The sequence below is a fragment of the Centrocercus urophasianus genome, unplaced genomic scaffold (genome assembly GCF_019232065.1).
Source record: "Centrocercus urophasianus isolate 14NV4802_14NV808 unplaced genomic scaffold, USGS_Curo_1.0 seq_21, whole genome shotgun sequence".
Taxonomy (NCBI): domain Eukaryota; kingdom Metazoa; phylum Chordata; class Aves; order Galliformes; family Phasianidae; genus Centrocercus; species Centrocercus urophasianus.
The window spans coordinates 19,443,924-19,516,012 of record NW_024884767.1 but is presented as its reverse complement, the minus strand read 5'-3'; the positions used below and the strand labels follow the sequence as shown (position 1 = coordinate 19,516,012).

The following is a 72,089-nucleotide window of genomic DNA, read 5'->3' as shown; positions in this document are numbered from 1 at the left end:
GGTTTTATGTGGTGCCTTAATCTGCTCCAAGAAACGGAAGCCTTAATACATGCTGCGGTACTCCAACTCCAGGACAGGCTTCTTTCACTCCTGAAGCTGTTCATCTGAAGCTAGTTAGATCTGCTCTTTGAACAAGATCAATTAGTGTTTGCCTTTTTTAAAAAACTGTTGTTTGCCTTGGTGGAGTGAGATGTAGTTCATTCACAGAATGAGAACCTGTAGTTTTTATGGAGATTGTTCTGGCCAGTTTAGAGACTGTTGACTGTTAGGAACAGCAGTAACCTTCAGAGGAAACTAATTAATTCCTTATTGGATGTGTAACCACAGGCAATAGATGAACATAGAACTGAGGTAAGGCGGAAGGTAAAAAAAATAAAAATAAAAAAAAAAATTCTGATCTAGATTTGTTGGCAGCTTGTTCTGTCAAACTTAGATGATGGTGCTGTTTGAAGTGAATTAGATCTAGGAATTAATGCTTTGTCTGATTATGTGATTTTTCCCAGGCAGGTTCCTCCTGACGATGACAGGGTTCTCCCTGTTTTGTGTGGCTAAACTTAGTTATCACTGCTCTGAATTTAAGGGTCGTGTGGCTGAAAATCAGTGGACAAGCCTAGCATTGCTGCGGTGATGCACAAAATAGATGGGCAGACCTTGTATACTGGTTAAATTCTACTGACCCTGGATCCTGCGTGTATGTACATATACAACAGATATGTATACATGCATTAAATTGTGATCCTTTCAGATAAATAGCATTTCAGAAATGTAGTACTTCCCCTGAAGAGTTTTCCGTTTTCTTGTTCCTGCTGTGGGATTTCTTGAGAAAATGTTATTTGCACATGTTCATTCTTGAAGTCTGCCATTGCCAAGAGAGCTTTAGCTGATGCCAAATGTGGATATTTTGAAGCTAGTGAATGGTCTCTGGAGAAAACTTAAGCTTACAGGGAACAGTGGTTTTTTCACACACGCTCCAAATGGCTGTCTTTTAGAAGGCTGCAGATTTTATTTTCATGCTTGGAAACCCTAAAATGTGTCAGTCTTTTCAAAAACTTTTAGATGTGGTTCATGAATATACCAGTAAGTATATGTTAGTGTAAAAGAGTGGCTGTGCAGTGTGTAAATATTTTAAATTATTATGATAGAAGAATAAAGTTGCCTACCTTGCTGAGGACTGTCTGTAGTGTGGTGTTAGTGACCCCTGGTGGGGTGCAGGGAAACTGGGGATATGGGTTGCCCACGGGGCAGTCAATCTGTAAGTGAAGCCCTGATTTGTTTCCTCACCATTGCTAGTTATGTAGGAGCATGCTGAGTACCATTGCTGTATTATCTTGAGATGCTTGTTTCCCCTCTGCTAAAGCTGCGTAGTGAAGTCTGACTAGCAGCTGCAAACCAGACCAGTATATTGAAGATGCTGCGTGTGGGGAAACTAGCAGTAGGAACCATCTCTTCAGGACCCCACTGGCATACTTCGTTTTGTAGTGACTGGGAGATGCTTAGAAGAGCTTTACCAAACAAAAACAAAAAAAATATAGAACCATGACACCAGGGTACAGAGGCCCTGATGCTGTGCCCATCTTGAAGAGTATAATGATGAAAATCTTCCTTTAAACTTATTGGGAAATTCTTAGACCAGAATAACCTTGGAAGAGGAAATTGAGGCATCAAAAGAATAAATGGTACAGAAGAACCCATAAGAAAACATTCTGTATCAAGATCATCTGATAAGAATACATGACGGCTGTGATATTTTAGCTGCAAGGCTAATCACAAAGTAGAAAAGAAAACTGAAAACAAAGTGCAAAACAAGTTATATCAAACACCAAGAGTGATAGGCAATGATTTGCTAGACTTCTGCTATTGCTAGAAGAAGAGATGTGGGGAAAACAGTCTTATGTAATCGATACACATCACTGAAATGCTTTGTGGAAACAAATGTCTCCAGGAAGCAACATGAGCTCTAAATGTGCTTATGTTAAGTGCCCGTGAAAGACAGCTGTCATATCCGTAAGAACTTATTTTCAGTGTGATGGTCCACCACTGCAAGCTCTGCAGAAAGTAATACAGCTTGATCATCAGCAATGTAATACAGCAGCTAGTAACCTATTACTAAAGTTTTGTCTTAAAAATGTTAGCTGATTACATGTATGTTAGTGGTTAATTCAAAAGATTACTTTAAGTCTCTTCCAGAGTATTCCTGACAAGAGTTTTAATCTTCTAATGTTTGCTAACAGAGCTCTTGGCAGCTGAGGATAGTTCTCTGTAGTTGTGGAGACTGGTAACTTCCCTTGGAAGCATGTCATGGAACTGAGCAGAGTAGTAAGTGCTTAATCCTTCATTTTGTATGTATGTATGGCTTCTGAAGGAGGCTGTCCTCACAAAGGGAAATTGTACATTGAACTGACAGTCCAAACAGAAGTTCTCTTTTTTGTCTCAGATTTCACTTCCTGTAAAACCTGGCTGGGAGAGCAGTCTGTGCAGAGCACCAGTTAAATGGGATTCAATCTGGGGGAATGCAGTGTGAGAGAACAATCCATCTTTCGTTCTTGTGGTCACGTTAGGGCCCTTCAGTATCCAAGCACATCACTTCATTTCCTTTGAAACTGGTACTTTCCTGCCAGAGAACAGCTCTCCACCTACTTAAGTCTTAGTCTTATCGATACTGTGCATTTGTTTTATGGATTCTGGGGATGTGGGAAGCGGCTATTTACTGAGATAACACCCTGAGTGAAGCAAGTAATGTTGCAAGTTTTACTCCATCTAATGAGTGTTTCTATGAGGTTCATTTTGGAAAATAAACTAAATAAACATGTGGCTTTCCTCTCTTTGTTGAGAGCCATTGCAGAGTTTCAAATTTTGCATTCATCACATGAGTACAGCTGAAATTTTGCAATGAAATTTTCACGCTTTGGGATATTTTAATTCCTGTATGTGTCTAGACTGGTACAAAGTGTTCTATCTTTCCCTATTCTGTCTGTTCCTTGTTCTACAACTATTAAAGACCGCTATCAATACAAAGCCTAGGTATGACTAGTAGTGACTCCTTTTTTTAATAGTATTCTCTGTTGTGGTTTGCAAGATTAAGTTTCTCTGTCATGATGCTAGTTCTTCTCTACTGTATTTAAAAAACAATTGAGGGTTACATGGGCCAATGTTGTTCATTAGATTATATCATTCTTATTAATTAGGCTGTTTTCAGAGCAGCATAGCTGCAAATCAGGTACAGGTAAGCAATTAGATTTATGATGTTGGTAGAAAATGCTTCTGATCTGATTTAGAATTATTTTAATCTGACTACATTTGTAAATTACGCTTCATTGAAATTAAAAGTTGCTCACTAGTAGATCAAATGTGGACCACAAGATTGATTGCAGACTTTGGGTACACGAAGGGTCATCTTCAGACCTGGTAACTAGCTACAAGAAGGACATTTGCTACATGTGGAGTGACAATAGTTATGATTACAGAAATTGATTACTGCAGTTCTGAGGGTTAATTCCCACTTTTTTTTTCCTACACCATAACAGTAGAAAAATAACCCATGTGTAAAGTGTGAACGTTTTGTTGATTACAAACGAAGAAGGCAGTCACTGCCTGCAGGCGGCTGGAGTGTGAAGTGTCCGTACTGGAAACAGATTCACAGTGCAGCCTTCACAGCCTGCCTGCATGCAGTCTCTGCCTGTTATTAACCCACTAAAGCCTCTCAAGGAGCCTGCAATTGTGCCAGTGAGCAGGGTAAAATAATGCAGTTCTAGGGGTGCTGCCTGCACCCGAGCCAGTTTCCCATGTGGTTTGCCGGCCTAGTTTGCATGCAGCTATTTGCCCTGCTCGCTCCTTGTGTTTGGCAGATGATGGTAAGAGTTGGCAAGCTGAAATTCACAGAATCATAGAATTGCTTGGATTGGAAGGAACCTTCGAGATCGTCTAGCTCCAAGGCCCTGCCATAGGCAGAGTTACCACCCACTAGGTCAAGCCTCTGCTGGAGCAGTTTCCATCTTTCACACCTTGATTGAGTGCTCGTGCCCCAATAGCCTGGAGCTATTCTCCAATATCATTCTGCTTTGCTACAAAGTGACAGCTTTATCCAGCAAGGCCTTGGGTGCCTTAGAGGAGGTAAAGGTGCAGGGAGCCATAGAGAGATTTCCCATAGTTCAGTGAATTTAGCATGTAGGCTTTCTTTGCACTTGGTGGAGCCAGAGGCACTTTGGCTGGCATGAAATTCATGGATGTCCATGGTAGAGGAGGAACCCAGGCATGAAGTTGAAATCAGAACAAAGGAATCCAGGCCTGGTGCATAAATTTCAGCTCCTACCCAGCTGTACATACTTCTGCTAGAGACAAACTAGCTGCCCAGGTCCTGCCCAGCACAACCTGAAGTGCGGTGATCACTTACAGTCACCCAAGTTGAGCTCCACTTCTGACGGCGATACATGAAAGCTGAAGATGTGCACTGGGCTGTGAGCTCCAGAGGAGGAGGGAACTCCAGCGTTACCAGTGCTTCCTGCTGACAGCTGGGAGCTGTGAATCCTGGCAGTCTGTGGTGAGGCGTCTCATGCTCAGTCATTGCCAGGCCTGGTGGGTCCTTTTTAGCCAAGGTTTCTGTATAGTGCTGCTGTATATTACATAAGAATAAACTTCCGACGTCAGCCATGCTGAATATCTAAACTGCCAGCAGCTAAATGGTAGTATATTGACTTCTGGTGGAGTACTTAATAGTAATAGAAGCTACCTAACAATCATGGATAAAATTTTCCCAGATAACAATTTCGGTATCTCTTTGGAGAATTTGCTTTCAGTGAGATTCTTAGCAAACCTGTGTGCACACGAAACTGCATGTACACAGAGCTCCTGCTTTGTATTTTGGCTCAGGACATCATTTTGCAGTGTTAGCTTTGTTTGATGTGTAGGCCCTTATAACAATTAGGCTTTTCTCCATTTGGAACACAGAGCACATCTACTGCCAACCCTTTTCACCTCTGTTCCTTGTCCGCAGAGCAGGCATTCAGCCTGTCCTCATAAAGCAGGAGTACAATTTGTCCATTCTTCATTTATTTTACTCTCGCACATACCCTGAGCACGTGGCCTGGGGCATTGCTTTGGCCAGAACAACTATCTGTCGTGCAGCATCCCTAACTCTGGGGGAAGCTCCGTCCTCTGCCTTTACCAGAGCTTTGTTCTGAGCTCTGAACATCACCTGTAGTGACATTTTAACACATATAATCAAAATCCTTCCTGACACAAAGTACCTCATCCTGTCAAGGAACCAGCAGAGCTGAGTTCTCCTTTCTCTTTTCAGCAATGCCTTCCCACCCCCAACAAATATAATTCAAACCATTGTAATTCAGTGCAGCCAACAAGAAAACACGTTGCTTTTCGCAGCAGGGTTAGCAAAGCTCTGTGTTCTCGCTTTTCTACATTTGAAGATTTTCTGCTTGGACTCTGAGCAGTTTAGCCTTCTGCATGTGGATCATGCCTATTCCATTCCTGGGGTTAAGTGAAGAAATATCCAGCTAAGGCCACAATGGGATATAAAAACAAAAAAAATTCAGATCTGGAAATTTAGTGGCAAATGATAATGCCTACAAGACTGAATCTTTAATACAGGATTATACAGGAGTGTTTGCCTCTTCTTGACATTTTCTTTGACACTCTTCCCTCTTCTTGACATTTTAACCTTTCCTAAAAATGCAGATTTCAAACAACCTAGTCAGAAAGAGCTACAGTGACCTCGTTGTATTTGTTCATAATGATTACTTTACAATCTGAGCATTTTTTCGGTGGGAAAATAAAACTGAGGCCTCACTTCACAGTCTAGAGAGATCTGAAACTAACTGTGCAGCTGCCTCATTCCCAAGTTTTCAGTGCTGGCATTCATTATGGGAAGATGGGTCCCTTTTGGGACGCAGTGTGTATCTAGCATATGTCTTACATATGAATAGGTTTGAGGAAAATGCACAGACCCTGGGAAGCATGAAAATCCAAACTGAACTACTCATGAACTTAAAAATAAATGCAAAGGACCTTATGGTTAATCAGCAAATGTTTAACATCTAATAAAGAATCAAGCATTCCCAATGCTATGGGATATGAAATCATCCACATTAGGATACTCTACTCAGGGTAGAGTATTCTTTGAAATTACTTATTGTTGACAGCCAGCTTAGAGAAATCAGTATTTCATATTTGCGCATGACTGCTCTTGTGAATGTCTGTAAGTAGATTTATTTCAGCCTTTGAGCTATCATGGCCATGCAGTGTGACAACAGGAACTTGCTCCAAACTGTTGGGATGGCTTTCAGCTGAGAGGTTGTGCATGGTGTATGGCGCATGCTTCCTCTAGTTGCCTCCAAGCATGTGGCAACAGGAGGGATGTTTCCATCCTCCATCAAGATGAAAAGTAGAACTCTGATTATCAAAATATATCTCTAGCATATGAGAGGACTGAGGAGCAGAGTAGGGGTGAAAATAAAGCGTTCACTATAATCTGAAATGAGGTAATACAATAAAATGAAATGAAGCTTAGTAAATGGAACATCTGAGAAATTTGAAACACACAAGCAAAAAGTTACAGTATCTGCAGCAGGGCTGATTTGTGGCCACGTATATGAGGAGTTGAAATGATCATGAAAAAATGAGGATAATCCATGTCCTTTGCAGACATGTTCCCTTTAATGAAGCTTAATGCAAGAGACCAAAGCTTCAACATGTGCCCTTAAAAAAAGTACAGCACCTTGTACTGAATTGACAGAGCAATTAATTTATTATAATTCAGAACATTTGGGGCAAATTGAGAGTACCCCACTGTCTAAAATTCCTACTCAATAAGCTAAAACCTGACAGCCCCTAACATAGCTGGTGGCACAGCCAACCTTTCTGTGCCACTATGTAGGAGACATAGAGTAACCACGGGCTCAGCACGAGCAGGAGAGACATCCCTCTATCTGCTGGGAAGCACCGTCCCACGAGCCGTACCCACGGCAGGGGTGGAAGCCTTTGAAAATACTCTTAATACTCATACTCTCACTTCAGTTTTGAATGCTTGCTCTTTATTTATTGGAAATATTTCTTTAGAACATTATAGCTCTGTGTCCATTTGTTTATCCTGCGGGATACTGCACTACAAACACATATATTAAGTATTTCATTTATGCATGGAAAAATAACTTCACTTGCAGATAATGTAAGTGAATTTCAATCTAATAATTCCGATATATGGTCACAATTATGGAAATACTGGTTTTGTTTCTAATAATAATGTCTGTTTTGAGTTTTATAATTAAATAACAGTGTATTCTTTCTATCAAGAATATCTTCCTACAAATTACAAAAGTGATCTCTAAGAATTAATGAAATATTCAAAAATGAAAAGCAAATTGGATAATCTACAAGTAAATTAAATTTTTATGTTATATCACTTTCTGTTTAATTACTTTCTGTAATTGAAATGAGCCACTTTTCACACCTTCTCTCATTATATCCCCTAATTTATAACAGAGTACTAGATATTTTTTATTTCTTTTTTTTTTCTTTTCTTACTTCCAGTCAAGATTATGGAATTTCTCTAGAATTTTAAAACGGCCATTGTTTTGACATTAACACTCACACTGAAGTATCTCTTTCCGTCTGTGTTTCCTTCCATTAAGATTAATGAATGACCAGATCCTAATTCGTCACAGAATCACAGAATTACAGGTGTTGGAAGGGACCTTATGAGATCATCGAGTCCAACCTCTCTGCTAAAGCCAGTACCCCACAATAGGTCACACAGGTAAGCCTCTGAACAGGTCTTGAATATCTCCATAGCAGGAGACTCCACAATGTCTCTGGGCAACATGTTCCAGTGCTGTATCATATAACCATTTCGTTTACTTAAAGACAAGCACTTATGGAATTGGCAGGAGGAAGTGAAGCCCTCAGATCCTGGCAGATGAAGGTAATTTTTTAGCCTTGCTTACTTTCATTCTGGAAAAAAAAGGAAACTGGAATATAACTCATCCTTCTAGATTTGGCTCACTTTGGTGAGAATTACGATCTTCTGTTGGCAACCTTGTCAAACTGATCTCTTGCTTGTTACACCTATGAAAGAGAATCCATCTACATTCTTCATTACAAGAAAAATATCCATAAGACCAACATCTAATTTTTACTTTAAAAATTCGAGAAACATGTCTTTATTTTACACTGGCACCCTCTTTGCCCATAGTGACAAAAAGAGAAGGAGCAGTTACAGTTCTAGGTGTTCTAGACCTGAAAGGCCTTAGACTTCTGGCAGCGTTACTATGGATGCTCAGCACCAAGGTAGCAGTGTGCTCTGCTCAGTCAACCACATTTAACCATCCTAAAATTCACAATGCACAGCACTTAATTATGATGCCAATATGAACAGATTGTTTCACACAATATAATCTTGAGTATCTCAGATACTTTTAATGTGATATTAGGTAAAGTTACGTTTAAGAGAAAAATTGTTTGGTTAGCTTACAAATACCAGAGATTCAGAGTTATCATTGCTCCTCCATGCTGGTAAGGAAAGTTAAAGAAACATTTCTTGTGTTTGTTGTTTGCACTGTGGGTGCATTTGCCAGTCAGCATCAGGGTTAAATCCAGCAAAAACCAGAGGCTGATTTGAAGTTGCGAGAGAGAAGATTATTATCCAAATACTTCAGTTACTTCAGCAAATGTTAAAATTATTGCAATTAAAACTCAGTTGAAGTCTTAGAATATAGCAATACTAAAGCCTCTTAGTTTCTTACATGTGAACAGATGTGGTTTCCGGAGGTCACCTCCGGCTGTTTGTTCTCAGAGAAGGGAGAGTTAAAAACTGAGCTTGCTGAAAAACCTGTGACAAACAGAATGCTTACCTTTAGCAAATTAATAATCCAAGCATGCTCCACGTTTATGAACTCAGATCTGTACACAGGGTACTAGCAGGACTAAGAATTTTGTCTTTTAAAGCCTCTTGGAGCCTTACCTCCAAGATTTTCGTAAGTTGTTAATAATTAATTAGGTGTTTTACAAACCACTTTTAGTGGAGCTTAAGAAACATGCTTTGACAACAGCTGCTCTGAGGATGACAACATTTTTATTTCAGCATTTCACCCATCATTAAGCTGCTCTGGCAGTCTGCCAAACTGCCAGAACCAGGGCAATTGTAACACACAGAAACCTCTGCGCGTGCCTCCAAGCACTTTGGTATAACCAGTTCTAGCGGTTCTGCCAGCTCCTTCCTGACAGCTCAGGAGCAGACTTGCAGTGTACGTCAGCTGCTCTTGCTCACCTTCATTTTGGGTGACTTTAAGTCTGGCAGTTATTACAGTGAGCCCCAGATTACCTTTATGAACTCAGGTCCAAACTCCTCCTTAACATGATGCGTTGCTCAACTTTGAATAACTTTTCCCTTGATAAGTCCTCCTTCCACTTTGAGTACATCCTCCATGCCTTCTGGAAGAGTCCTCTCTCTAAGAGCTTCCGGAATCCTCACCAAAATGAGAACTAATGCTTTCATTTCATAGCTGCGTACAGACTTTGCAGCCAACCAGGAGTGAGGGCAGGTGCTGGCTTGCAGCAGAGACAGCAGCACATTCAAGAAGGGAAACTGTGGTGAGGCTGCGCACGCAAGTGCGGTAGGTTGGAAGCCTTGGGGAAAGCTGGTGCTGTTTGTACTTAGTGACATAGGTACTAAAATGGAATAAGAGTGGGGGGTAGTAGTCACAGGAAAGGATCTCTGTCTTTGTCTCTGCCTGAGGCTGATAAAATGTGCCTTGAGGAACTTTGAGGGTGAAGCAGTGGGGTGGGAATTTGGGACAACCAGAGGAACCACCTGGGCTCTGGTACCTCGGGTTTGGGTGGTAGGGTCAGAGTGTCTGGTGATGTCTTGAGACACCATCTCCCCTGCGCCTCTGGGCTCAAGGATTGGTGCTCAGTGACTGACTCTGCTGCCCCTGGCAGCCTGTACACAGCTGTGGGAACACCATCCTTCCTGCAAAGCTCTCCCTTCTGTAGATGCAGAAATAGTACCTCTAGCTGTGAGGAATCAGCTGCAGTGAATCACAGCTTTTGCAAATAGTTCCACCAATTTGCCCAGGTTGAGGAGTAATGCTTTTGGCAGGGAATCCTAAACACGAAAATATTTTGTATGGCCTTAGTCAAGAGAGTGTATTTTCATTGGCTTTCCTTTGCAAACTTCACATAAAAACGCACTGTACTGTATGAAATGTTTACAAACCAATTCCAGAACAGAAGTGGTAGTACTGGGCTGGTTTTCTTGGTGGGAATGTGTCATTCCACAATTTGCCAGCCAGGACTGGCCCACGGCCCTTTCACTGCACATCTCTTTACTGGATGCTCTTCAAATGTGGTCTGGGATTGACCTATACGATGTATGAATTTCTGTGTCAAACTGTATGTGTCCTGCCGCCCTTTTCCCAAAGTGCTGCAGAGCGTTCTGTAACCATGTGGTGGGCAAACTGATCCATACCCTCTTTATATTCAACCATGCATAAGATAACGCTCGCTGTCAGGAAATGCTCTAGGGTGATGGGTAAAATAGACATCCACTGACTGCCTACTGACATCTCCTTCTGTGGACATGATACAAGAGGTTGCATAGGAAAGCATCCAGGTGTCTTGAATTTCATCTCCAGAGAAAGAGACTGCACAGCCTATTCCAGTGCTCTGAGCCCTCACAATGAAGAAGAGTTTCCTCATGTTCAGACAGAACTTTCTGTGTTCCAGTTTTTGCCCATTGCCCTTTGTCCTGTTGCTGTGCACCAGTGGAAATAGCCTGATAAACCATAGTATGTACATGCGGATTTCTTTATCAGTTTCCATTAATAATGAAATTCTGAAGTAAGCTGAAAAACAGACACTTGAGCACTGATGACTCTTCTATTAAAAAACCCTCCTACAATACATACCATACTGAAAGTGAACAAATATCTAAGATATAACAATTTTATTCTGCTCATATATTTTTACATCAGTGCAATTCCCACTTGAAATATACCTTAAAAACTAAATGGTAAGGTTCATTTGTTGATGTTAGAGGATTGTACAGGGCCAAGACAAGCTGAGCAAGCTCTAAAAATAAGGTACACAGCCATCATCACATTTACTTAGCCTAGGAAGCTGCCCTCTAGGTTGCTGTGCTGTCCTTGTCTCAAGCAGCAGTCAGGGATGCACACCCATCACAAAGTGTCATGTTCCTGCCACCCTTTTGTGGCTGGTGCTTGAAACCTCTGGGAGACCTCTAGCTGATAGCAGTGGAAGTCTTTCTCAGAAACCAGAAGCATTGGCTCAGACACTACAGAACCTGCAAAGAAGATCAAAATGTGCAAAACACAAGAACTGTGCACCAGTAAGTGACGCCAACAAAAGAGCAGACAAACTAATGGAAGCCAGTCACAGAATGCAGTTCTATCTTTAAAACTTAATAGCAGCGATGCATTTTTGATGTATTTTGTTGTTTGTTTTCACACTGATCATCAATCTACTATTGGGAATGCACATATATACACACTCTTAGGTGTAATGAGAAGGGTGGATTTTAAATACGTAACATAATTAAGATAGAAATTTGTCACGCATGGTAGATGGGACAACTGAATTTTTCTCAAGAGCCATACCAGGTGCCCCTTGCAGCCAAGAAAATTCTCACTTCCTAAAACATACTACAGATGAGCAACTTAAAGATCTGAACCAAGAGTTTGTTATGAAATGCATACTTGAGAACTTAAAAATCCCTCAGACTTTTTGTAGAGAAAATCTTGGTACTTTGCAGTACCAGTGACCGTAAATTTTTCGTTACAAAACAAAGAACAGAACTGAGCACACGCAGAATGAATTGTAAAACGGCTTATTAGCAGAGGAGATGGTATTCTCCCAAGTAGTAAGCTTTACACCATTAGCAGCGTTGTAAGTAACCGAGGCTCTCTTCATCAAGCCTCACACTGACAACTTCGTCAGAACAAGCATGGGAGGACTTAAATTGCTGTGAATGTAGCTGTAAATCTGTAAGTAAGATCAAATCGAAAGAGGCAAAGATCTTAACAATCAAAGCCACCAGTTAAGAATGTTCTTTCTTAGAGACCTGAAATACCTTTAATAAAAAGTCGCAGACTGACTCGCATTGAACACGAAAGATCACAGTGCCATAGTATAGCTTCACTGATAGTGAACCAGATTTAGTGGGACTGATCTCTGTATGCTCTATTGATAGATCAACGATTCTTGTTCACTTCTCAAGCAGCAAGAATCACACAGTGATTTCAGATGCAAGATGTTCTAGATTTTCAGCAATGGCACAAATGTGCATCCTTATTCGGCACCACTGCTAAACACTGCTTCAGCAATTAAACTTAGAAAAACTGCAAAACCTCACTTAACCTGGGAAGATAAAAGCTAAGACGCAAAGAACCATTAAATTACCAAGTTACAGCCTACAATAAATTAGCTTACACAGAATTAACCTAGCCAACCTAAACTGTGCTTACAATGAGATCCTGACTCTCCATGACAGATTTCAGTTCTCTGTCAATGCTTTCATACAAACCTGGTTAACTGGAAAAAGTGCTCAGCATCAACCACGCAATGTTGGGTTAGATATCTTCTCTAATTAGAATATAGTGTATTAAAATTTAGTACTTCAGAGTTAGAATTGATGAGAAGGTACGCTGTACAGCAAAACATAGCAGAAAACTACAAGAGCCCACATATCCTTTTAGTTAAATTTAATTTGTCAGATAGAAGTTATCTATGTACAATCAGTGTGCATTGTAACAATTCTGTTAATAAAGTCATTCAAATCTTCTAAAATATTAACTGGCTGCATAGCACATTTGACATTATTGCCCATGTTAAAGAGTGAAAACAAATGGATTTACAATAAATCTTGGCTGATCTGGGTTTTGAAGTGTTCAGGTACTGAACACTTCCTTCTTTAAACCAATGCACCTGAAAAGATTTCCAGAGCATAGTTTAGCTGGATATTTCTCACTGTTTCATTACAACAATCACAACACTGACAGCTTAGTAGAAAAACAAAACAAAACAAAAAAAACAAAAACAACCAAAAACAGGTATCTAACATATCCAATAAAAAAGGAGAACTAAATGGAATAAAATATTCCCTTTCCCCATTTTTACATTCTGATTTGAGATATTTTTTTAAAACATGTAAGTATATCGACTTTGTGAAAAGAAGGCCTGAGTTGGTGGGGAAAGGAACAGCCAAAAAAAGCCTGAGAGGGGAAAAAAGCTCATTTAATTAATTTACAATAATTTACAGCCATTTGTTGGTTTTGTTGTGTTTTTTTTTTTTTTTTAATTTTTTGTTGTTGTTGTTGTTTGTTTCATAAAAAGGCATTATAACTGATCACAAACAGGAGAAATCCTGGCTATTTTACAACTGTAGTTACAGAATTTAAATATTCAAGCTTGTGATGAAAAGCGGCAAGGTGGTCGCAGTGTACAATGTAAACAAGTAGCTTTGGAAAGTGAACAAAGTCCTTGAGAGTTCTCTACTAAGAAATAAAACAAAATAAATCCCCCATTCTTTCCTGAAACATAAGCACAGGTCAGTGTTTAAATGTTCATTTACAAACATAATTTAATCTGTGTTCAGCCTAAAATCACTTTGACATGAAGAGTTTTATAGTAAGATCCAGTCTGAAAGGGGCAGTGTTGAGGTCCCTGTAAAAGTAAACATCTTCCATTTCTTAAAAAAAAGTGCTACAACATTTGCAGCACAGTGCAGCATAAACTTTAAATACAAAAATATTTTTCTTCTGTTGGGATAATAGACCTTGCATCCTGGAAAGAAGTAACAATACTGCTACTGATAGAATATCCAGTCCATATCTTTCAAGTCATGTAAGGCAATTACTGTGTTAGTTTACTGTATATGGCTAAAAGAAGGTCCAGAAAATGTCAGTCTTTGTTATGTCTTCCGGCTACTCCATGTATGTTCAGGTGTACTTTTGTGATCCGATGAGTGTTCAAATGGAGATCTGTGTCCTAGGGGAGACCTTGAACCATAAGGAGACCTCTGATCTAGTGGTGACCTCGGGCCACTACCAGAAGCTCTGTGGTCCATTTGCCAGTCTGAGTGGTATCTATAATCTCTGGAAGATTTGTGATGACCGTATTCCGAAGTGGAACGGTGGTCTGAGTGTATCCTGTGGTCTGAATGGGAGCGGTGATCTGAATGACCCCGGCTGTCTTTTAAGTTTCCTTCCAGGTTTGATCTGTGGTCTCTGCTCCTGTGGTCATCTAGCTTTCTATGTTTACTATCACTGTAGTATCTAAAAACCAAAAGATTTTATATTAGAGAAGTGCTACTGAACACACAGCAAAAACTACAATTATATCAGTTCAACAGCTCTACGTTAGAGATACATTGTCTTTGTAATTTTGCATTACTCAAAAAAGATTTGGATACTCCAGCACTGGTGCTTGCTGCGTGCATATTACAAAAACAGGAAGAGAATTCTGAACAGGTTTTACAGTTGTTGCAGAAACTCACCTATTGTCCTGTTTGTAGTGATCCCAGTCTCTGTGATCTTTTCCATTACTGAAGGCTGAATACGGCCTTTTCCTAGAGTCACTTTTCTTATAAGCATCTCCCTGATGCCTGTCTTTGTGATGATCATAGTACTGTGATAAATGTCTATCAGAAGAATAACTATCCCTGCTACTGTCATCGTGGTTTGTAGTCTCCTTCAGTCTTTCCACATCTGTTTAATAAAGCAGAGGTTATAAAGAAATCTCACACATTATAAATTATTTCCTTCACTCAATTTAAACAGCACTTCTATTGTTAGATCGAAAGCAATGTGAAAATGAAATTATAATTTGACAGATATGACCTAAATGGTTGCAAGACAAATGCATTACTGTGAATGAACAGAAAGAAACCCTAGAGGTAAGCAGGATGCAAACCAGAAATGTAGATGTATAGGGCTCAGGAACTGAGCTTTCTGGTCTTAGAAACTGAATGGAGAGTTGAAGAATGATCCACATAATCAGTGAGTAGTGCCTTTGGTAGACTAGGTTTAGAATCGTATCAACTTCCTCTCTAAGGAGGGAAGGGCCTAATGGAAAGAAAACATTTGACATGCACAAGTAGTTAATGAAAGACTTTTACTAGCATTCCTATAATACATTGATTTTAAATCCACAATAATACATGTGTTTCTTGTGTAATATTTTGCAACAGTGCAAGTATGGAAACAGAAAAAAAATCAGTGTAACTATCAGCAATAAAAGACATCCCATATAACTAATTAAAAACTATGACCTTAAAACATAACTCTCTTTCTCTGCCACATCTATGGTGACATTACAACAGCTACAAATATGCAGAGAGTTTCTATGAAATTTACAGCTTTTAAGTAGACATCTCTACCAACCCAAAACTAAGTACAAAAAGTAGGCTTCCAATTTTTTTAAAAAGGATAGTCAAGTAACTTGCTTCTACACCCATTACAAGCTTAAGCTATATTCAGCATGAGCAAAGATTTCTTACCTGGATTTCTGATTACATGTGTATTCACATTGCTGCTAATGTTTTGGTCATTATGCTGCTAAAAGAAACAAGTACATAAACTCATTGGTAAGTCAAAAAGTTAATGTGAATTCTTTCAAAAAAGATCCTAACAAAAGGGACTGCATTACTACAGACACAAAGTAATTACTTGAGCTACATGGGATTTTCTGTGTTCCTGCGTATGCTTTAAATCTAATTTAAGTGCTTAGCACTAAAAAAAATATGCTTGTATATTTTGAGAGGGTTTAAAATATTACCTGAGACTCTTGGCGCTTTTTGATTGCATGTTTGTAGAGTTTGTGCAGCTTTCTGGCATCAAATTCTGTAAACTTGGAGACAAAAATCCACAAATTTCTGAGGAAGAAGAAAGGAGAAGTTATAAGTCTATGCATTCAGCTACCTCCTATTATGCAAATGACTGTGGGTTTAACTGAAATCAATTCAACAACACAAAAGACAGTATGAAATCCATTACAGAGTACTACCTACCTGCACAGCAAGAATTACTTAACTGTACTTTAAGCATTTGATGAGTGAATTCCTGCAACAACTTGTCATATTTATCATTACTTCAGAGAACCAAGTATGTGAAATGAAGTAGTAATAACATTTGTGTTAATAAAACAGTTTGTGTAGCTGCTTACAAATATTGCCTTCAGTTTATGTACGGCTTCTCCAAGATCGTTTGAAATCTAACAAAATTTGAGTATTTACAACTCAGTAATTAAAATTTAAGTAAACACAGTATGTGAGGGAAAATTCTTCCAGAACTGAAGTTTCTTCCAGTGTATGACATTTGTTTTACAGCTTATTTCCTGAAAATATCATAGAAATCTTCCACAGAATTCTAGAGCCTGGTCAAAGCTTTTGAAATCAAACAAGAAATCTGAGAATGAACAGAAGCAGCACAGGAATAACTTCAAGCCTAATTTGTTCTACAAAGGAAGTAAGAAGACCAACTGAGGTCTTTTGCTGTTGAGTTGCCAAAGCCCTGAAGAAAAAGTTTGCATCCATGATTACAGATAAATAAACTGAAGTCTAAAATTCTTTTAGTCAAGTTTACTGGTAGAATGCTTAAGAGAGACCACATAATCCTGGTGCTCAGAAACAACTGAAGTGCAGGCTCAGGAAGCAACAGTCTGCTCCTCACTGTCACTATTTAAGCATTACAGTTTCGGTCTAGAGGTTTGCAAAGGTAGATAACAAGTCAGTGGTGAGCCTAAAGATACTTGTGTAACTCTGAAATGAAGATTATGTGTCTTTACAGTATTTACCAAAACCAGCTGGAATACATATTTTAACAGTCTAGAAATGGTACTGTAGCATTATTGTGAATAATAGTTCTATTGTGTCTTTCCATTTAAAGAAATTTATGTTTATCAGGATGCAAGACATGGATCTTGTTTATATATTTTGGACCATGTTAATAATTTGAAATAAACCAAGCAAAAACAGATGAAGCAACAGTCTGCAAGGGAATTATAGAACTTAAATAGCTTGCATATGGAAATGCGGGATATATGTTCAAACTTAAATGACTGAAACGTACATTAAGACAGAATGAACTCAAACTGCATTAAGAACTGAACAGTGCAATATGCTTACAAAAATAGATTTTTTTTAAAAAATGTCACCTCACAATGCATAAAAGCGCTTAAAGTCCCTTAATTTTGAAATATAGAAGTACGACTTTTTAAATCAAGTCATTCGATTTAGAGTACATTTAAAAAAAGGAAGTATTCTGCATATCAAAATCAACGCAAATTTTCAGCATACCCATTTGAATTGCCTATTTTTAGTGCCAATAAAAAAATCCGCTAAGTTGAAATAAAAAGATCCTTGAAGATAATAACTCTTTCCCACTGATAAAAGGGTGTAAAAAACAGTTATTTATTGTTCTAAGAAGTGAAATGACTCCATCTACTGGATAAAACACATTGCTATGCAATATGAAAAAGTCCATTACTAATCATTTTTTGGAATCCTTATTTAAAACGGCAGAAAGATACAAGAAATAATGAACGAGAAACAAGAGAAATAATTAAACATTTCACTGTTTAGTACAAACAATTAGAGATTTTCCTTTTTAAAAAAGAAAAACAATGCAGAAAAAACTTACTTCCTCCACTGTTTTATTTGCTCTGGATTTGTGTACTCCTTCAGGCATTCTGTAATGTGATCCCCAATTTTGATTAGACACTGCCTAGTATGTTCCAGCTGCTCCCTTTCAGAAAGGCCCTTCTCTGGTCTATCCAGCTGTTTCAGTGCTGCTTTGACAGGCCTCATTCTTTCTTTGCACTGTAAAATGGGGAAAAAAAAACCACCAAAAACATGACCCACCCATTACTCTGATATTTATACAGGCAAAGGCAGTATAGTTACAAGCCAACTGAAACACAAGACTCTGCTAAGAGATCTTAAAATTTAGTTTTACTACAGGTTTCCACTGGAAGAAGTTGAATTTTACACTCAGTTGGAAATTGTACTCCTATATAAAAGCAAGACATGATTTACAATAAGGATATTCAGGATTTAAGAAAATAATACTTCAGTCTAAAGGATTTTCGAGGGAGAAAGAGTTATTACAACTAGCTTTGATAATATTTGCTACAAAATTCAGCACAAGTATTTAGGACAAGCCCTATTTTCAGCAACTTAAAAGCTAAAAACTGAATTTCAAGATTAAGTGTGAGAGCATTCAGCATATTTCAAAATGATGTTTTTGTGATTATTTGCCATTTAGTAGAGGATGCTTTCCTTCTCTGAGAAGATTTTAAGCCTAACCGTTATGCAGATATTAGCAGAACCTGAGCTACTCAGAGTAAAGCTGTCTTCCATATGTGTGGGCAAGTAACAACACCGATGGCAACAATGATACATTTTATACGTGCTTTGTTGAATTTCTGTACTTTAATTCAACTGTTTTAAGAATAAATGCTCATGAAGCAGCCAGTGTGATTTAAATGATACTTGCTCAGAAATTCCATATAATAACAATGGCATTGTAAAAAGATGAAATGCATATTCTGCTTGCCCTGTAAGTCAAATCAACTAAGCCTCGACAACCTGCAGCAGCAATTGATATTTGAAAATGTAGTTAAACATGCTAGCTAGTTGGTATCTGACCATGGCATAAGAAAAAAAAATGCAGTTCAGAAATAAGAGCCTGGCCAAAAAATATTATTCCATGCACAAACACAAGCCAGAATTGTTCTCTGCAAGGACAAATGTTACAACTGCAGAACCAGACTTTATTTATTTATTTAAAAATAAAAGGGAGGAGAGGGCATCGAAGAATACCACCATCACTTTGTCAAAATCTTGAGAAAAGAGAAGTCGTGGAGCCCCACCCCTGGAAGAGTTCAAGAAGGAGAGTTTCACTGCTAGTTCGTGTCACTAAATAATTAAGCAGCTGTACAACACATTGACCTAGCCACAGCTTGAACTAGTTTTTACCAAACAGCTTACAGAGTTCACTGCTGAAGTGCAGAAGTGATAAAAAAAAAATATAAACTGTACACAGAAATCAAGTGGTTTTCAGTCACACACCCCAATCCACCTGAATCACTGGAGATGCATCCTGGGAATCATAAATGAGTAAATTGCAATATTTAATTAAAAAACTTATATAGACCTCTGACAGGCAGACTGATGAGAATCTAATTTGCATGCTGCAGTTTAACACTACCATAGATCAAATAAACTTGTCTGGCAGAAACAGAAAACTGTTGACATCTGCACGATAAAACATGTACAGCAGAAGAGTTCATGATTGCTCAAAGTACCCTTCCAAAGCCTGTTTATTAACTTCTGCTCTTGAACAAGTAGAATATCTAAGTTTTTACTGAGGATAGATTTCTTCAGCATACTGACCACTAGATAAGAAAGATGAGAAAACTGTAATGCCTAAATGCAAAAAGCAATAGTATAAAACTGCTGACCTGAATACAGAAGAAACTTCAATATAATGTCAGTGACATTCACTAGCCTAACAGTTTACTAGCAAGAGATCTCTCTGCTACTGTGATTAATAATGCTGTATATAACATTACAATAATATCAGAACTGTGTCAATTTAGAATATCTAGAAAAGCACAAAGGTATCATTAAAAAGGGACTTACCACACTAAAAGTCTTCTGATCCAGTTCTTCAGATTCTTCCGAGATAGGAACTGGTTCGCTGGTTGCAGTAATATGAACTGGAGTATCCAGTAATGGAATTTTTTTACATTTTTCTTTATTTTCAGATTTGATCTCATTTACCTAAGAGCAAAATATGAAAATGTTTAAGTGTACTTAGGGTGTGAAATTATCCTGTAGTGTATGAAAATGATGACAACTACTGCATTCTCTCTGGCAATAAAACTATGCTTACTTTCAGTGATGACACATTTAACTTTCTCTGTAGGATGGAAAACCAGAATGGAAGAGGAATAAGAGTCTCTTGCATCCACTTGTGTTCTCAATCCATATAAGTCATGTATAATTAAAGAAGTAATTTCCTATTTCATATGCCTGTCCTCATAGTTGCAAGTCGTAAAAGCAAAACTTCAAATAATGTAAAAGATTTCAATGAAAGGACAACTGATTGGATCCAAAATATCTTTTCAACTCAAAATAATTCACAAAAACCTAGTTGCCTTTTCTAGTGCTGTATAAGATAAGTAAACCTAGTTACCTTCTCTTCCTTTACTTCTTTTTCTTTCTGTGTGGATTCTTTTACTTTGTTTTCTCTCTTTTCTTTATTATCTTTTTCTTTTAATTCTTTCTTATCCTCTTTTTCTTTTTTCTCCCTTTTCAAATCCCTTTTATTTTCCTTCTCTTTTGTCTCTCTTTTTTCTTCAGCTTCCTTCTTTATACCAATATCTGGCTCAGGCTTTTCTTCATTTTCTTTTTCTGTTTTTATTTTTTTATGTAGATGTTTCACTGAAACAATCTCATCCTGCAATATGCAAGCATATATGTCACATCAAACTGTGTCCCTACCTATAAAAGTTTCATAATCATCAGATTAAAACATACTTTTTATCTGTGCATTTCCTTTTTGACATAGATTTAATAACTATCAAGTAGAAATGGATGCAGCTGTAAAGAAAAATGAGGACTACTCTTCATTTCCTTGATGTGACACAAAATAAGTACTGATTTGACAATGGTAATGAGTGGTGAGAAATTACCTCCATTTAATTTTTGTATGCCCAAAGAATTCTGCTCCTGTAAAAGATAATTGAGCTCGAAGCTAAAAACTGTAGGGAAACAGATTTGCAAATCTGAGCAGATTGTTCAGGACACTCAATTTAAGGAATATTAGAAGTTCTAGTTAGTATTGTCCCAGTAACTTTTTACTGCTTCCACATTAAACATTCACAGAGAGAATCCCAAATTCCTTCTTTTTTCCTGAACTGTTCTGTTGTTTTTTTTTTAAAAGTTCAAATACGAAGTCTTACTTACAGATTGTCTGATGTGGCCTAATTAGTTACTTCATGATGAAATAAATGTCCTATCATTGGTGTAACATTTACTTAAGAAGTCAGAGATGGATGCTCATGTCTTTTCAGACATGGAAGAATACTACAATAGTAAGTAATAAATGTAGTATGTACAGATGCAAGAATCATCATCATTCTCTCTGAACTGATCTGAAATACAGATTGGGCAAGAAAATACCGAACTTTTTGCAGAAAAGTAAATACAAGGACACCTAACAAATGAATCGAAAAGTTATTTAGATTAGACATCAAGTAGGCAGTCCAATCAGGACTTCAGTACTTAGATACCATGGAAACTTTCTTGCAAGAATCCAATGACTACAAATGTTTCCTGAACGCTTAAAGAATTTTTGACTACTGAGCTTTCACAAAATTCACAAAATACGGAAGTTAAGTAGCTAGAGCCAAATGTTTAGGTGTTTAAAGAGTACCCGAGGATCTAGTCCTTTTTTTTTTTTCCAGAAGTACTACCACTTGTCTGTGCTCAGAAGTATTCAAGTGCTCAGAAGTATTCAAGTGTTGCATAATCATTATTAAATGTATGAGAGAGGAGAAGACATTTTATTCTCCTAAACAGCAACAAGTCAACAAACAGACTAGCAATGTCTTCTGTTAAGAGTGGACTCTCATAACAGAATAAGTCTGACACTCATTCTTTCAACTAGTTTTAAATTATAATTTACATAGTTTTATGATTCGGCTGCCAATATCAATTTTACTTTGTGGTGACAACACACACAGTTCTAAGCCTTACATTCTAAATAAACTATTCAAGTTATTGTATCTATAAAAACAAACCAGTCTACATAGAAAGGCTTGTTTGTTTGTAGTTTGTTACTGTCTTTACCTATTCTTCATAAAAGAATCTAAATAACATACAGGAAGGCTTTAGTTAAAAATGCCTTATTTATTTATTTTTACATAACTGTATCATAAACTGTATCATAATTCTTCTCTGGCCTAATCAATTTCAAGTACACACCTACTGCAGGGAACCAGCTTTAGCAGAGGGGCTGAACTAGATTATCTCCAGTGGTCCATTCCAACCTGTACCCTTCTGTGATATGTATTTGCATTAGTATTTTATTCTTTGCAGAGAGAATTGATAATTACAGAGGTACGTCATAGTTTAAAATGATTATGAAAGATACTTCCATTTAGGTTATCTAAACCAAGTAGGAAGGATTTTAGTTAATGATTTGCATTTAATTACTTAAATTGATTTCATAATCATAAACATAGGCGTGACATGATATTAAATGTTACCTATGTTGTTCTCTCCAGTGGTTTTGGCTTTGTAATAAATATATTAAAAAGATCTAACAAAGCAGAACCTTATGAAATACATCTGAAGTAACACAAGATTAAGTAGCCTTTTCAGATAATGAAAGTCGTGACATAACCTGGAACTTACACATGCACATTTCAAAACATCATTTATTGATGCTGCTGCTTCTAAATGAATTTGATTTTTTTTCCCCTGTGCCTGAACAAAAATATATATCTGAAGAATCAGTATTAGTAGTAACAACACACTAGCCAGAGACTGCAGTTTTATATTTGCACTTTCATTAGATTTACACTTCTAGCAGATACAATGTTCTAGGTATTTAAATAACATTGAAATTAAACAATGTTATTTTTCATAAAACCACAAAAATTATTTTATAATATAATTTGGAAAACTTGTCATAATTCTTTATCTACTGGTATATTAAATTCCATGTGATTGTACTGATTAACAACAGCAGCCACAGGAAGAAGAGGCCATTCAGGTACTCTGTTTTTACTAGGTCAAACAGAAAATAAAATATGAACTGCTACTAACATCTTCAAAATATGAAAGATATTTACCTTGTTATCCTCCTCATCATCATCTTCATCAGTTTTTTCTGAGGGTTGTGGTGAAGAATCACTTTTTATCTCTTCTTTTATTTTTGAAGCCTTTATCTTATTCTTCTTACTTCTTGTCTTCCTTCTCTTGGAATTGCCCTGAATGCAAATCAGTACTTTTACTACATCAGACAAATACCTTCTCACCATAATTGCAGAATTACATCAAACAGAATTTTAATCTTATTTATTGCAACTATCAATCATCACTTTCCTCTGTACTGTAGACAAAGCACAGAGCAACAGCAGAGAACACAAACAAGTAAGATAGACAACATACAAGATATAGCTGCAATTCATTTACTATGTTCATCTCTTGTAGTATGATTACAAACACTACAAAAAGTAAAAACGAGAACTAAAAAATAAGAAAGTTCTACTGACAACCCCCTAAGTGTATTACTTTGTCTTGCATATGAATGCCAAATTTTACTTACTGCACCAGCAAGCCTTTGTGCTTCCTTCCTTGCAAGGTCTTTACTCAGTAATTTAATGAGGTAGTCTGCACGTGTCTGTAGCTGCTTTGCCTGGGGTTTCTTATCTGGATCATCAGGTAAAATCTAAGGAGAATATTGGTAGTATGAACTGTGAGTATGCATTATCAAATTTTCAGATATGCTAGCTTAGAGCACTCAGAACAAAAAAAATCTTCATAAAAGATGGTGAATCCTACCACTTCAACTATGTTAAGCAAATATGTCAGCATGCTTGAAAGCCATGGGAGAATTTCTTAAATGTTTTCATTTCTCTCTAATCACAGCCAATACAAAGGCTTCGAAATTCCTCACAGAGTTCAGAACAAACTGAAACTACCCTCAGATTTCGGTTTCCATTTTCATTATTCACCTAAGAAATTCTGTGCTTCCCTACCAGTCACACACAGAACTCTTGTCTCTGCCTCATGCACCTTCTAAATGCAAAACTCATTATTACAGGATATAAAAAGCATAGATCACAGAATCACCTGGGTTGGAAGGGACCTCAAGGATCATGTAGTTCCAACCCCCTGCCTAGCAGGGCCACCAAACACACACATTCAGATCAGGTTGCCCAGGACCCCGTCCAACCTGGCCTTGAACACGTCCAAGGACGGGGCATCCACAACCTCCCTGGGCAGCCCGTTCCAGGGCCTAACCACTCTCTCTGTAAAGAACTTCCCCCTAACATCCAACCTAAATCTTCCCTCCTTCAACTTGGATCCATTTCCCCTAGTCCTGCTATTGTCAGCCCTAGATGTGTGGTTTCATAAAACAAAAACAATAATGGAAGGCAGAAGTAGAAATCATTATTAAACAAACTTAGATGCAAACCTTGCTCCTTGAATTCCAAAGCTACCGGTTGTTTGCAACAGCCCAGTTTTTTCCTAAATCTATTGTGCACTACTGCCAAGCCACAACTCAAATACTGCAGTCTGATGACGGCTATTTTTATGCCACAATGAAAAGTTTCAACTGAAGAATGTTGGGATTAATAGTGACAAAGAAACCAACCAAAGTATCTATCGAGTACAAGCTCCTCCTTCCCCAAAAGCTCAAGAACAAGGCAAATACAATAAAAATATCTAAAATAGCAAAAGACAGAAAAGAAAGAATTCAAATGAAAAAAGCCCTAACACGCAGAAATAAGGAAGCATAAGAAGGCATGCTTCAGTTGAATACTGAAGTCTTAAAATCTAATAACATACCAAAATACAGAAATGTAGAAGTACTACAGACATGAAAAATCTTAGCAATTTCAGTTGCCAAAAAATAAACACTTTTCGTAGTTGTTATTAATGTTATTCATAAACAAAAGAAGTCCTTGATGAAATGCCGTAGATGACATACCTTCTGTGTTAAGCTGAGATCTGGATCCATTTTTATCATTTCCCAGCTGCCATAGCCATATTCATAGATGCCTACTAACAGATTGGAATCATCTTCTTTACCCCAATCTATATCAAAGTGAGCAGCCTTGGTGTGGCATGGGATGACATATCTAGCAGAAATAAATTAGATAAATAAGGGATTTTTAGCACTGGAATGTAGGAAGTGAGAGGGAAACACATTAAGAACAGAAAAAATAAACCTATTTACACCACTAAGATATTGTTATATTCAGGAAATTAATCTGTGTATCTACCGTATTTCTTTAACACTTTCACAAAATATTTATTTAAATCAGCATTGAAATACGTTTTCAAACTGATCAAGATTACAGTGTGAAGAACAAATACATCAGTTTGTGGCTCTGGGTTATACCACAGTTAGCTAACCGTGAAGAAAAGCATAAAACATCATCAAGTGTAACTGCTGACTAAATATATGGATAATCTAAGAACAGCGATGCATAAAGTCAAAACAGTTCTGAGTGATAACAACTACCATCAGTTACCATCTGCTGCAGTTTGACAGACACTATTTTCCCTCAAGCAGTGATAACACAACAGTTACTCAGCAAGCAAGACTTCTAATCTGGATTACTCTGAAAACCAAACACAGTCCTCAGTGAATGCAGTTCACAAACCAAAGCTGGTGCTGACTTGTGAAGTGAATGAAGAAAAAAAGAAAAATATGGAGTAGGTTGCTGCAGCAGCCAGTCCCTATAGGGCATGGAGGTAGAACACCATCGCAGCACACTCTGAGTTACAGTTGTCTGAATAAAGCAGATGAAGTCCAATTATTTTTTACATGACAACTTCCTTTACAAAAAGAAATTACCTTTTCCTTTCTTCTGGATCTGAAGGAATGGATTTGTGCAGGGGTGCCAGCTCTTCTTCATGAGAGATGACGAGTTTTGCATTCACCTGCACTCCTGAGATTCGAAATGTTGGGCCTTTAACCTTCCCCAGTCTACCTCCTAAAAACAAATGACGAGAGTATTAATATGTTAGCTGTTACATGCATTTTATGGAAAGACACAGAAAACAAGCAAGTTTGCTGCTATAGATGTAAGAAATTATTTTTTCTTAACTAAATGGTCCAATTAAGCTCCAGATGCTCAGTCCGTCAAAGAGTAAGAAATTAATTCTAAATCTCACAGTACTGTAAAAATATACTGTGTACCACAATGACACTTCACACACAGAAATGAAAAAATTATTTTCTCACCATACCATTTTTAAGAATCATCCATGCTAACATTTATATTTGTATTTTCCACTAACACAACTATTTATTGGCATGATCACACTGCAAAAATAATTTAGATTCCTTGACACTTCTTATTTTGCATCACACGCACATCCAAACACACTGTACCTGCTCTTTCTTGTCCAGATGAATTGTCCTTTAAAGCCTTAATGCATCCATTATGTACAAGCTCACCCAAACGTCTAAGGTCAGTCTCAGATTTATCAACTAGCTCAGCATCTCTAGCTACAGCATCTAACCTGTAATAAAAAAATTAACACTATTATAGCTCTGTCACTTCTGTAATTGTGAATGACTCCTTCAGTTTTTGACACTAGACAAATGATCATTTATCAGTCACCTGTACTTGCTAACTTGTGTACAATTATGATCTGTAAAGTTAAAAAAAAGCTAAAGAAAAGAATACAGGAATTACAACAATCACACATACAAGTGATTCAGGTACTGGAGGACAGGTATCAGATAACAAGAACTAAAAAGGACTATAGTTTTTAGCTCTAGTACTGTGCATTAAAAAAAAAAAAAAAAAGATTGCAAATAATAGCCTCATGTAGACTACAAAGATTTTTAAGGAAACGAAATATCTTATTTTCAGCTGGGATGGAACTACTTTCTTCAAAGTGTCTAATATAACACTACGTATTGGTTTTAGAAGAAAATCAATGTTAACTACAGACCTATGTTTATATACCTGTCACTAAGCAGTATTGTACAGAGCTGAGGCAATCTGCAGTGAAGAAGGTAGGAAGGAACAGTAGTAGGGCAGCTGGCTGCAATTGGCCAAAGGGATATTCCACACTGTATGATAACAAGAGGAAGGACCTCTGAAGGGGCTGTGAGTTTAACTTGCTCTCTTCTGCTGCACAGAAGGGGCCAGCTGGGAATTGGTTGGGGAATGGTAGGCAACTGCTTGTGCATCATTTATTATATTTATAATATATATATATATATATATAACATATATATAACATATATATAAAACATATATAGAGTCGTAACTATTACTCTTTTTCTTTTCTCTTATTAAATACTTATTTTATCCCACAAGTGGGTTTTTTTTTCCCTTTTTATTTATTTTTATCTCTCCCGCATGAGAGATTAAAAAAGAAGAGGAATGTGGTGCTGAGAAGCCAGTTGGGTTAAACCATGACAATAAAGATGGCAGATTTTTCTCAAAACAATGGAATAATGCAAAAAATTTAAAACTAAGTTGGAAAAGTAACTTTGACAATTACACTAGATAAATCAGCAGGTTTTCAACAGGCTAGCAAACACGACAGCTGAATGCCTATAACCAAAGAAGCTTAAACAAAGGAATAGGTAAAATACAAAGAAAAAGAGCAAGCAGTCCTGCAAAACTGAAAGGTTTCCAGTGTAGCTATCTGAACACATATCACAGAAGGGACAACATTAAGCCAAAATTGTACTATAGTCAAGTTACAAGACTACGCACATCATTTTCTCCCTAGTCTAAGGTTTCTTGGTATATTGTTTCTTGTTTTTATGCAAATGAGGTTCCAAGTTGCTATACAATTTTAATTAAATAAGCTTACCTTTCCAGAGGGCCACCAAATTTCTTGTAACTCTTGATAAACCTAGTAAAAGAAAATAATTTGCAGTTTCAATGTATGCTTAACTAAACACATTAGTTTTAAACTGTTTGAACTGACCATACAGAATTGTGATAAGATTTTTCTAAAACTCAAAACCAGAGAGACTAGGGCAGCTTAGTATATCCAGACAATCTACACAAAGTCAGTACGGTATTTGGTTTAAGAACTGATATGAATAAGGCAACAGAAGGTACAATTTATACTACTTATCCCTAATAATGTTTATTACTATATTTTCACTTGACTCAATTCAGCAACTAGATGTCTTTAGCCATAAAAAACAAATGTAGAATTCTGGTGAATAGAGAATAAGAAAGCACAACATAAAAGATAAAAAATATTACTGCTGTTGGAAAAAAAGTGATGGAAAGAAACTGTAAATACCAGGATAAAAAGGGAATGAAATGAAAATGCAAATTGCAAGTGCAAGCACATGAATAGCTTCAAAATGATAAGCAACTAGCTGTGCTGTTAACTGAAACAAAAGAGCAACAAGGATTTCCAAAGGATTATTAAGGGTTATTATTATAATGAGAAAGATTTTGAAAGATATAAAATATTCTAAAGAAATGCGAACAACCTAAATTTCTGAATCATTTCATAAAGCCATAAAGGTAAAGTAAAAAAAATTCTTTCTCCAGTCAAAAGAATTTATAGCATTGTTTTGATGGGAGGAGGTGCATAATATTTATTTCTCCAACAGGACTTTGTATTTTTTGTTTTAAAAAATGCAGCTTATTAGATTAATTCAATTACAGTATGAACAAGTATGAAAACAAAACCCACTCAAGCTTTTGCATTTCTCATCACAAAGATAAACATAAGCTTTCTACAACTTTCAAATAAAACAATGGGAAGTACATTATTTTGCACATGTTAAAAGATGACCTGTTGGATGGACAATTTTCTGAAGTTGCTGCAGTCAGAAGATGCAGGAATTAAGAGCAGCTTATGATAATCAAATGTAAAACAATTAGGTGACATCTTCCAAGCTAGTTTTCTCCTCACAAAATGGAGCTCATTTTTGACATAATAATTCATTTTGTCAGCACCACAGAGAACAAGAGATATAAAATGTAGAAATGTACAAAAGAGTCTAGGAAGAAAGTTTTCTAATCAGTTTGAGATAAATCAGATCAGCTGTTTTCTGTATTTTTGAACTCTAGAATAGTCAAAACTAACCAAAAAACACCTGTTTGATCCATTTACAAACATATACATCACCCATATCTTACCGCCTGATCTCTGCATCACTGAATCCTTTAATGTTTTCTCGAGGAATAGTTCGAGGTCTCCCACGCTTTTTTGGCCTTTTTCTTTCTGTAATGGAGTCACTGTCAGATCCAGAATATCTCCTGCTCCTACTACGTCTTCCTTCACTTCCATTAAAGCTGATCTGGAATTTCAGAATAAGAATTCAAAGCTACATAACTCACACATAGTTAAGTCCTATCTAGTCTGACAAAAACATGAATTCAGAGAAGGGGAGAAAAAGAAAGGCAAAAACCCAAAAGAAAACATCAACGTAAAAACACAAGACAGAGGTACCTGTTTTGCACAGTTTCTCATCCTTGGGAGCATGTATATTTCTTCAAGTTCTTTTTGTCTTTCCTCCTCCTCTATTCTTCTCCGCTGGGATTCTGGGATGATTTCTTCCCAATTTCTTGAATTTCTTTCTGGTTCCAACTCAATATCATCTTCATCCATATTGGAAAAATTTGCCACCTTATATATCAGAACATATGTAGTAAATACATAGCTTTATTTAAATAAGACTTATCTGCTAATGTTTTAGGGAAACTAAGTTCTATATTTTATGCATTTATAAACTGTTCCCACACTGTAATATTATTAACCAGTAACACAAAATATATGGCATTCAAGTATACTACAGGGCTGAAAGCACTTTCTAAAAGTCATCAATTAAGACTGTGTTTAAAAATACCACAGCTGCTTAACATCAAAGGCATTAAGAAACCACAATCCAGAATTGTAGTCATTAACACATTCATAAATATTTCTTATTTTAGTAACACATTACATACTTTTAAATATCTGCACAGACAGTAGAGATTAAAAGACATTTTACTAGAAAGAGATTCAGAACTAACAGATGCAGAACATCATGTAGTTTTTATAAAGAAAAGTAATTATGACAGGAGGAAGAGGACAGAGCTCTACCTTGAACTGTGAAAGCAACTCATCCCCTACAGTCAATGGACCTGGCTCGTTCTCCCGAGTTTCAGCTCTCTTCAAGATTTCGTCTATATCCATTTCCTGAAAAAGATGAAAATTTTCTTTACAACTAAATAACTCATGTATATTTTAGGTTGTTTTGTCTATTAAATCTACCTACCTGGGGCTCCTGTTCTTCTCCTTCAGGCTCTTTAAAAAGTTCCTCGGCACCAAACTTCAAAATTGCTGATAACTCTTCTTTATTAAAAGGTGTAGAGCTGAAATACAAAATGTTTCAGTAAAACCATTTTATTTTAGAACATTTTTTTAATCATGAACCAGTTAAGCACTCTTTTTACTGTTAAATAAAACTTAGTACAGAAACAAAAATCTGCAAAGACAATACACTTTGAAGCTTTTATTTTATTTAATCTTGTTTCACCTTTTATTAATCAGTGAAATTACTGACATTTTTACTTATCTATCAAAAAAAAGTAATATAAATTTATGTATAAGATAACACAAATGTACCTTGATGGAGTAGAACCTGTATGCAGAACAGTTTTTCCTGTTGTGTCCATTCTCTGAATTACTAAATGGTCTAGTACCATCTTTTTCTTGGCTCTTTCAAGAATATCTTCTTCTACTGATCCTTTTGTTACTAGCCGATAAATATTAACCTGTACATTTCAAAACATTAAGAAACAACAAAGAGAAGTGTGAATCTCATCTACTTATCTTTTTAATTTTATTGACTGGCTTCACACATGAATATTTTTTCACTGATGTCTTCACATAAGCAGTTTAAAAAATAGAGAAATAAACTCAAGACTTGTCTCTTTTTAAGCTCAGTGACTAGCCACAATTTTTGCTATACACAAAATTGTTGTATTTCTGATTATTACGGCATGTCTTCTCCAAGAGAAGAAACGGAAGAAACTCAAAGAGAACTATGAAATACTTTACTAACGGTAGTGTGCCCGATGATGAAGCTTAAACAGGCGAACCCAGAACTTTTTTCCCCTCTCCATTCATACATCACGCTGCCATACTTTGTCTCAATTTCATGGAATTTAAAAACCGAATAAAAATTGAGCATTTATGAACATTTCTGAATACAACCATTCAATTATTAATTACTTTCTAAACACACAAATACTGCAGTGGCCCACACAGACAGCTGACAGCTACTGTATGGAATCATCCTTCAAGTCTGAAGCTTCAAGCGGAATATGTACCTGTTTCTTCTGTCCAATTCTATGAGCTCTCGCCTGTGCCTGCAGATCATTCTGTGGATTCCAGTCAGAATCAAATATAACTACAGTGTCAGCAGATGCCAAGTTAATACCTAATCCTCCAGCTCTGGTAGATAGTAAAAAACAGAAATCCTGCAATCACAAAACAAGAAATAGTTTTATATATCATAGCTGATGCAAATTGGTTAAGTCAAGAGACATGAAGTAGAACTGCTCTTCCTGGGTCACTGCTGTTCGACATATTTATAAGCAGCATGAAAACAGGATGAGTAATGAGATGATAAAACTCGTAGATGACACAGAATTATTTGGAGATAGCTAAGAAGGACTAAAACTACATAAAACTACTTTGACAAAGTGCATTGAAACAACATAAAAATATTAGAACTACACAATTCATTAAATACTAGTTTCATAAACTATGCATTTTCTACTTAATGTTATAAAAATTCATAGTGTAAACCTTACAATCTAGGCAAGAATAACATAATTTCAACCTTACTGATGCATAAAATTCAATGTCACCAACTTCCTTTTTATATAGTGCTTCTTGGGAAAAAAAAACAAATTAGGAAAAAATAATTACCATACCTCTGATCCTTCTGCATTGAAATGATCCAGTGCTTGCTTCCTCAATTCCCCTTTTATTGATCCATCAAGTCTCTGAAGAGATTGAAAACTACAGTCTAAAAGTAATTCTTTAGCCATATTCCCATCACAGTAACCTGACTTTTCAACTGATAAAACAGTAATGTGAAGGAATAAAAAGAAGGAATGTTAACATACTCCTTCACAAAATCTTTGAAATTCAAAGTTGCTTTCTTTTCTTAAGCAAAATGGTAAAGAACAGATAGTCACAGACGGCTGAAACACTGGCAAGGACCTTTAGAAGTCATCTTGTCTGTGCTCAAGCAAGGTCTGCTACCGAAGGCTGCCCAGGACCATGTCCACTTGCCTTTTAAGTATCACAGAGAATGGAGATTTCGTAACACCTGATCTACGTATTCCATTACTCTGCCCCCCTCGGAGTAAAAACATGATTTTTCGTAAGTTCAGGATGAACACCTCTTGGTTACTTGAGATCATTACCTGAAAGGGAAACTGGCGGTACTTTAGATATTCTGCCAGGATGTCCAGCATCCTCACCATCTGAGAGAAAATCAAAACTCTGTTGCCACGTTCTCGCAGCCGAATCAGTAGTTTGTCAAGAAGGATTAGTTTCCCACTGCTACGTATCAAATGCTATTAAAGAAATATGGATTATAAAATCAATTTATCTCAACGCTAACAGCATTGCAGGTGTTTAGTTACTGACTTGTTTTCCTGTGTACTGATGTGGGAGGGAAAAAAAAAAAGAGTCATCCTGACATTCGTTATAACACATAACACAGTTATACAATGTACAGTGTCCTAGAACTAAAAAACAACTTCAGGTAGTAATAACAGTACACAGCTAGATTTACTGTTATGCATTATTAACTGAACATTAAATTTTCTCTCATTTCAGTTTAGTTGACTCTAACTGCAAACGAATACTACCTCACTAAAAAGAAGACAAAAAAATAAAATAAAGAGGAACATGCTTCTCAGCTTCTGCTCATTAAGTGGCATCTTAACGTTTTGTCAAAATATTAAAGAAATAACCTGACCTCAAAACTTGAGCAGCTAGTGTGTAGGCACAAGTTCTTTTCTGCAAATTGAAAACTAACATTTGATAACAAAAATAACAACCAAATTAAGAAAAATCATACTGAAGTCTAACTTCTTTTCTTCCCATCTTTTAAAAAGAAATGAGCACTGCTGCTTAAACCTCTTAAGTATCTTTAAGCCTGTCAATCAAGTTTCTCAGGCAAGACAGTGAGAGGACTGATGTTTGTGGAGCTTAACCGACTTTATGTGGGTTACACCACTGAGCTTTCTCAATTCCTTTAGGAATACTGGGAACAGAAAGCAAATACGGATTTTGATGCTTTTAATTTAATGCCTTTTTTAAGTTCAGACATAACTCTGGAGAAGGCAAAATTCAGGGTGAGATGCTTTTGTTACTTAGCTTAGAAAAGAGAAGGATACGTCCTTTATAAGTAAGAGCTAACAAAATTTAATAAGGTGGAGCAAAGAAGTGACTAAAGTCTGCAATTAATAGAAATAATATTCAAGCAGTTCTAAAAGGTATTATGATCAGCTGGCAGTAGAGTGTGCCAACTTGAAATCAAAACAGCTTCTGCCTTTAAGAAATACTTCATAATACAAAAGAGCTTGTTATCACAAGTTGTCACTGTATAAACTAGTATTTTTGGGAAAATCTATTTAAATTACAAATTTCAAAGATTACAGGAATAAAAAGATATTTAGAAAAAAAAAATTGATATAAATTACATTGTTGACAACAATCCTTATATCTATTGCTGTGTACTTTCCAACAGTTTTGATACAAGTTCTAGTCAATTTTTACTTAAAAAGTCACAATCCATCTTTGGTAGTGTTAATTTTGGTAGTGTTAATGTTCATCTGTGACAACAACAACAACAACAACAACAAAAAAAACAAGCAGACATATTTTGATATTCCTTACTTTTGTTTCTTCTCATTTTACTCATTTGTGAGCATATGAAAAACAATATCAGATTACAAATAAGCTTAAAATTGATAACTTAATGTTATGACATAGATTGCAGGTGTACCAATGCCAGTTACATGTATTTCCATTCGTATTGCATTACAATATTTCATATTGTAAAAAAAAATCCAGGACGCACATTTTAGAGATCTTGTTCGTTCCTAATGCACTTTAATAAAAGTAATAAATTGCCAAATTACTGTGTGCATATTACAGATCTAAAACATTTTTCACACAAAAGAATGTAATGTTACCTGCAAGGCCTCCTGTTTATTATAGAATTCATTATCATCTGGTGGTTTAATGAGGTAGCAATGGTTGCAACACTTCTTAAGTTCCATCATAATGTTCAGAAAGCCTGAGGTACTGCCTTTTGAACCTTTACTGAGGGCTTTATAATTCCGTGTTAAAATCCACCTATGATTTAAGATATACAGTGTGAGTAACTACATGTGGAATCATGAGGGCAAGATATAAACAAATAAATTCTAAAAAGCCCCGAATAAGATGAACAAATATGCCAAAAAATAGAAGCTAAATGGACAGAGATTACACCAACATAAATCTCAAAGAGTTTGCTTCACAGAATTTCACAGTTCTGAAATCACCTGAAATCACCTGAAATCACCAATAAAAGGTGCTTTTTATTTTTTTTGCCCCTAACTCAAACCGTTTTATGAAAATTATTAGAGTTCAGTAATCTGCATATATTCATCTCACTAAAACAGAAAAATTTAAAAAGTGGTGTTACTTGTAATATTGCTTCTGCAATGCACTCATTTCCATCCTCAGAATTTGCTCAACCTTAGCAGGTAAAGACTTTTCTACATCTTTTTTAACTCTTCTCAGTAAAAATGGTTCAAGCTCTTTGTGAAGACTTGCATAACCATACTCTCTTCCTTTGCCATGCTCCTCTTCAAAATCTTCCCAGGAGGAAAATCTTAAAATGTAAAAGAAAATAAGTGTAACACAGTGACATACCGTGAACCCTAAAATTAACATGAAAAATAAAAATATACCAAAAGTGCACATATACATGGGATTTCTTCCTCACTTCTCTTTTTAATTTAAAGATAATAACTTTTTAAAAAATCTGAATTTTGAGCTCATAGGAAATTCCAGCTAATTTGTACGTAAATAGAAGAATGGAACGTTCCAAACACATTTATGTGAAATGAAATTTAAGACTGAATTGCTGACTTACAATTGTCCCAGTTGGATAGCTGCAGAGATTCCATTACTACATATATCAAGAAGAGCATGAAAATATAGTTGTGTGCGAGACAGTAAGACACAACTTCATGTTTTTTTTTTATCACCTTGAACAGACAAGCGAAGCATAATTATCCTGTGCTTAACAGACTAGGATAACTAACTTCAGACTGTTGGAGAATGAGTACTAGATCACTAAGACTTTGAAGTAGTCAGTGCACTCTGTAAGTCAAAGAAAACGAAATTTGCTTGGCATTTTCAAGCTGCCTGTAGGAATGTGAGCTCTAACATGAGCTCTCATTTATCCTATGTATAAACAGACACCAATAAAGAATAAGGTTAATACAGTAAGCCCACTGTATTTAAAGCAAAAACCTGACCCAAACAGAGGATATCAGGCATCTTGGCATAAACTTGCTATTATTGGTAGCATTATCAAGGAAAATAAGATAACCTCAATCTTGTTCTATTTCCCCACTGGAAAGCTGCACAAGTTTTAATAGTAAGGCATTCTCTGGGTTCTGACCAATATACATTAATCTGTCATTCTTATAAATCACTATAAGGGCAAAAAGAAACAATGATATCAGGAGACAGCTAGCAAGAGGACTGTGAAAAATAAATGCATCTACTTTACAGTGAATAGTTAAACTCTCCAACAGTATGTTTATCTCTACTGATTCTCAAATCACAACACTACTGTACAACACAAAACTTCACAAAAGAGAGAATACATGTGAATCATGTTTCATGATTCATGAAACAGAAATCTTCCTTACTTTTCCGGCATGATGAAATGCAACAAAGACCACAGCTCTTTGAGGGAGTTTTGTAGAGGGGTTCCAGTAATAAGAAGTCGATGGTTGGACTTAAAGTCTATTAAAGTCTTGTACAGAAGAGAGTCATCATTTTTTAAACGATGAGCTTCATCAACTCCTATGAATGCCCAATTGAGACCACCAAGGAATGACTAAAAGAAATGGAAGTGGGGAATTAACACTTATATGGCTAGGCATATTATATAATTTCTTACATTTCATAACCAAGATAAAAATACCACAACTTTTTTCCATATATTAATAAAATAAATACAGCTATATGCTTTTAGTAATATTTATGCACATTACTATATTTACCAGACTCTCAGAAAGGCTGTACTAACATCCCAAGGAAGTAGAAAATAAGTTTAAAGGAAGGATAAAGGAAAAAAAATGAAGTTTGATCCACATTAATTTTCATGACAGGAACAAAAAAGTCTCCATTGACCTGTACTTCCCAACACATGCAAACAAATGAAGCCAAAATGCTCTTTACATTGACCATTTCCAAAAATTTCCATATACTTTTAGAAAGAGTACTGATAACTGTACTACCATCATGGAGACAGCGCACATGAATGAAGTAAAATCACACAGGATTTCAGAGTACTGTATTGCAGATGTTAGGGGCTAGGAGCATGATTCTTTTTCAGTTCTTTGAAGATGCAAAGAAAAGTAGAGCTCTTCAAGATGGAAGGAGATCATTATAGTAAAGAGAAGTTCAAGCATACTGGAACTGGTCTGCACGTGATGAAATGGAAGAAGGCAGAAAACCTCACCACACTTACAGAAACACACTAAGTGCTTAAAACAGGTGCACTGTTACATGTCAAAAATGCAAAATCCATCATGCCTGACTCCCATTTAATGACTAAGAACCAAAATGTATGCAAGTCTAGCAGAAGTTCTACACCAGACAAACGATTCCATCTCCCTAAAGAAGTACATGTGATTACCTTATCCTTCAGTAGAATTTCATATGTCGTCAGAAGTATGTTAAACTTTAAACGTTTAGTCTGTGGATGCATCCATTCATGAGTCCTTATCTACAAGAACAAAATGAACAGTAAGCTAGCGGAAAAAGGTTTGGTTGATTGAAATGAATTTTAGCACTACAGCAATAGAAATGCATACAATTTCATCACAAAATAGAAGCATAACACAAAACATACATAAGACTGAACTTCCAGGCTAAGCCCTTCAAAATAATTGCTGAGCATAGTCTCTTGAATAAATAGAAACAAATTCCTACAAAATGTTTTTTACTTTAATAAATAAGATCATCAATATTCAGAAGACAAATTATGAAAACAAACCAAGAATCCTGAGAAAATATATTATGATTATGGCTGGCCTGCATAAATACTGTTTTCAAATATAAGACTGTATTTTAAATATTTTATTAGTAAGCATGTAGGAAATCTTTCATGTGAACTTACAATGCATGGATGTATTGTATACAATTTGAGCTTGAAATGTGCACCTTAAACCCGTTGTTTTAGAAAGCATTTGCCCACTCTTAAATAAAATACTGCAAATTAGCAGAGGATAGGAATATAAAATGAATCAGATTTGCCAGTTAGACTTTCTAATGATGAAGGGGGGATACTCACCATATTTCTACTAGTTATATCTCCTAAGTAAACTACAGCATTCATCTGAGGAGCCCAAGTTTGAATCTCTCTTTGCCAAGATGTCAAGGTAGAAAGTGGCACTACCAGTAGAAAAGGCCCATACAGTTGATGTTCATGAAACAGGTAGTTCAGAAAAGAAATTGTTTGTATTGTTTTACCCAGACCCATTTCATCTGCAAGAATACAACTATTCCCTCTGAAAAACAAACAAAACAAAACAACAAGAAAAAAAAACAGGGAGGGAGGTGAAGAGGAATGGAGAGAGGGGAATGAACACAAAGAAATAAATTACTATCTTTTGAGCACCATTTCTCAAAAAAGATTTCACAATTCTACATCCTGAAGTTTATTTATATACTGTTTCCTCAAACTAAGTTACCAATGTTAACAAAAAGCTTCCAAGTACTCTAAGAGGTAACATCGTTATTTCTGAAGATCTCGTTTAGGTTTTTTTGCCTTTGTAGCTTTAGGTAATTTCGCTTGATTGCTTTTTAGAAATACAAACAACTCCCACACGGAGAGTACAAGCAAAACAGCAACAGAGCTTAACTGTTCTTTGACATAGCATGTAATACAAGCTTTAGACTTACTTAAAGCAAAAACAGTCATCTCAGGTTCTACTTTCAGCTGCAGGGAGATGAAGAAGATGTAGAAAAAACAATTTTAAACTTTTACAAATGATTAAAATTTACCAACAGACTATACTTACTTGCACCATGAATGAGCGAGCCAATTCAATCCATTTAACTGATAATCTCTTAACTCCAAACTTTCATGTCCTCCAATGTAAGATGGTTGCTTCTTCAGTGCAACAAATCTTGGTCTCTGTTTTAGAACCTGACAAAGCAAACTGAGCATCAGTTTTAACATTGATTGAAGTTACCAAAAAGGGTTTCTGCAGAAAATGTAGCAGAAGGCATCTCTTGGATCACCACATCTGGTATGAATCCGTTACTGAAAACTATGCCATGTAAAAACAATGATCAATTTTCAAGTTTAAATTAAACTGATTGCTGATTTAGATTTCACACTGGAATGACATTAACTCACTCACAAAGTTCACATTCTTTTCAGACAAGCCAAAATACTAAGAAAGTATACTGTAACTGAATGCCAGTAAAAAAGTAGGGGGCTAGTATCTCAAAAAGCTACCCTGAACAGTGATACCTAGCCTATATATCACTATACAGCTACAACTATTACAATTCTGAACGAGCTTCAAAACTGTTTTATAATACATATTTCTCAATGCATGAGACTTTCACATTTTTTTTACTTTCACAGCTAATGTGGTGGTTCAGCTTGAGTGTGTCTGGCAGCTAAACTGCCATCCAGCTGTTTGCAAGCCACTCTACCAATACAGCAGAGAAAACTGAAGCATCACAGGTGAGCCAAACCTGCAGATGAAGATAGATGTACTTTACTATGGTGAGGGAAAGAAGAAAGAAAATATAAAACAACAAGAACTAAAAAAGAATCATTTGACAGAAAGCAATCACAGACAGCCTCTAATCAGCAGATCTGTAAGTCTCCAAACAGTGGCCACAGTGTAACCCCCTAATTTTTTCCCTCAGATTTAATGCTGAGCATGGTATTACAAGGCATGGAGAATCTCTTTGAGCTTTGTCAGTTTGAGCACTGATTCATCCTCACCATGTTCTCTTTCAAACTGTTGTCTACCTGTAGCCTGCTTCAGGGAGAAGGAAGGGAGAAGTGAGCACAGTGAGAAACAGAGAATGCTCTGAAACCATGAGAACACTGTTCAGCAGCAGCCAAAACATTTGCCTCTTTTCAACATTAGAAAAAAACTTCTTTACCATGAGGATGGCAACAAAGCAACAGACTTCCTAGAAGGGTGGCTGATACCCCCTGCATGTCAGTGACATTTGGATAATGCTCTTAATAATACACTTTAACTTTTGGTTAACTTGGAGAGGTCAGGCAGTTGGACTATATGACTTCTGAAGGTCCCATCTGACTGAGCTACTCTCTTCCATTCTCTTCTATTTTCTTCTATTCTAGTCTAACAACACAACCCAGGCAGAGACAGTACATATTATTATAAATCTACTGCAATTATATACTCACCTTGCAGTCTTTAAAGGGAGTAGTCTTGGATTGATTTCTGCTAAAATACTCATCAATGCGTGCCTGAAACTTTTTGGCAATGAGAGCACCATCTTCCCAGCTGCATTCTGAATAAGGTAAACCCTGCCATTTGCAATAGTAGTCTGGATAGCCAGCTGCTGACTTTTGATTTGAATGAGCTGCAGAAAAGCATTAGAAATATTAAGTGAATATTTATTTCTGTATTTTAAGACAACATTGAATTTGGATGATAAGACAGCATATATAAGCACCATGTAACAGAGTATGACAACTTCTCTTTTGTTGAAATTTTGTTTTAGATTAGAAAAGAAGTTGGTAATATTCTAAATTTTTAACTGCAAATATAAGCAATGCGCTAACAATATTCTCAACAGTGCTTTAGATTTATAACATACCAATTATTCTTTCCACTATTTGATATTGTTTATGCAGATCATCTGTAAGCTCCTGCTGGCAGTTATAATACTCCACATCTTCTGGAGAAGCATTTTTCAGCCTGAAATGGGAATTTATTTACAACATTTACTACAATGAGTAGTTTTAAAATTAGGAAAATCAAGCAACTCTGAGTGGAAGCATCACAGAAACACTACTTAGAAAGCTTATTTTAAAAGGGATACAATTCTGACATTCCTACTCCAAAAACATTGCATCTGGGCTTGCTGTGTCATTATTAGAGACTAAAAATTATGATAAAAATACAGAATTACTATCAGATACATCTGGTGTTAATAATGAAGATAATAAGTAGCATACTTTATAGGGTATTTTCATGGAACATTATGGAAAGTGGCCTATTTCATAAGAATTCATCTCACTCAAAAATGCTGAAAATGTCACCAGCATTCACTAATATATCAAACATACTAATAAAACCAAAGACCAGGAAGACTACATTTCAGTTCTAGGTTCTCAAGTCAATAAATAATAATAAAATATTAAACAATAAAACTAAATTCATATAAATATAATAATAAATGGCTAAGGCATCAATAAAACATTAGTCTCTCTAACAAAATTACTACAGAACTCTGATTTTATTTATTTATAACAAATGCTAAAATCAGGTTCAGATTAGCTCACATTAAGGAGGCTTCAGCTTTCAAAGTTCTAGCCTTCCTGTTGTACAAACAATTGAAGCCTCATACAAAGAGATTAACAGATCTCAGAAACAAATTTGTTACAAAACAATTGTTATGAAATACCAACACTGTTACAAAACAAGTGAAAAAGTTCTCCTAGAAATATTCACCATCGCTTTGTCTCCTGATCCTTTTTCTTGTAGTTGTCCAGTTTCTTCATTCCTTTAACGTTTTGTTGCTTCAGTGTTTCTTCAGTTTCCCAAGTGTTATGGATGTGTGACCAGCCTTTCCATTTAATAAGATACTGTATGTCTCCTGGCTCCTTTGACTTTTCAAACCCAGCATTTGGGTCACCATCTGCCTCAACGGCATAGATGGTGGTTGAGGCACCAGTGGCTGCGGAAGAAACCGTAACGTAACTATTAAGTGGGTACTGCTATAAATTAACCAGTAAGAAATAACCTGCAGACAGCATCTAGTGGTATCTTTATATGAGCACAAAAAATCATGAATATACACAGCTCTCATGTTACATTTGAACAATTACAATAGGTGTGTTAACCCATTCAAAGTAGTCAAAAGCGGATCAATAAAGAAATTAAAACTTCTGTATCTAACCTGTAATATCTAATCTTTTCTCAAGAGAATTTTCTTTGAATTCCTGCTTCTGATTGAAAAGGAACGCACTACTAACACTGCTTGATGTCTTCTCTGTCGCATTATTCTTATCTCTGAACACATAAAAGACATTTGGTATTATGTTTGAAACATAAATAACTTAGGGCTGCTATAAATCAATTTCTTTCTCAACACGCTCCACTACATCTTCTGGTTTTAGAATTTTATCTGGGAAAAATATTACACAGCTAAAGCATCCTAGCAGTAAGGAGCAGGCTCATTTCTGTGAGGACAGTCAAGTAAGGACATGAGCCCAGTGAGCTGCAGTGGCCAGATGAAACAAAGGAAGGTCATGCCTAACTAATCTTGTGGCCTTCTATGATGGAGTGACGGCATTGGTGGACGAAGGGAAGGCGACCGATGCCATTTACCTGGACCTGAGCAAGGCCTTTGACATGGTCCCCCACCACATCCTCATCTCCAAATTGGAGGGAAGTGGATTTGATGGGTGGACGACCCGATGGATAAGCAATTGGTTGAAAGGCCGCAGACAGAGGGTGGTGGTCAGTGGCTCTATGTCCAGGCGGAGGCCGGTAACAAGTGGTGTCCCCCAAGGGTCTGTCTTGGGACCGGTGCTCTTTAACATCTTTATTAATGACATCGATGAGGGAATTGAATGCACCCTCAGCAAGTTGGCTGACGACACCAAGCTGAGTGGTGCAGTTGATACGGTGGAAGGAAGGGATGCCATTCAGAGGGACCTCGACAGGCTGGAGGGCTGGGCTCGGGTGAACCTGATGAGGTTCAACACGGCAAAGTGCAAGGTTTTGCATTTGGGCCGGAAGAACCCCAGGCACCCGTACAGGCTGGGAGGAGTGGTCCTTGAGAGCAGCTCGGCAGAGAAGGACCTGGGGGTCCTGATGGACGAGAGACTGAACATGAGCCAGCAGTGCGCTCTGGCAGCTCGAAAGGCAAATGGGATCCTGGGCTCCATCAGGAGAGGGGTGGTCAGCAGGGACAGGGAGGTGATTGTCCCTCTCTACTCGGCTCTTGTGAGGCCCCATCTGGAGTACTGTGTCCAGGTGTGGAGCCCTCAGTACAAGAAAGACATAGAGATTTTGGAAAGGGTCCAGAGGAGGGCGACTAAGATGATCAGGGGGCTGGAGCACCTCCCCTATGAGGACAGGCTGAGGGAGTTGGGCTTGTTCAGCCTGGAGAAGAGAAGGCTGTGGGATGACCTCATTGCAGCCTATCAATACCTGAAGGGAACCTACACCCACGAGGGGAGTAAACTCTTCAAAAGGGCTGACAATAGCAGGACTAGGGGAAATGGATCCAAGTTGAAGGAGGGAAGATTTAGGTTGGATGTTAGGGGAAAGTTCTATACAAGGAGAGTGGTTAGGCCCTGGAACGGGCTGCCCAGGGAGGTTGTGGATGCCCCGTCCTTGGACGTGTTCAAGGCCAGGTTGGACTGGGTCCTGGGCAACCTGATCTGAATGTGTGTGTTTGGTGGCCCTGCTAGGCAGGGGGGTTGGAACTACATGATCCTTGAGGTCCCTTCCAACCCGGGTGATTCTGTGATTCTGTGATTCTGTGAGAGTGCCAACAGCAAAATAAAGCACAAGCAGCAACAGCATCTGGGCAGACTATAAGAAGCTTAGTCCAGAAGACTTTGAGCACAGCAGGGACATTATGCACTCCTGCACGGGGCAAGACATGACAGAATTTAGGACAGCATCTGAAAAAAAAGCTGAAAGGAAAGAATGCAAGCTTGGAGATAGACTGTGTACACATTTACACAATATTTATATATATGTGTATATACATACACCTGCATGAGTTAGAACTCATAATTTGCAGACTCAAACTTATAAAGCAGAACTGCTGGACAACGCATAGTAGCACTGCTGGAAATATGAATGAAGGTCTACCACCCTTCAAAATGATACTTCCAGTGATTCACACAATAGAGAATCACTGATATTTTATACGCATTTTGTTGCCATGCCACACATTGCATATATTGAGATAATTTCTATAGCAATAACTGAAATCACAGTCTCAGTAGTTCAGCATTATCAGCACAATCTTTCAGAGCTCAGGTTACTGGTCAGCGGTTAAATCTATCCGCAATGTTTTCTGTTCTTCACTGCATACAATATATACCAATGAAGTACGGCTGAACTGTATAAATAGTTATTTAATAATATGGTATGCATTTAAGCAATATGAACCACTATTTTTGTGCTTTCTATGTAGATATACAAATTCCCCAATATTTTACTTTGAAATGCTTAGAAAGGGACCTAGAAAGGAACATCCTTATGAATATATAGTTATATATATTTATAATTATATATATATATAATTATATATTATGAATATATAATTCATAATATATGAATATAACAAAACAATTCTGATATTTTAGAATTATTACTGTTTACAGACACTACAGATCTACAACTAGGAAGGCTGAAGTTGTACTTTCATATGTTCCTTAGGTACACTGTTAAACATTACCTCCTTTTCGGCCAATTCGACTGTCCATAAACTTCTCTATAGTTTCAAATTCATCTTCCTCAGTCTGTGGGACATCTTCTCCACAAACTTCCAGCAAATCATCAGAATCTGTCTTGGTTTCTTCAGCTTCTTTGTAACTAACGTTCACTGTTGCCTGGCGACGAGATCCTCTCTTATCATAATCTTCATCATCATCCTCTTCCTCCTCTGATGAATCAAGTTGCCTCTTCTTCTGTCCTGTGCTCTTTTTCCCACTTTTTGGCTTAATTCTTGAAGACAAGAAGATGCATACAACCATGACGTATCAAGATGGACAACACAACTCTTACACGTTGTTTTCTAAACACATGTAGCTCGATTGCCCAGTTACTTTCAATTACAGCAAAGAAAAAGAGGCATTCAGTACAAAGTAGTAGTATCATTACTATCTCTCCTAGCTTCAAAAAATTACTTAATTTTAAAATTAATATTTATCTTTTCATTTGCCTATATTTATATTTTCATTTGCCTTTTTCATTTTGCCTATATAGTAGCAGTACAATACTAAACTGCTTTTTAGAAATAGAACCAGAGTATTGAAACACAAGGTATATCTTACCTGCTTGGAGGTTTACGGCTTTTGACTTTGTTTTTTGGCTCATAGTCAGATTCACTTTCTTCACAGCTGCTTTTATCCCCATCTTCCTCCGATTCAGAATCAGATCCAGTTCCTGATACTGACCCTGACCCTGACATTTGCCAGTCTTCACTGCAGAATTGAAATACAAATACAAAAAAAAACCCCTTACATTATTTCTTTTTTAAATCAGGTATTTCTCCAAAGGTGTCTATTGTAATTTAAGTATTCTTTACATGAATAAAAATGTTTTTTTAACAGCTATTATAGTTGACAGACAGTAGTCATCACTGAGTAAAAATTGTTGCCACTAGCAATAAATAAAAATGCTCAATGACTTCACAGGGAGTTAAAATAAGTTTCCTATTTTAAAGAAATAGAGGTTACATCTGAAACAGAACAAAAATCTACATTTCTACATAAATTTTGTTTTGAAGAAATGAGTTATGACTCATGGTAAGAAACTGAAGTATTTAACAAGACTAGCTAGAAATATACACGTTTATCTGAACTCACATCACTCAAACCATAAAATCTCAGGAGGGTCCTACATTTTCTAACACTTATGTTCTCTGTGGCTCATGTAAAGAATCAGCAACTTTGTCACTGGGATCAAAAAACAATGCAAAACAGATTAGAGAAACACCCTGAAAGACTTGAACTGCAGCAGCTGTGAGAGGCACTGGCTCCCAAAAGATCCTGCTCCCCACTCCATAAATCAGAGCATCACAACCAGGCAGCATACGTACTACAAGTTAGTAAACCAAGCACAGTCTCCTTGCTCCTGCTTAGCTGTGCACAAAGCTTGCTCAGCTTTGTAACAGAAAGGATGCACCAGCTGATGAATAGTATCGTGCCCCAAACTCTGACTGTATAAAGGCAAATATAATCTTAGCTCCATGAAAAAGAAAAAAAAATCTAATACGCATTGTTGAAAGGTTACTGAATCTTAGAATTAACATCCAAAACAAGATTTAAATTTCCTGAACCAAAGTTTTAGAGAAGTATTAATGCTCATCAAAGTTGGTATAGTACAAAAAATCTGTTAAATTTCCAATCATGAAGCCTAAGAATTGGTGCTCTGACTTTCTCTCTCCTACTCAAATACACGCTGGATCCTGGAAGAAATGACATTCTCATAATTCTAGTGACCCAAGACATGTATGTGCATGTGTAGGTGGTATGTAGCCAATAGTAAAAAATCATGTCTCATTAGAAGATTTCTGCAGGCAGTAAATTTAACATCAATCAATTAAATCCATGACCTACCTGTATTTATGTGGAATTATGTGAACTACAAATACCAAGAACCATCCTCTAAGACTTGCTCACATACCAACTTACATATGAAGAAATCTTTGATCTTTTCATCAAATAGTAACCAAACATATTTGTTCAGATGAATTATAGAACAAAAGCCAAGAACTGACCATATTACTACTGTGTCCTAGACATGTTTTTCTTGTAACAGAGGATGGTACTAGGTGCAACCAAATTTTTAAGTAAGAGAAGACCATGAATAATAATTCATCAGTAGAAAAGTTTGCAAAGTTAGGCTTTTCTTGCCATTTTTTTTCAACAACCATTTTTTTAAGATGATACCAGCAAAGTGGAGAACTACAATGACTTCTTAACTGGAACAAGAGGAATAACAGGACAATTCAATTTCTATGCAGCTTTCATGAAGCACACAGGTCACTATGCCCACTCATTTCTCACTGCCACAATGACATGGCATAAACATAAACGCTCAAAACTTTTTGATCTACCACTAAAAAGCAGCTTGATCTCAATGAAACTTACTTTTCTAGTCAGTATAGCTAATTACTACCAGAACTATAATCAATGTTATACATTTTAAAGGCAAAAAAAAAAAAAAGAAAAAATTGGCAGTAACTAGGAGATTCCAACTGTAATTTCATTAAAAAATTTACTTAACCAATTTCCAATTTCTACAGTAAGTTTTAGGGATGTCAGTCAAAATGGGTAAGAATAACATGAATTAAAAGGAGGACTTAAGCATTTCACTGTAGAGAAACAAGGCATGAGCTATACGCTGCCATAAGAAACAATAGCATGATATTGCTTATAAAAATATCTTACTCTTTATGCTTTTTCTTCTTGGTTTCACTGGATGAATCATCGGCAGAATCTTCACTACTGGATGAGTCCTGCAGATGAAGCAAAAATACATGATTCATTATCAGAAAAGAATGGAATATTTCTAGTTTTCAGCTCCCATATTCAAACTGTCATCATATTACTCATGTTACACTCTCCCAATCCCCCATCGTGTAGTCATTAATATAAAATAAGGACTGATACGGGTTTTTCATTTATCATCTATGAATACATTGTGGCAGGACAACTCCAGAGAACACCACAAAAAAAAAAACAAACCAAACAACACCAACAAAAAAAACCTGTCTCGAAAAGTAACTGCTGTGCTTACACAGAACGGCTTAAGATGTTTTGAGTTAATTAGAATGATGGTTCTATCACAATCCTAATAAAATCTCCTGTCCAAGGAAAGCTCTCCCATATTTCATATTCTTTAATGTTTAAATAACAACTTTGAAAAAAAGCATGTTTGATCTTATTTCTGCTCCCAGAAAAATTAAAAAGAACCCTTTTAAAACTAGATTTTCCAAAAAGCCATCTAATAGGGATTAAGTTCAGATCATCTATATCCAGAAAAACAGCCTTAGAAAGAAATACTAAACAAAAGGTGTAAATTAATGCTTTACTGATGTGCGATTGAGTTTTAATTACGAGTTTCTGTACCAGTCAAAAATAAATCCAGCCATTAAGTGTGACTACAGCGAATAATTTTTGCAATAAAAGAGGAAAATTTGCTTTATAGGTACCATTTCACAGCCATTAATGTCTTTATAAGATATTCCTACTACACAAAGTTTAACTAACCAATGATCTATGTTTTTAAATAGCTAGAATTCAGGCATGGTTCTTAAAATGCAAGAATTATTTTGTAGTAATGGTAAGAAAAACAAAGACTTGAAAAATGTATCCTACGGTGTTTTTGAAAACTGCAGTACCTACATCAACACAGGAGGAATAGCTGACCAATCTTCAATATTTTTAACTGTCTTTGAAGAAACTCAAGAGACAAAAATACAATGTAAATACTATGTGGCTTGAAAATTTTGCCCATACGTCACAGAATATCTACCTGAATACACCCATAAACTAGGCTGCTAAAATTTTTGCACACCTTGCCGAAAAATCAAAAGATACTTTTCCCATTCCTTATAAAAAATGTCATGTCTTGAACATTACTTTTATAGACAAGCTGTAACAGACAGAGAACATAGCTTGGCTCTAAAAAAATTTATCATAGCATGTGGCACAAGAAAGGCAAATTTACACTGTAGAGAACTAAATGTGTATTATTCACCTCTTCCGAACCACTGTCTGATGATGCTGCCTTTTGTTGTTGCTGTTGCTTCTTGAGCACTGCTGATCTCTGTACAGCAAGTATACTTGGACTGGACTTCCAAAACTGAATTGGAATTAAGATCTAAGTGTGAGTTAAACTGAAACATGTCTTAAACAAACAACATCACTACTAAGTCCAAATTCAATTCAATTCTGTCAATAATAAAAAAAATCATTTCAAATTACTACATGTGCTAGTAATATCAGGTAGTGTTCTAAAACAGTAAGATTTCCTCAGAACAGACTATTACGTAAGAATTGTTAGGATAGTTTTTCCAGAAGTTTCGCAATAGTTTTGTAGGCACTGTTGCTATAATCTAGATTTTTAAACTGATCTAGATAAACCACTTCAGGCCACATACCTGATAATGCTTTTGCTTCATACAGGAATAGTGAAGCACATGAACAAAAACATAAATACGATCCATAATTGTCTTCAAACTGTACAACAACTAATATATTACTGACTTTCATACGTGTACAATCTATCACCCAAGTAAGTCCATATAATGGAGAAGACTGCAGGTAATTTTGGCCCACTGAATTTTAGGAAATTTATAAATACTACTTCTTCCCAAACCTAGCAAATTGGTTATGCAAAAAGCCACTTGTATATAATCTGGAAAGTTTTATAGGATCTTTTACTGATACAGTGGAATTAAGTATTACAGAAACATTATTAAAACAAAAAAGGAATTCAGAAATAGTAACTTTTATCTGATTTTGTCTTCCTTAAGTAGAAGTTTCTGTATAAAAAAATTTAAGGAAGCATCTAACTCAAAATACTTACAAAAATGAAAATTTAAGAGCATTAGTTCAAGTATTTATTCATGGTAAAATTAGACAAATGGTTAAAATCTATACACTTTAAAATATTATGTTTTGTAATGGCAATCTTCTTGAAGCAAACAGGACAGAGTGATATTTTTTCCCTCCACCAAGGACTCATTTGTATATTTTGTTTTACCTCAGTTCCATCAGCTTTCAGAGGTTTAGCTTGAACTTGTTTCTTCTCTCTAGATGTGTCAGACTCCGATTCGGATTGACTGCCTGACTCTGAACCAGATTCAGAGTCACTGCTACCTGACTGGCTGCTACTTCCATCGCTACTGCTTCCGGAGCTTGAACCAGATCCAGAACCCGAAGCTGACCCAGAATCATCATCTGATCTGCTGCAATTAGAAATTAGCGGGATATTTCACAATGGCTCAAGTACTGAAAAACAATTCATCTTGGCATCACTATGAATGAACTGTTAAATTAGCAGTTACATATGCAGAACACTAGCGTATGCAGTTTATCATAAAAGTTGAGATGAAAAAAAGGTTAAAATGAATAAGATATGAGATTTCATTTATCAAACATGTTTTCTGTGGACTAAAAAAAGCAACAAGAACATTCAAATGAATTTCAAGGAGAAATTAAGATGATACAAATGTTTATTACCCAAGCACTTATCACCCCCATTCCCCCTTCCCACAAAAGAAAATCCAAACAGTTCAGATCTATCAAATCTTCAGATTTATCTTCTTATATATATACCTCTTATCAGTAAGTATAAGCTACAAAGACCAGTACAACTAAAATACAAATGACTTTTCCATTTCTACAAATCAGCATTCCCTTATCTTCCTGCCCCCTCCTTTTCTTTTTTTTAAAGACTGCGTAACTCTTTAAATAAAATGTTATATAGACCATCTTATTTTCTTAATATAATGACACATGAGATTTAGATTAGATATTAGGATAAAATTTTTCACTCAAAGGGTGGTGAGGCCCTGGCACAGTTGCTGAGAGAAGCTGTGCCCCATCCCTGGAGGTGCTCAAGGCCAGGTTTCTGGGACCCTGGGTAACTCAGCTGGTGGGGAGTAGCACTGTCCACAGCAAGGGGGTTGGGTGGGTTTTGAGATTCCTTCCAACCCAAACCATTCTGTGATTCAAAGATCAGAAAACATTACTTCTCAGCACAGCTAAGTGCCCTAAGGATGGGAGAATTAAGCCCTAACTGCAAATAAAGAAAAATAGAAGAAAAAGACAAGGGAGAAACCTTGAAACACAAGTGAATATCATACAGATGAGTGCATGATGAAAAGCCACCAAAAATGTGGCGGTCCTACATAATCATGGAGGAGGAAAAAGAAATTAAACTCCTGTGCAGAGTAAAGTGTGTTCACAGTTGTTGTGTGTACAGAAATAACAAGGTAGATTACCAAATCTAAGAAACTTCACACACACTAACACAATACGAAAGGCTTGAGCGCATATGAAGCCAGGGGCAATTAAAATTAAGTAACTATTTTAAGGTAGCATGGATGAAACTAATACTGGAAAAAGGCATCTTGGGCAGACAACTTGCCTACAGCTTCCTCATGAGAGAAGCTGAGGGCAGCGCTGAGCTCTGCTCTGTGTAACAGCAACAGGGCCCAAGGGAACGGCGTGGAGCTGTGCCAGGGGAGGGCAGCTGGGGGTCAGGAAAAGGGTCTGCAGCACAGGGCGGTGGGTGTGGAATGGGATGCACCGGGCAGTGGGCACGGCCCTGAGCTGTTGGAGCTTAGGAAGCATTTGGACACAGCTCTCAGATACACGGTTTGGGTTTTTGGATGGAGCTGTGTGGAGCCAGGAGGTGGACAAAATAATTCTTACAAGTGTGTTCCCATATGGGATATTCTGTGATTCTATTACTGTTCTTAATACCTGTATTTTATGTGCTTTATAATGTACATGATAACACATCAGAGCATGCCAATTTATTTAGAAATAAATATACATACATTGTAAGTGTTTGCTCAAAAATCTTTATTGATAACAGTGTGAAAAAAAATGTTTGGAAACCACTGCACTATGATATTAAAAACAAAACAAAACAAAACAAACAAACAAAAAAAACAGCCCCAAAACAGAGAAAGACAACATTTTCTCCCTAAACCACTTCAAGCAGGCCTTAAATATGAACATAAATCTATAATCTCTGCCACAAGATTACTTATGACCCTCTACTACATCAGCAGTATTTCAGACTACATCTCAGTACACTAGATGGTAACCCTGAGAGGAAAGACAGAATTATTTAAGAAAAGGTGCACAAGTTCAAGCACTTTCATGCATTGAAGAAGAAAAGTTACATCTATTACCTCCTCACCAGTAAGGAGGGAACTGAGGAAGAGGGAATTTAAAATTCTCTCTTTAAAAGTTCCTACTGTTGGTCTGAATTTTAACTGTTTTTCAAACCATCTGAACAATGATGCAAGCAGTAGTATGAGCTAATGCACCCTGAAGATACCTCTCAGTCCTTATCAATACATTCACCTATTGGTGAGGGTTATATAGGGTGAGTTTTGCTGACATCTCCACCGCTACCCAGCAGAGCGCCCCCTTGGTGGTGTCAGCAGCAGCAACAGATTCAGCTTTCACAAATATCCTATCAACCTAAAGGACTGAAAAAGTACTGGAACAAGCAAGCAGGTATTTCTTATTGATACCATTCTGCAACAAAATTATACATCAGTGTAAATCAATACAAAACTTACACCACGTTCAAAACAAGGGGTTTCTTTATCGGTAGTTTTCCAAGTGCCTAAATTGCTGTATGGTATAATACCTCCTGCACTTTCTCTACACAAAGCATCAATGAATTTAGAAAGCTTGTATGCCAGAGGTTTTCAAAATGTAGTTACTTGACTTCTTGAGGCTCACAGGGAAAGATATACTGAATACAGGAGTTTCATTCAGATTCTTAGTAGCTCAGACGTAATTTTCTTGATTCACTGGAATGGTTGCCCTTATAGCTGTCCTAATGGTAAAGAACAAGCACAATTGACTTGAGAGAAGTCTACATGCTTTCGAGAATCTGAAGACAACCATCTCTCACTCCAACATTTATCAGCAGAAATGATTTAATCTTTCTTGAAGTGAAAAAGGGAGATACAATCTAACATAAAAACATGTTTACTTTCTGTAAATTGTCACTGCAAGTTACCATTGCCAGCCAGTTGACAAGTGAGAAGCATTTCACACTCTTCACTCTAAAATTTGACTTTTGAATTAGATGTTCCATTGGAAAAAAAAAAAAAAAAAAAAAAGAGATAGAAACCTGAGTAAGAGCAAGGCAGTTTATTTGCACTGAAAAAAACAGAATCTACGTTCAGTTTTAATGTACAGATGTTAAAATATAAATTCAGGGAGGCAGTTCCTGCAAGGCAGTCATAGCACCCTTGTCACTTTCTTTTCCACCTTTGCGGGCTTCTTCAATTTTCCTTTCATTTCTCAAGGCATATTCAACTTGCAATTCTTTCTATCTAAAGAGCTTGAAATATTATCTGATGTAGTCAAGCTATGGTCCATATTTTTTCTAAGTTTTCCAAAAGCAAGTAATTTGCTCATTAGAGCAAGGTAACACTGCTGACCTCCACATAAATTAATCAACTAAATTGCGATTCTGCTATCAAATCTCTAGGTATAAGACACAGAGAACACTAAAACTAAAATATCTCCTCAATCAAGGACTAAGAATACTGTCATAATGACCTGCTACCTGCTGACTAATGCTGTTACATAAATAACATCATAGGAACAATTCCAATCCTCTGCTCATCAGAGTTCCCCACACCTTAAAGGAAAGAGGATGTGCTTTCTCTCTTACCCTTTTCCCTTAGAGCCTAGGGTCACTGCCTTTGATTAACATGCTTCCACTGAAAACAGTTCAGCAAAAGGTAAAAGAGAACATCATACTTAGTATGTTGCAGACAGTTGAAGTAGTATGAGAGAGAGGTCTGGACACAACATACCCACATCTTACCCCTTTTCCTCCAGCTTAGAAAAAAGTCTGACTGAAATTTGAAAACAGAGAGAAATCTCCACTATCTCGAGGTACCTAGCATAAATTAGGACATTGCTGCCTTTTTCTGGCTTTCTGAACACATTCAAGATAAAAGCTCTCTGCAGGAAAATCCAGAGCTAAAGCCTGACTTCTTTCAGCAATTTTGGAAGAAAAGTCATACATCTTACATTATATAGAAGAGGCAGTGCACAGGGCTTAAGTTAACTGTTTACCTGTGTTTGTCAATTTACAGTACTGCACCCAACATTTTTTGTCTTCCCTTTGCTTTGGTTTTGCACTGCTGACTTCTGAGCAACTCTATCCTGTAGTCTAACTATCTTTTTCTTCCTGGCTTCTTCAATGATGAAGAAGCTTCCATGACACTCAGTTCTAACAACAATTACAAAAGCCATCAAAGTTACAACAGTGTGTGTAGATGAAAAATAATATGGCTAGATAAGCTACAGAACAGAGGTTCTGCTAATGTAACATATGAAAAAAGACAACATTCATTAACTGTTGAAGAGTATGCGTGCTCTTCTAGGCACTTAACTCCATTACTCAAAACTGAATTTCTGCTTTTTTAAATCCCCTTTTTTTTTTTATAATATGCCTCATAAGTGTTCTTCTCTCCCTGCTCCAAGTAAATTAAGTATTTGAGGGGAAGTAGAAGAGGGGCAATACTAAAATGGAAACAGTATTAAGTGATAAAAAGTATTCTTAAATATGAAATCAAACATTTCATACAATGTATCTTGTTCTTCTACTAAAAACAAACAAAAAACCACCCAAAAACTAAACAAAGATAGTAATACACAAGGCTGCACAAAGCACCCCCTGGAGTATCATACAGTTATGGAAATATGGATGCAAGTGTGATGGATAACACGAAGATATTCTCTTCAGTACTGCAGAAGTGAGACTACTTCTCTAGCACTGTCTTAGTTACAGCTGGGATAGAACTATTTTTTAGAGTGTCTGGTATGACACTATGTTTTTTGTTCTAGGAGAAAAACAATGTTATAAACATACCAATGTTTATAACTGCTGCTAAACTGTGCTGTGTAGATCTACGGCCATTCTCAGCAAAGGCCTGAAGAAACTGAGAAAACAGAATTAGGACAGATGACTTAAACTGGCTAAAGGAATACTCTATACTATATGACATCATGCAGAAGCAGTTTTGAAGGGGGTTGGAGTTCATCTCTCTTTCCTACTGCACAGGGGTCTAACTGGACATTGTTCACAGGGTGATAAGCAATTGCTCATGCATGACTTGATCCTTTTCCTTTTCATTATCTCAGTAAGTAGTCTTGTTTTAACCCGTGAGTTCTGCATCTTTTCTCCCCAGCTCTCTCCTCTGTCCTACTGGGAAGGGGAGGAGAGCACAAACAACTGTGTGGTGCTTCGCCACCTGTTGGGTTAAACCACAACAACCAGGCAAACAAATCAAGGCAAAGATGGTAAAGTTAAGTGACAGTAATAACCTGCAGCAGCAGGAATGCAGTAGTATCTGCTAAAAATGAACATGCTCTCAGGGTAGGATTTCTACGCAAAGAAGTACAGTTTCATGCATATTGACAAGTTATAAATATAAATATACTGAAAGATTACTTTCCAGTATATTTAGGCAAGAAGCCTCTCTCATGCCTAATCCTTGAGTCAACGAATTATATTTGTATAGTAACAGAGTTACTACATATAGACTATGTCAAGTCTAAATTGGTATGGAAGTCTGACAGTAGTATTTTACTTTCTAAAACAAACAAACAAACAAACAAAAATACCCTACAAACTACAAAGAAATAAACCCATACTGATTCTGAGAACCCCCAATATATTTAAGAAAAACGTATCTATTAACACAGCACTTATTTCAAAACTACTTTGTAAGAAAGGCAACACAGCTTACTAAAAGTACCAGAAGATGTAACTTCTGTATTTGCTTCTACCCATTAATTTTTCAAATTCCCAGTAAGTACCTATCCAATGAAACTTGAGAATGCTTTGGGAAGATGACATCTGAATAGACAACATCATTGACAGGGAAGAGACTAAAGGCAACTATTCTGTCACAGAGTCGTTAGTTCCTTCAGGTATTCAGTTTAGCTTTACTCGCTTACTCTTTATAACTCCTTCAAGGTCCACCTGAAACAAACAGTGAGGAATGAAGTCTGCTAATTTATACAGGGCACTTGAAAGAGCAGCCGAAGGATGAAAAGCTATACAAGTTCTGGGTGTGAAAGACCTGCCTAAGCTTTTAGGCTCCTGCGTCAGATCTATGTTAATAATGGACCCAAGCGATAATTTATCACTGTTGATTTAGAGTGCATTCATCAGGTTAAGTTACTTGAAGAATCTTCTGCTTTAAAAACACCAGGAAACAGAGCATCAATTTAAGAAAATTAAAATTTCACTTAAAAAAAAAGAAAAGGTGAATTGCTACAAGGTCTTTGAAAAACAAATGTGATGACAATGGACTGTTTTTTTGTTTTGTTTTTGTTTCAAATAATTCAGACGTAGAAGGAACACAAACATTGATTATGAAGCCCATACAGGATGAGCAGAGAAACACATACAAAATAACAAATGATTAAAACTTAATATTTACATTAAAGGTGGCTTTCTGTTTGCTAATTTGTTTTAAGGAAATGCTACCTAAAATTTATTTTAGAATAAAACAAAACAAGAAAACACCTCACAGGCAGGAGATACCAGAGTACCCCAAGGGCCTACTGCTCTGCTGGGTACACAGACCATCCTTCTTCGTGCAGCTGGTTCCAGCAGCAAAACATTAATGTCCTTATCAGAAACTCCTTCAACCCATCAGCAAAAAAAGTATTACATACAACTTAATCCAAAAATCACTTCTGATGTTCTATCTGTCAATACCTGGAACATGAACTTACCTGTACCACAGTAACCAAATTCTGAAAGCTTCACTGAAGAATGCAAAAAAATCAAAAGTTTTGAAGCACTGAGAATAGTAGAGCGGAAGCAAGTACTTGCCAAGTGAAATTAGATAAAGACTGGGATGTGGAAATTTCTTCTACAAACTCTCTTGCTATCCACACACAGTTTTCTTACTATTATTTATTAAACTTACAATAAAAAGATGTTAGCAAGAGGGAATAATTCTGCAAGCATGCTTGGGGAGTTTCTATTTTAACTCTAACTTCTATTTCTTGAAAGCAAGAATCTATTGCAGTGGCTTTATCTTCTCAATCTTCCAGGGAAATTATGAATTTCTATGCCAAACTGGAAAACATAGCCTCATGCTCAGCACCTGCAACAAGGGAAATTTTCCTGCATTTCTATCAGAAAGAAGGCTACAACAGTGAAAAGGAGAACAGCCAAAAGCCATTTCTTCCACCAACTTAATTGCTTGCTTTTCACAGCTAGGGAAATTATGAATTTCTTTGTCAAACTGAAATCTGCTGATAATGTCCTTGGTCTTCATTAGATATCATTTGTGGTTCGTGCATGAAATGAATTAAACCTGCAAAAGTTGCTATCTTTGGTTAACATCAGCTCTGAAGCATATCAAGAATGGTAAAATTCTTTGTCCTAAGCAACTGCTTTCAGCTTACAGGAAGAAGTGCCCTGCATTCCATTCAGCTGCTTTCTAGATAAGTTGTGCTGAGCACATCCCTTTTTACCTATGAAGTAGGAAGGCCTTCACAAGTCCTCCATACCTTGTTCTTCAGGAAACATAGGAAGAATGAAGAGATGGGAAATCAGATTACTATTCAATTACCATCCGTGTTTCACTTCTGCAGTCCCTGTTCTACCTGGAGCTTATCTTGCTGTTCAGGTATAACTGCCCTTCCTTGCTGATTGAGCTTTCTTACTACTAGCTAACTAGTGTGCATTTACTCATAGTAAAGACTGCAGTGGGAATGCTTTCAGGAACACTGCACAAAAAACACACTGCCTGACTTTAAGGGCCAACTTCTCAGAGCACTGGTATATAAGTTTTTATGCCTCACATTCACTTGTTATCTTGGTGAATAGTATCTGCTGTATTTTACCTTGAGCTACTTAAATATGCCATAGCGACTTCAAGTGAATAAAAAGCTGGAGAGTAGACTCTACTGCAATTGTCACACAGGAATCAGAACAGCAAGCAAGAAGATTAGATGACAGTGTTTATCTTGGTCTATAACTTCCATCATGCTTGGTACTAGAACTGATTTATAGCAACTTAACTGCTTGCTCTTCGCAGCTAGTCACAGGGAGTAAAAGAAAGCTCCAATTCCTTAATGCAGCACTAACCAACATACAAAGTTCAAGGCCTGTGAGTGATCTTTTCTGCAGTAATCCCAATGCTGATGATTCTAGAGTCCTTCCACACCTACGGCAAGACATGTTTCCTTGAAACAATATCCATGAGGCCTGTGTAGTTTTGCCAATCCAGTTTTAACCCACTGTTCCCCTTACCTTTCCTAAGTAATACTGGTGGCTTCCCTACTTCAGTGTATATTTGCGATCACAGCTATTATTCCAGAATGATGGCCACGCAAGTTTACACCAGGCGTCAAAAAGGGCAAGTGGTCACTCCATACTTGTGAACTAACATAATTTAAAACATCTGTTTTAAATCAATGCTGCTGCTTGGACTTTCACTCTATTTACCTTAATCTCTTCTACCCACAGCTGAAAGTTTAATATGTTTTTCAGTCTCTTCTCAGTAGCAATTCTCAATTGATTTCTCAATTGTTTTGCTCCTCTCCTCAGCCTAGATAAGGATAATACACTATCCACAGTACTATCACCAATTATTCTTCCATTTTGTAAAATTCCATAACTCACACCTATGGGTTTAAAAGCTAAACACAGCAACATTTCCCTACATACAGTTAACTATTCGTCTACAGTTAGCTGCAGGTAGCTTAAGCAATTCCCCTGGTAGTAAAAAAAAAAACCTGTAGAATTGTGGAGATTTTTACAATCAACAGAAGAACTCTACAAGACTAAACAAAGAGCAAGGCAACTTAAGGTAGTCCTTTTGCAATTATTATTTTGATAATGGAAGCAGGCTAGAAGGAAACTTCCATCACTTAAAATTGAAAGCTCTCAGTTTTTCTTTACAAAAACAGGGAGATCTGGTAATATACAGTCAGCTGCAAACTAGGTTTTCCAATACCTTCCTGAGAAACAGGCTACAGGGTTAATGATTGTTACAAGCCTAAAAAAAAAAACAACAGCTGTTAGCATTTTACATTTTTTAAAACTTTAAGCTGCACTGAACAGCACTTTTAAGATAAAGAACAAACATTTCACAAGTAATCATCAATTTTCAAGTACCTCCTGAAACTTTTACTAAAGTTGCTGGGAAGTTTTCAAGATGTTTAGTTGTTTTAATCTCTTTTGCTGAAGTTATCATTTGCTACAGTTTTAAAATAACTTTAATACATTTAATGCATTTGGGGACAAATTTGATACAAAGTAGCTTTCCTACCTTATCTCTTGTAAGGTAACTTGTATGTGTAATAAAAAACTTGCACACGAACTCAGAGTAATCCCTGTTAATCACTCAGGACTTCTACATGAGAAAACTAGCCTTACACTGTTTTGTTTCATCTTTCTCTTCTCATCTAATTATGTTTTCATGGTTTGTTTTTTTGTGTGTGTTTGTTTTTCAAAGTAACCAAGAATATTTTGACGTTTACTAGAAAAAACTCAAAATTCATCTGCTAGCTAGAGTCCATTACCAGTATAAACATATCAGCTTAATGGCTAGCCATTTTTCCTATTTTATTTCTTCATTTGACGAAATGATTTAGATCTCCCTCCCCTACCCAAATGGATATTTCCGTTAAGTCCACGGAACTCGGCATTCTTTCTGACCTCCAATTTGTGCAGTCGGAAAGAGGTGCAAAGTCAAACTGGTAAATGAACAGCATGGTCACAACCACCTCTTAGAAGAGAAGTCTAAACTTGTTTTATATTTGCCAGATTGCTTTGACTTCTTAATTCTCCAGCATTGTTCACATTTTCACATTTATTAGTTTCCCTAATTAGTGCAGAGTAGGAGACTCCTGTTGAATTTTGCACAGTCCCAGAAAGAAAACTTTCAATTCAACCTCAATAAGTTTGCTGCCATTCTGCATGGAGGAAGGAAGGTTTAAATTGAGGTCTTACAACCAAGTGAACACTGCACTGGCTTTCAGTATTCTAGGACTGTGCTTATGTTGAAGTTTATTCATTACATTTCATTTTTCCTTGTAATTAAAAAAAGAAAAGCTGGTAAACTGCAATTCCATTTTGGAAAACAAACAGAAAGTTAATGATTTCAATGATTACACTGCTTTAACGGCTCTGTGAAAAAGGAAGTCTCATGAAGTATACCACAAGTCAAAAACTGAAATCAACAGCTCACTGCTCCCATTTCAGAGATGGCCTTGCACATCCCAGGCACTAGCTTTATTTTAACTTTACAGTTCTGTTTCAGCTTTTGACTTTTAAAACATTTCTTCAAAAGAGTAACACTGTTCTGTTGGATGCTGATGCAGTTTTATTATTGCCTAAGCTTTGTTATATAAAGGATCTGCACGATCATTACAATTCTTAGCTGAAGCAAAATGAACGTAACAAGCAGATAAGCATCTATAAGAAAGCACACCCAGTTCTCCTGTCTACAGTTTGCTCACTAATCAGAGGGTTCTGGGACACAGTGAAAACGTAAATCAATTTTAACAAAGTACAGAAGAGTACACATCCATGAATAACTGAAATGAGTGCTTACCTTGACTCTCCACTGCTGTTTCTTACACTTTCTTCATCACTGTGCCCATTCATTGTAAGTATTAAGAGGTTAAGAAGAAAGTCCACTCAGGTTACAAGGTGTATGTCAAGAATCCCCGTTCCAGTACTTCTTTGTATGCTTTCAAAGAAATGTGTTCGACTTGCTATTCTCTGTAGATGGCCAAGAGTTCTGCCCAAATACCTAAAATGATAAAGGAAAACACTGACAAAAATTGAAAATTAAATTTCCAACTAAAAATATAACAGAAACAACTTGGCCTACCATACTAACACTGAAAGTAGGCACCTATCACATTTCACACCTTCTTTTTAACTGAAAAACAGCATTCTGTGTTATCCATTCATGGTTCCCATTCTTCTCAACAGGTCTTTTTTATCTGCTGTACTTAAACAAAAACTAATAACAGAAAGGAATCAAAACATATAAAATGCAGAGAAGAAAACACCTGCGCAGTTTTTTTGGCCAACTGCAGTCAGGTCCCATTGCACTCCTTTATGCAACTTTTCATTGACACTGCTATAAAGATGACAGTTCTGCTAAACCACTAAATGCAGAACAGGAAACGTTATGGAAATGACCCTCACTAAGTATTGTAGAGTGAGAAGAATGGCTTACTGTGCATGTGCACTGCACCTCGCGGTGTAACTTTTGCCATAGTTCTGACTTTGGAACAAATTAGCTATACGCTTTGAAGGAAAACTAAATACATAGGTAAAGACTACAGACATTGATGCTCTGCCAAGATCTGCAGAAGCTAATACAGTGGAAGCAATTCCACACACATACATGCTGTTTACATACAGCTGGGGGCAGAAGCAGGAAGATGAAGACCGCCCCGTTTAAAAAAAAAAAAAAAAAAAAAAAAGTCCAAACAATCAAACTAGCCAGGTTCTGCAGACTGAATGATCCCCATTTCACATGCAGGAGCACCTTAGATTTGATCTGGAGTCTCAGATGCAGTCCACGCACCTAAACGCGAGCCTAAACTTTTGCTCTCTAGGCACAAGCAGAAACTCACTGAGAGAAAGCAGTTCCCGTACGTTTCCTGGCGTGAGAGCCTTTGGAGCTGCCGGCGGGCTGCCTGCCCTGGGGTGCTCTCCCTGGCGAACAGCGGCCCTGCCCTCAGTCCGTGTGGGAAAGGGAGGGAACGAGGCCGCTGCGGGATGGGAAATTCCCCACGCTCAGACCCCTCTTAGCTACTCGGGACAGCAAACAAAGGCGATGACGGAGGGAAAATGAGCAGAAGGAGCCCTTTAACCCGCGAAAGGCCGCGAGGCGAGGCCGGGGCTCGGCGGCCGTTGCCTGAGAAGGCCGCGTTCCGCACCGCGCCCTACGCGCGGAAGAGCGCCCGCGGGGCCCCGAGCTCCGCACCTCGGGAAGCACGGCGAGCGGCCCCGCCGCCCGCTCCAAGGCGACCCGCGCCGAGGCCCGCCGCCGCTCTCCCTCCGTCCGCCCCCAGGCGCTGCCGCGGGGGCCCGTCCGGAGCTGCCTCCCGCCCCCGGAGCCGGCGCTGGGCGGGCGGCGCGGCCTGCACAGGCGCCGCTCCCGGCCAACGCTCCCTGGCAGCGTCCGCGAGGCCGTCGCCGTCCTCCGCGCTCGCTTCCCCCGGCGCCCCCCACGGCCGGAGGAGAGCCAAGGCCGCGCTCCGCTCCCCGCCGGCTCGGCACGGGCTCCCCCCGCAGGAGCCAGCGAGAGCGGCTCGACGCCGGCCGGCCGACCCGGCCCTCGCCGTTCCCTCCCTCATTCTGCGGAAAACAGCCTCACGCCCCTCACCCAGCCCTCCCGCTCCCCCCGCACGCCCGATCCGTCTCCGGGCGCCACACAACTCCGGTCCGGCGTGTGGAAAAGAGTAACCGCGGCGGGCCGCTTCCTACCTGCGCGCGTCCGGCTCGGCCGGCCAGGCCTTCCCCGGCCCGAGCCTACGTGCGCCGTGCAGGGCGCTTCGTGCCGCAGCCCGCGGTCGGGAGCTGCTCCCGCGGCCGCGGCGGGGCCTGGGCCGCCGCTCAGTGCCGCCGGCTCCCGGCAACCCTGCGCGGAACGCTCTCCCGCCGCCCTCGGCGGCTCCGAACAATGGGCCCCGGCGTGGGCAGGGAGGGGCGCGGAGAGAAGCAGGGTGGGCGCTGCGCTGCGCCGCTCCGCTCCGCCGCCGCTTAAGTCCTGCCGACCGCCGCCATCACGCCGCTCAGCCTCCCCCTCCCGCGGTCGGATGGAAACCCCGGGCGTGATGTCAGCCCAGCGCCCTGGGACCGAGCGGGAGGAGGAGGAGGAGGAGGAGGAGGAAGGCGTGGAGGAGGAGCCACGGCCGGGCCGCGCGGAGGGCGGCGGGTCCCGCCGAGCCTCCTCCTCACGGCGCAGAGCCCCGGGCGGCGCCTCCCCCGCAGGCGGGCGGCGCGGAGGGCCGGGCCGGTTGGAGGGCGCTGGGCGCGGCCTGGCCCGGTGGGACGCCATGAATCGAGCGGGCCGCGCTGTGCCTCGTGCTAGCGCTCGGATTCCCTGTGTAAAATCGGAGTCCGTTTATCGGCGTTCCCGAGCGGTTACAAGCGGCACCGCGGCGTCCTGAGGAAGGTTTGGCTGGAAGCAGACCTTCCCCCGTCCGCTCCGCTGTTCGAAGTGATAAATAAGCGTGTTACTGTATGTCGTGTTCTTCGAAGTAAGTAAATAAATAAACGGCGGAAGTGGTGCGTCTGCAAGCGCTCCCAGGGCGGCCAAGGGACGTACGAGGGCCGCAGCCGGCCCGCAACCAAGCAGCGCGAGGAATGAGGAAGCAGCTCACCTTCCCTCTGATGCTCGCTGCCACGCGCTCGTGCTCCGTCACACCTCCGGGGTTACAGCGGCGGAGACGTTGTAGCAGTCCCGGGCATTTCTTCTGCGCCTCGCAGAGGAAGTTGGGATTAGTGTGAGAACAGGGTTCACTCAGCAAGGAGAAGGATGAGGGTTGTGAGCATTGGAACAGGCAGCCCAGAGAGGTCTTGAGGTCTCCTTTCCTGGAGATATTTGGAACTTCTGGATGCTTTCCTGGGCAACCTACTGTAGCGAACCTGCTTTAGCAGGGGGTTGGATTAGATGAACTCCAAGGGTTCCTTCCAGGCCCTACAGTTCTGTGATTATGTGAAGGGAGGGCGCTGCTGTGTGCATGAACCAGCACATGGTGGTTTTGGTAGCTGTCAGAGTAACTCAAACTCAAAGGGCTGTGTTGGCCAAGAGCCAACCTGTGAGCTGCAGCTAGTCACCTGGAGGCCTCTTAGGCTTGCGGCTTACCTTGTGGCTGCCTTTCAAGAGCAAGAAAGCCAGACGCCATGGAACTCACAGCAAGGTGGGCAACCAGTGCTGTAGCTGCGTGGCTGGGGGCTCGTGGAGCTGCCTCTCCATCTTGCCATGTGGGACTGTGAATCTTTGGCCATGTGTACTGTGCTGAGAACAGCAGAGGCTGGGTGAAGCATATCTACTAGCCCAGTTTTCAAGCAGCATAGAAAAGTACCTCAAAACCTCAGAGGTGAAAGGTAGAGAATTTTTTCCCCCCTGAAGTTAGGAGATGCAATGTGAATTGCTCAGACCAGAAAGATCTTCAAAGTGCACAGTCTCTGTCAGACTGTTGCTTATCAGTTTAAGGGACTTTCTTTTATTGTCATAGACAAAGGTGCTACAAAATCAGAGAACTGAAGTTTAAACTGAAAGTTTCACCCCTTTGCTAGGAATGCATTTACATCTTTACCACAGTATGTTGCTGTTGGACAGTTTGCTATAGGCAGTCATTTTCTTTCTAGGAGTTCACCAGTGATTTCCACATTCTAATTAACAATGTTAAACTTGCCTAGTTTGTAATGAAGATCAATCCGTAGCTTGCTTGTGTAGTTCCATAATTTAATCAGAACTTTCTGCTTCCTCTTTGTAACACACAAACCAACCTTTGTCTTCACTAACTCTGACTGAGCAATTAGACAATGCCATAACTATGGAAGGTCTTTCTCTACATCCCTAAGAAAGGTGCATTTCTTTCACCTCAGAATTTGTAATGCACCCTTAGTCAATTCCTTGCCCAGGTGGCACAATAAAGTATGCATAGCATTTCTATTTCAGCAGCGTTTCACACCATAAATAATACTGATTTCTGTTAAACATATCTAGTAGTCTGTGTCGAGGAACAAATATAAATGATGTATCTGTATTATAAGAACAGTTGGATGAAGCTTTTTGTTACAACAGAAAAGATCTCACCTGTGGGAAAAGCTGGTTTTTTTTTTTCTTTTTTTTTTTTCAACTAACATTGTGTGGTTTCTGGCATCTTAGCATTCTTCCAAGACGAGAGTGAGAATACTCACTGTATACTCACGCCTATTTTACTACCCTCTGCCTCCATTATCAAGTTGGATTTGTGCTTATAAATGAAGCATAATCAATACATGATCCAAGTTAGGTACACTGCTACAGATTTAATACAATTAACCAATGCCTCTACTTTCAGGTTACTCCCCTTTAATGTTTTTACTTGTGGCGATTGAGGTTTATCATGGAACCTTTACATTGGAATTTTTTCACCATTCTGTTTTTAACATTGAGAAGATCTTCTGGGCAAAGAAATTTTTATTTTTTAAACTTAAACTAGTGATGCCTTGAATGCTGTGTCCAGCATTTGTTCATGCGTAAGTTATACACATTAAATATCTTTCCCATTTAGCTGGGCACTCAATTACATTCTGATTTCCATCCTTTTTCTTATCTGCTTTCTAAAACAACATCCCTTTTCTACTTAGGGCTTCAATTTTTCTCCTTGCATTCTTCAATTAATTCTGAAACATTTCCTAAGAAGCTCAAAACCCACAATCTAAATAAAATATATGAAATATGTTTTCTTTCTCTGTAGATCTTACATGCAGTCAGAATAGCCTAGTTTGCCTGCTTTTTGCTTGTTTTGGATCCCTACTGTTATTTCAATTCATTTTTTATTCTCCTTTCTACATTTAAAATATTTACTAAGAAACAGTTGATAATAATTTCTGTAGGTAAACCAACCATCATCCTGTCTTTTAAATGCTGCATCTTTTCTGTCTCCTCCTTCCCACACCCAAAACACTTTCTCAGATACCTTCCCCCTTGGGCACCATCTACCAGAAATGAGTATGTTAGGAAAAACAAAACAAAAAAACCACAACAACAAATAACTCAAAATAACTGATGCAGGTCTTGTATCTAGGAGGAAGAAGCTAGTCTAAATTTCTTAACAGTTTTGCGTATGGACCACTTATTTATCACTCTTGCTAGAAATCAGTTTATTTTTCATGTGCAGATATGTACATTATAGTAAGATGCAGATTTTTTATGCTTAAATGTCATTCTGTAAATATTTCAAATGGAGGCAGATTTGTTAATTGCAGGGCAGAGAAACTAGAAATATGGAAGAAATCCTAACAGAATCCCAGTGAGCAGTTAAATAAATTGGCTAAATTTGACTAGCAAAGCGAAGATTTCTGAATAAACTATTTACAGACTTCTTCTGTGCTACCCCTTAAAAATAGGTACATCTATTTAAAGCAAATAATTATTTACAAGTTAAATACAATAGCTTCAACTGCTGCAAGTATGTACATAAATTTACTTACTTATACTTGTTTAATTAAAATGAACAATAAACTGATAATAAATTGAGCAAGCACGATTCAGGGATTTACTTACATCTGATGTATAGTGAAATAGCACGTTCATGATTGGAATTTTCTCAACAACAACCAATTTTGGATCAATGCATTGGCTGAATGAAGAGACTGAAGAAGTAATTCTAACACAGAAATTTAAGTGCTTATAATGAGGCTCCAAAGCCTCATTATGTTAATCTATCATGACAACTGAGTAAAATTCACACTTTTCTTTCTACTATTGTTTAGTTAGGTCTGCTCCTAAGTCTCTACTGCTCACTGGAGCCAGTAATTCTCTCTAAAGGTAGCTGAAAGATGTAGATCTTGCCTGCCTTGTAAGCATGGTGTTCCTGTCAGGATAACCTTCTTAATGTTTAGCCAGACAAAGTATAAACTGAAATTGAAGTAATTTTTCCCCTTACTCCCTCCTTGCTTTTAGACAATAACTCTTGGTATTTTGAAGATAAGGAAAAAACTATGATTATTTTCCACAGAGGTTACATTGACCGTTTTATATTATGTTCTAGAATAGCAGAAATAAATCCTGGAGACTTAGTCAATCACAAAAAGCGCTCCATTTGTTTGAATAGTAAGCCCTGCATCCAGGGTTAAAGAAGAAACTTATAAAAAAGAACTTTTAAGTTTATTAGTTTTATGCAAAGGATTGTCAGGTGATAGTTTTAAACATGGTTATTTTCCTAATCTTATCATTTTATTGCCTTTTTTCTTCAAAGTCAGACTAATAATGGTACTTCTTCAGAAAATATTTAAAATAAATAAAAAAGTTTTCTACTAGGAGGAAGAGAAGTTTGCCATTCAAGAAATTTTGGAGTTTTTGTTTAGTTTTGGAATCTGGTAATGAAAGAAGTAGACTGTTGTCCTTAAAAACCTTTGGTACACATTCTGTGACAATATTGCCAGTCTTCAGTTTCCCATGGTTTTGATGTGTCTGGAAGGAGAAAAATGTTTTCTGATATTAAGGGAATGTGGATGGCCTCTGTGGTTGTTGGTTTTTTGTTTTTTTTTTTTTTTTTTTTTTTTGTTTGGGTTTTTTTGTTTAACTGCTGAGTGCTACTAATTCCTCTCACTCTGTTTTCTAGGATCCCAAATTATTCTTCTCACGAAGGAACAATTATGGCTGCTAACATAATTAGTAAAAGCTGTAGCCTTAGACCACTTCCATACAAGGTTCCAACTTAGGAGGCTCATAATTTGACGTCAGTGATCTGTATCTATAAGCATGCGTGTGTACCAGCTTATAGCAGGTTATACCAGCAGAGAGACTTCTTGGTACTTTAATTCAGGAATCTAGTAAAACTTTCTTTGTTGCTGATGCTAGAAAGTAGTAACTGCTCTAATAATAACTTCTATCAAGTTCTGACTTACAGTTGTTTATCACGCATGTGTATATTGAATTAACCTACATGATAAGTTAAAGAAAAAAATTTAAAAGCCAAAATAAATATTGTAAATGCCCAGATGAGATAAACAAGTGTGAGTAAAGATATATATTTGGAATAGCTTGGGTTTCACTTTTTGGTGGACTGCTTGACACTTAAGTTAAATACTGTGGTTGTTGGTACTAGGTAGATAAGTAATGTCAGTGAAACTTTTATGAATGTACCTATATTACATCTATATAGTATATTAACTCTCACTTTGAGGGCCTGATATTATTTGTTTTCAAATAGTCTCACTTTCTAAAGTGATAATTAATTGATTCATAATTAATTGATTTTGTTAAGTGTTCTAAATTTGCTTATCTAGTTCTAATTTGACTTAAGATTATCTCATAAATTAAAAACCAACAAATTTTCCATTAGCCTATCTAATTTTTGATCTGTATGAAATCAATTAAGAGAAGCTGAAGTGGGGAGCAATGGTCACCTAGGTAAAACCAAGTTTAGACAATTGTAAGATCCAGCTCCTTCTGAGGCTACTCTGATTTACATGTTATAATCAACACTACTGAGCAACAGAAGCATTTTGACAGTGTGGTTTTTTGTGACATCATTTTTCCTTCAGCATAGGTTGTGCTTTCTTGCAACGTTTATTAAGTGCTTCAATTATGCACAAGAAGTATATCGGTCCGTAGCAACATCCAAGAAATGATGCAGCTTATTTTGAGACTCACCTATTGATTTGCAAATAAGTGTTTTATTTCAAAAGAACATTTTAGTCTTAAAATCACATAGACTTTGAATATAAAAAATAGAACTGATTATTTTATGAAAATATGATATGAGCACACCTAGCCATAACAGATATCATTTTGTTCTTTATAGGATGAGAGTAGTTAGGTTTGTTGCATGTTCAGGCTGTACCTGGCATTCTCCAAATAAGGAAGAAAAAAATAAGTGGTTTGGGAACAGCTAACTAAAAACTTTTTGCAAACTTGTGTCCTGTCACACATATCAACATCACAGTCTCCATTATGTTCCCTGTTTCTCCTCAGTCTTCATTGTCTCAGGATTATTTCCATGTTTGCTAACTGTGCTGAAATGTGGAGTGAGGGAATGGGAAATCACGAGACTGATTTAGCTTTGCAGATTTCAGATTACAGCCCTTTTCCTAATCAGGGATGTTATTTTCGATTTCTCTTTAAAGCTACAAGCTTTATATTTTTGGAGTCTCAGACGTTTTGATAGATTTGGTTAAAATTGTTTGCTGATTTTAAAAGTTATTGTAGAAGAAGGTGATGAAAAGTAAATTGAGGCAGTGCAGGGAAGCAATATTAGAAGAAATGCCAGTAATACTTGTGAGAGAAGCTACTCAGTCTTTCAAGGAAATTCCCTACTGTCCACTTGTAAATCACACCTGAAAATCTAAGTTTAAAATTACTTAAAACATTCATTGACCTGTCCCAAAACGTCAGCTCCCCATGGAGACTATCACAAGTTTCAGAGAGCTGTTGTGCTATTTCTAGGTTAGGTATCCTTCTTCAGAGTAGGCAACACTCACATCATATAGAATTTTTTCATTTGACCCCTTTATTGCTTTTCCAGTTTGTGTGCTAGTGTTTCATGAACTTCTAGTGGTCTCCTTCCCAATTTCAGCTGACTGGCCAGCCAGCATGTGTGGTAGTGTTTTGGCCAGACAAATGTGGCAGATGGAGTGCCACAGCAACAGGCCTTTTACATACAGCACTGCTAGTGAACTCTCACCAGAAGACATTTTCTGAGTGGCAGGCCCCCTGCTGTAGCCATATATTACTGGGAACATTTTCCTCATTTGATAAATGCTATTGTTGTATGACCTCTTGCATAAAATGTCCATTCTTTATAAACTGTCATTATATTCTTCAATTATGCAATTCACTGAAAGCTAAGAGGTATAAAGTGACTGTGTACATATATGTCAGTGTGTATAACACTGTGTTTACACTTGGAGCATTTTTTCCACAGCTATTTCAGTCATCCTTAGTAATATCCCAGCCTGATACAATTTACACTAAAAACATTTACAAATGCAGATTATTGGTCAGTTTTAACAAATCAATACGTTACACTAATGTAACTGCTGTAATTGGCTGAAACCTTGTAACTTTGTACCTCTTTTGTACTAGAATAATATAATTTTTTTCACTAGAGCAACTGAAATAATATGTTGTCTTAGGCTTAGTTGTTCCAAATTGCAACAGACCATGGTTTTCTCCTTCCCTCTTCTACTAGTATTATAGCTAAATCAAGATAGTAGCTACACTAAAGAGTAGTTTTAAGAACTTTCAGGTGTAAATCCACATGAGCCACTGAGTATTTTTCTGTTTCCAATCTTCAGTTAAGAGTAGCTCTGAGAAGAATGCTGAGCCGTATTACATAATTTGGATGTAGAATTTCAGCTCAATGCTAGAGATTGTTAATAACTTGACTACTGAGGGGAAAAAGTAAACCAAAGTAATTGAAGGAATCCTAGGTAAACTGTTTTATTCACTTATTAAAGGAAGGGCGAACAGGAGCTCTGTCTGAAGGATCAATCATCCTCCTTTACTTAAAAATTTAACATGCAAAACATATAGTGGTTTTTTGAAAAGGCCTATAATATATTGCAGTAGTAACAATAGGGGTTAGACCCATATCTTGCTTAGGGAATGATAAAAGGCAATTATTTTGTTCATTCGCAGTCATAACAAATGAGAAATACATTCATTCCTGTAAAACAGCAGTTTTACAGATAGCATGAATTTAATCCTCAAAATATTCTGTAGATTCATTATTAGTACAGGATTCAGTAAGAAAATGAAGACACAAAATGCTCACATAAGAAAAGGGAACTAAAGTGATATAATAGAAAAAGGAAGCCTACAAAACATTAACCTGCAGAGACTGTACAATAATTCAATAAAGACGTAACAATGGCTTGCTCTGGTAGCATCTATTTTCTCAAGATAGTAATTACATTATAGATTTACTACTAATGTAATTCAGAAAAAGATCAGTAGGACTTTCTGAGTGTTTTGAAGACTTGTCTTGGATTGTTCATTAACATATTGAAATATAGGTCGCTGTCTCAGGGTCTTACCTATGAGGTGGGATAAAAGCCCTTATGAAGTTATCAGTAACAAGTTTTAACTCTTTTGCCAAAGGATATAAGAATTTATGATTATAGGGCTGAGAATTTATATGTTTCTGTGGCTTGCTGTCACTCAGGTTGAATGGAAAAAGGAGTACCACATAGCATAGTCATGTAGTCAAGTTTTGCAAATACATACTGAACTTCCCTAATTTTCCATTTGGGTAGGAAGTGGAGAACAACAGAGTATGTGCTATAGCTCCTACAATACATTCTGTAAAGAAGGAGTTAAGTGATGAATATTTGCCCTTTTATCAAGGGAGAATAGTTGCAGTAGGGAACTTGACACATATACTATGGGGCACACAAATAAGTTATTCTTCACTTTCTCTCCCTGTTCATTTCCCAAACTAGTATGCAACATTTTGCCCTTCCTTAAATCTGTTTCTCTGTGACACCACTCAGCTACTGGGTGAAGCTGTGCCCTGCTGTGGGACCTTGGAGTTACCTGGAGAAAGCTTTGTCGGGCATGGGGCAGCCCTGACCTCCTCACACTGTGTGGCTGCAAAAGCCTTGCTGTGTAGACCCAATACACTGAGATACTTGAATTCTCACACAGAATTCTCCAAAATCTAAAATTGTTTCATGTTGTGCTCCTGCTCCAGGTTCTCAAGCTTCTGGAGAAGTTTTGTCTGGTGTATGGCAGAAGGAGGATATGCACCCAGGTGACATTGGCACGCCTGTATCTCCAAGGACAAACATGGCTCTTGTTTTTGATACTCCTGCCACACACAGCTTGGGAGATACTACTCAAGGCTGATTTTACCCTCAAAGGAGGGCTGTGCTGTGTGTGCACCAGGATGTGAGTTATGCAACAGATATTTAGTAATTCTTTCTCTCTTTTGGTGGCCCTAACAAATGCATTTGCTGAGGTGCTCTTCCATTTCCTAGCAGGACTAGGAAGTCCTAGTAAATTGCTGTTGGTGTGGCAAGACTTTGAGAGATTTGATAACTAGAAATGAGAACTCTGTGCTGTTGCATTTGCATGTGTCAAATGTAAAAACCTGTGTAGAAGCAAAAACCAGAAATCACAGAACCGGCTGTGAACCTGTGCACAGCACACCATTCCAAAGGAGGAATCTGGGAGCAGCTGGTTCCTTAAAACTGACAGAACTCCATGTCTCCAGATTAGGCATAAAAGGTTTGGAGAGAGCTGACAAAAGGTGTTCAGCCTGTTTCAAATCCAAATAATACTTGCTTTTCAAAGTTTAAAACATTCTTCCGACAGGGAAGGCAGCACGGAACTCTGCAAGGTTTGTCATATATATTTGTGAGGTCAGACTTCTGCTTGATTTTTTGTAGGATATTCAAGCTGACTTAACTTGTGTGTTGGGACGGTGGCAGATCAGATCCTGAGTTTTTCAAATTAAGCATGTGTATAATCAAGATGTTATAATTACAATATAATTGTATAACCAATAGATATCAAGATGTTATAATTACAATATAATCAAGAGAATTAGGCAGAGTAAACAACGATCACAAAAGAGAATTAGTGGAAGAGCTTACCCTTCAGCTGAGCTCACCAGAAGACACCAAGAGGGATGATCTCCAGAAGAGATACTTCCACTCTGGTAGCCAGCTCTTAAATGGGTCTAGGAGGGGTGGAGCCTGGCTCCACCCCTTCCGGCAGCACAGGTGAATTGTCTTCACCTGTGCTCCTCTGGCTGACTCATGGCTCGCCTCAGGTGATCAATCAGAGGTTCAGGCCGTGACTCAGCAGTTCCCACACAGCATGCAAAATAGTGGAACTCTAATTTTACTGCATTATGGCTTTGCAGGTGCAAAATGGAAGTAAAAGTACTACAGTACCTCAGAGATTACTTAAACTTTAGTGAAACAAGAAGGTGCAATGATATGCATGTAGGTATGATTAAGAAAAGTTTCCAAGGAAGCAAACAACTTTATACTGATGGCAGGATTGCATCTGGCTGTTCCATGCCTTCAAGTGGAGAACGTTCAGTAATGCGGATAGCAAACATTCCTGACCATAGTCCTATGTTGCATTGCCTCCTACGGTACTGACCTAAAACCAGGCCAGGACCAAATGACTGCACGCACACACCAATATGATGAACAGCAAAATGGCGTTTATTACACGTGAACTCTAGCTTATATAACCTATGTGCTTCGTCTACGCCCCTAAGGGCACGTGCCATACATCAATCATAGAGCAGGGAGAGGGCCTATCGCGTCACATCCCGTGTGGGGGTCTCGCAGTTGCTGACAACATCTCCCCCTCTCCAAGCTCAAGAGCAGCATTATTTTGACACTTCAGTGGATGATTATGTCTTTAAGAGCCCATAGTCTGTGAAATAAACTGTTAATTAAAAATTTAGAAAATGCCAGACATGAATAAAAAATACTTAATTCTAATTGATGTAACTGATTTTCATGTCTTCTTTATTTTTCTTTTCTTTTTTTTCATTGAAGGCATAGAGAATTTACCAAGATGATTAAATTCATGAACTATACCGGTTACCTGCCTTCTTAAAAAAATCACTTCTCTCATGTTAAATCAT

The 72,089-nt window shown here is 37.7% G+C and overlaps 2 protein-coding genes across 5 annotated transcripts in view; one reads left to right on the top strand and one right to left on the bottom strand.

Annotated features, from left to right (window-relative positions):
- The window catches only part of RGMB (repulsive guidance molecule BMP co-receptor b), a 15,593-nt gene extending 12,578 nt beyond the window's left edge, over nt 1-3,015 (top strand). The window contains exon 2 of the mRNA XM_042823064.1: nt 1-3,015. This exon is cut by the window's left edge and continues 1,400 nt beyond it. The gene's annotated coding sequence lies outside the window, so the exon portion shown is untranslated.
- A 9,693-nt stretch (nt 3,016-12,708) lies between these two features.
- On the bottom strand, nt 12,709-61,313 carry CHD1 (chromodomain helicase DNA binding protein 1). Of its 4 annotated transcripts, none has more exons than XM_042823060.1 (37): nt 61,243-61,313; nt 59,348-59,548; nt 48,751-48,955; nt 47,743-47,847; nt 46,431-46,498; nt 44,310-44,459; nt 43,712-43,980; nt 40,741-40,966; nt 39,884-39,984; nt 39,468-39,646; nt 38,089-38,216; nt 37,359-37,575; nt 36,702-36,791; nt 35,707-35,897; nt 34,467-34,655; nt 33,970-34,132; nt 32,188-32,340; nt 31,690-31,761; nt 31,081-31,230; nt 30,374-30,522; nt 30,024-30,120; nt 29,849-29,944; nt 29,216-29,392; nt 28,903-29,063; nt 27,608-27,649; nt 26,163-26,293; nt 25,623-25,761; nt 24,750-24,900; nt 23,361-23,483; nt 22,885-23,022; nt 20,220-20,483; nt 19,664-19,804; nt 17,661-17,839; nt 15,799-15,895; nt 15,521-15,578; nt 14,519-14,729; nt 12,709-14,297 (listed from the first exon to the last, which is right to left on the bottom strand). In XM_042823060.1, exons 2-37 carry the CDS (start codon nt 59,398-59,400, stop codon nt 13,934-13,936), a joined length of 5,427 nt encoding a protein of 1,808 aa, XP_042678994.1. In that variant the 5' UTR covers nt 59,401-59,548; nt 61,243-61,313; the 3' UTR covers nt 12,709-13,933. The 4 variants fall into 4 exon arrangements, with proteins under 4 accessions (XP_042678994.1, XP_042678995.1, XP_042678996.1 ...); XM_042823061.1 differs by having other exon boundaries at nt 48,751-48,952; XM_042823062.1 differs by lacking the exon at nt 20,220-20,483.
- Nucleotides 61,314-72,089: the final 10,776 nt, after the last annotated feature.

What these genes read in the sequence shown, in the direction of transcription:
- CHD1 (XM_042823060.1), bottom strand. Translation starts at nt 59,400, where the DNA reads ATGAATGGGCACAGTGATGAAGAAAGTGTAAGAAACAGCAGTGGAGAG. An exon ending in ATCTGGACAAGAAAGAGCAG is followed by an intron (nt 25,762 to 26,162) that starts GTACAGTGTGTT and finishes ATTTGTTTTTAG; the next exon opens with GAGGTAGACTGGGGAAGGTT. An exon ending in GATCCAGAAGAAAGGAAAAG is followed by an intron (nt 24,901 to 25,622) that starts GTAATTTCTTTT and finishes TATTTCTGCTAG; the next exon opens with ATATGTCATCCCATGCCACA.